The sequence below is a fragment of the Pristis pectinata genome, chromosome 27 (genome assembly GCF_009764475.1).
Source record: "Pristis pectinata isolate sPriPec2 chromosome 27, sPriPec2.1.pri, whole genome shotgun sequence".
Taxonomy (NCBI): domain Eukaryota; kingdom Metazoa; phylum Chordata; class Chondrichthyes; order Rhinopristiformes; family Pristidae; genus Pristis; species Pristis pectinata.
In genome coordinates, this window is record NC_067431.1 from 16153830 (window position 1) to 16217519 (window position 63690).

General features: G+C 43.4%; 2 protein-coding genes across 5 annotated transcripts; one reads left to right on the forward strand and one right to left on the reverse strand.

Moving 5' to 3' along the window:
• Nucleotides 1–6467: 6467 nt before the first annotated feature.
• On the reverse strand, nt 6468–23976 carry LOC127583757 (myelin protein zero-like protein 2). 2 transcript variants are annotated; one of them, XM_052040065.1, is made up of 6 exons: nt 23834–23976; nt 13994–14160; nt 12749–12959; nt 10238–10418; nt 8952–9033; nt 6468–7687 (listed from the first exon to the last, which is right to left on the reverse strand). In XM_052040065.1, the coding sequence occupies exons 1-5, from the start codon at nt 23883–23885 to the stop codon at nt 8961–8963; spliced, it is 684 nt and encodes a 227-aa protein (XP_051896025.1). In that variant the 5' UTR covers nt 23886–23976; the 3' UTR covers nt 6468–7687; nt 8952–8960. The 2 variants fall into 2 exon arrangements, with proteins under 2 accessions (XP_051896025.1, XP_051896026.1); XM_052040066.1 differs by lacking the exon at nt 8952–9033.
• Nucleotides 23977–24045: 69 nt separating this feature from the next.
• Nucleotides 24046–41393, forward strand: LOC127583758 (T-cell surface glycoprotein CD3 epsilon chain-like). Of its 3 annotated transcripts, none has more exons than XM_052040068.1 (8): nt 24046–24133; nt 30048–30109; nt 30731–30844; nt 34616–34636; nt 34767–34961; nt 35667–35795; nt 38373–38452; nt 40168–41393. In XM_052040068.1, exons 2-8 carry the CDS (start codon nt 30094–30096, stop codon nt 40216–40218), a joined length of 606 nt encoding a protein of 201 aa, XP_051896028.1. In that variant the 5' UTR covers nt 24046–24133; nt 30048–30093; the 3' UTR covers nt 40219–41393. The 3 variants fall into 3 exon arrangements, with proteins under 3 accessions (XP_051896028.1, XP_051896029.1, XP_051896030.1); XM_052040069.1 differs by having other exon boundaries at nt 24124–24155; nt 40168–41376; XM_052040070.1 differs by lacking the exon at nt 24046–24133 and adding an exon at nt 24647–24714 and having other exon boundaries at nt 40168–41376.
• The last annotated feature ends 22297 nt before the right edge of the window (nt 41394–63690 follow it).

Consider the following 63690-nt stretch of genomic DNA (forward strand, 5'->3'; position numbering starts at 1 on the left):
ATTTAAAAGAGAAAATACCAGGAAAGAATATAAAAAGATTCAGGGAGAGGATAGCAAATGCATTTTAGTTAAGTTAGCACTAGTAAAGGCTATGATGGGCTTGTACATTCCAGGACATGGAACAATACAGCCATCCAGCCTGTGAGACTTGCTTCCTTAAACACTCTGAATCAGTCAAGAATTTTCAGTATATTTTTATGCTTAAATCAATAAGTTATCTGGGCTTCACATATCCTGTATCCTTCAAAACAAGCAATGTTTGACTAATCCACTTGATGGATTAACAAAACTTTGCAAAGCCGCACTCAGTAGGCATTTTATTTATCGTGAGTGCCATTTTGTGATTCTAGGCTCTTTTGATCTTATCTATGTGGAGTTGGGCAGTGCCGGAGACTCATTGGCTGCCAGATGTTTACCCTGATATGCATAGAAGAAAAATGATCAACAGAATTGGGAAGATTCCATCAGTCAGCTGGCACAGAGGCATTTCCTGCCATTGCACAATTGTATTGTGTCATGCTGGGTCAGAAGGCTATTCAAGGAAACATGAAACAGTGACAAACAGATTAAAGATGCAGAATCGCAGACTAGAAACTATGCTGATTTGAATGGTCTATGTTTATCAAAATATAGAAACTGCACGTGAGTTACGAGCTATAACGAAAGGGTTTAGAGGTTATGGGGGTTGGTGGTGGTTTAACATTTACCCAGAAGTGAATGACAGAGAGGAATCTAATTCAAAGAGAGTCAAGTATCAGGGCCGGTTATGGAACAACAAATATTCAGGAAAAGGAGTACCAGACAGGGAAATGAGCCAAAAAGCGGCTTATGGAATTCACTCTGCTTAAAAAATGTAATAGAAATTCTACTGTGAGGGGTCCAGTTTAATGTTTCTCCTGTACACTGCCCTTCTGTTTAATCTGACTTTGATTGTTGATGTTGCCCTCAACTCCTAACCTTATTCTTCTTGGACAGTCCCTCAGATTCGAGGACAAACTGCTTCCACTCCAGCTTTGTGGGTTGTGAGGTGACTGATGAGGCTGTTGTGGGAACCACAAAGTCTTCCACAGAAGGGCCGGGAGGTGCCTGACTGGGCAGGCGGGTGGGTAGTTTGTGAGGTGGTTTACGCAGGAATTCTGTGCGCTCCCACTGCATGGACTTGATGTTCACATTACCATCCCAGATGTTCCCTCTTCACTTTGAGTGGTTGTGGGACAGAGATCCCCAGGGGTCGGAGGAGATGCTGCAATTTTTCAAGGAGGCTTTGAGCAATAAATTGAATCTTTTCCTCTGTCGATCTGGAAACCTCTTCCCGTGACAAAGCTCAGAATAGAAATGGGAGTCTGGTGATGGGTACACAAGCGATGTGGCCTCCCTACCACAGCAGAGTGTAACTAGGGCCTCAGTGTTGAGTAGATTGTCCTGAGAGAAAGCACTTGCAGTTTGCTTACCCTTCCTATCATTGAAATCAATGTACAAGTGCAGCAATCAGCAAATGGGATGTTAGCCTTCATTGCAAGAGGCTGAGTACAGGAGAAAGGCTGCCTTGCTATAATTATAAAGGGGCTTCGAGTATCGTGTGCAGTTTTGGTCTCCTTACATAAGGAGAGTGCAGCAAACGTTCACCAGACTGACTCCTTGGATTGCAGGACTGTCATTTGAGGAGCGAGTGGGTCAGCTGGGCATGCATTTGCCAGAGTTTACAAGAATGAAAGGGTACAGAGACCGCATGCAGGGAGAATATTTTCCCTAGCGGGGGTTCTGGATGAAGGGGCAGATTCAGGATAGAAGGTAAGACCATAAGGCCATAAGATATAGGAGCAGAATTAGGCCATTCAATCCATTGGGTCTACTGATTTTTTTCAAACCTATTCTCCCTCCTTCTTCCCATAACCCTTAATCCCCTTACTAGTCGAGACCCTATCAATCTCTGCCTTAAATACACATAATGACTTGGCCTCCAAAGCCCTCTGTGGCAACGAATTCCACAGATTTACCACCCTCTGGCTGAAGAAATTCCTCCTCATCTCAGTTTTAAAAGGACGTCTCTTTATTTTGTGGCTTTGCCCTCAGATCCTAGTTTCTCCTACTATTGGAAACATCTCTACCCTCTACACAGGGCTTTCAGTATCTGGTAGGTTTCAATGAGATCCGCCCTCATCCTTTTGAACTCCATTGAATACAGGCCCAGAGACATCAAACGCTCCTCATATGTTAAATCTTTCATTCCTGGGATCAGTTTGTGAACCTCCTCTGGATCCTCTCCAGGACCAGCACATTCTTTCTTAGATATGGGGCCCAAAATTACTCACAATATTCCAAATGCTGTCTGACCAATGCCTTATAAAGCCTCAGCAGTACATCCTTGCTTTTATATTCTGGTCCTCTCAAAGACATTAGGACTGAGATGAGGAAAAAAATTCTTCACATAGTTGGTGGTGAACCTGTGGAATTCTGCACCATAGAAGGAAATGGAGGCCAAGACATGGAATATATATATGAAAGTGGATGGAATTCTAGACATAAAAGGCACCAAAAGTGTATGGGGAGAGAGCAGGAATGTAATATTAAGGTAAAGGATCAGCTGCGGTTGTATCTAATGACAAGGAAAGCATGAAGGGCCAAATGGCCAGCTCCTGTTTCTATGCTTCTATGTTTCTGTTTGCAGGATATTGTGGAGACAGCACAGATGGTGTATTCTAGTGTCTCGATGTGCCTGCTGTAAGTTGTCCTGGTATCAGAAGCACACAGGAGGGCAGGGATCACTCTGCTGGTAGACTATGAGCTTTACTACACTCTGCATAAAGAGGTTTCTTCAAAAGCCTCTTTGTTTCTTCCAATCAGAATCAGAATCAAGTTTATCACTGACATATGTCATGAAATTTGTTGTTTTGTGGCAGCAGTACAGTGCAAGACATAAAAATTACTATAAGTTACAAAATCAAAAGGTGCAAAAGAGGAATAACGAGGTAATGTTCATGGGTTCATGGACTGATGGCGGAGGGGAAGAAGCTGTTCCTGAAATGTTGAGTGTGGGTCTTCAGGCTCCTGTACCTCCTCCCCAATGGTAGTAATGTGAAAAGGGCATGTGGGTCCTTTGTGATGGATGCCGCCTTCTTGAGGCACCGCCTCTTGAGGATGACCTCAGTGGTGTACAGGTAGTTAAGTTCTTTAAGCTTTCAGAAACTGCGACTGATCTGATTTACTTCCACCCTAAGTGGCCGTGTGTATTCACCTCTCTCTCCTTGGTTATCAGCCATCTTCACTGGCTTGATTCTAACACCACCTCTTGGCCTGGCCTCAGGAAAATTCCTCCCGATGCAGCCTAGTTTAAAAGAAAATTCCATGGGAATCTATATTTTGATGCCCTTGGAAGATTGTTTTACCAGTTCATGATTGGGGAAGAGAAGAAATTGTTGTTGACAGTCCAGCAGGTATGCAAATCCATTGTGTCACCAGCCCAAAGACTGGTGTGCTGTAGTTATTTAATCTTCCTGAAATATGAGACCTTCTTTGTGAACCAGCAAAGCAGTAAACGCCACATTGTTTGGGTGGACCTGAGTTGCCAGGGCACTATTTGCAAATTACTGCTGATATATAATGGAATAGGCCAGACTAGCTGATCAAGTGATGGTACTGCACAAGAATGAACCTTGTATTGACTCACTTGATCCATAGGGACAGTGCTATAGGCACAGAGATTGATCAATTTGTGCCCAACCAACAGGAATAAAACAGCTGTTTATGTCTAATTCTTCAGAGGTTTGAAGATTAAATCCTTTATATCTCATCTCCCTGTCAGTGCAAACGTACATTCAATTGTCCCATTGCCATTATTTGCAAAATATTCACTCACTGTCTAATTGTTAACTAATTCTCTTTAAATTCTCGTTAATCTGACTTGTTCCCTTGTCTAAAAGGTATGATAGAAAATTAACACAAATACACTTTATAAATTCACCTACATTCCATGATCTGTTCCATTTCTCCTGTTTATGTTAAAGTTATAAAGACATTGCTTTTGCTACACACTCCTTGGCATTTCAGGGCAGTACTCTACAAGCATTGCACAATTGGTGGGCTGTAACAAGGGATTTCTATACTCTCAGAGGTGGTATCCTTGGGATCAGATATTAAACAGAGATTCTGTTTGTCCCACTGAGGCAGATGCAAAAGATTTCATGGCACATTTCTGTAGATGATATAAAATTTTATCCTCAGTCAACATCATTAAAGCACACAGATCTTGTCATTTATCCTTGTTTTCCTTCTCTTCCTTCCCAGTCCTGATGAAGGGTCTTGGCCCGAAACGTCGACTGTTCATTTCCCGCCATAGATGCTGCCTGACCCGCTGAGTTCCTCCAGCATTTTGTGTTCGTTGCTCCAGATTTCCAGCATCTGCAGAATCTCTTGTGTGCAAATTGGCTGCATGTTTCCTTTGTTAACAAAATAACAAAACAAGGGAGGTCTTGAGGTCATAAATGTAGATTCTTCTGACTCTTGCCAATTCATAGCTAGTGATCTGTTGATATGTAAATATAGTGTTTTTAGTGGTGCTTCAATTGGGTTATTGATATCTTTACTGAGTATACTTCTCTGGCAGTACCACAGCAATAATGACAACTTACTTCCACTCCAATTCTGAGATCTAATGGTGGGCAGTTGGTCCCTGAAGGAGCAAATGGGTGGGTTATTTGTAATGTTGTCTGTTCCTGCTGTTTGCATGTGGCCTCTGCATGTTCCATTGTGGGGACTCAGGGCCTTTGCAAATGCTGCTCCTCCATTTTGAACAGTCATGGGACAAGGAGTCCTGTATGTTGGTGAGGATGTTACTCTTCTTAATATATGAGGTAGTCCTTGAAGTAATACTTGTAATACTTGTGTCCTTCAGGAAATCTCTTTGAGGTTGAGCTAAGAGTGTCTGATTTGGGAGTTTGGTGTCAACATGTGGGCGATGTGGTGTAGAAGACAATGGGAAGGGAGCTCTGGTGAACGAAGGGTTACTCTCTCTCTCTCTCTAATGGTAAGTAACTTGAGCCACCTGCTCGTTTAGTTGGCTTGGCTGATAAGGTGTTGCCGAGCTTCAAGGCCACAAGAAAACAGGGTTGCTTGTGACTGACTGTGAAAAATGTGTTAACCTGTCTGGCTGCACACAGCAGCCTCGGCTTGACCAATGACCAAATATGGGTATGCCTGTACAGTAGGTAGACACCCACTGGAGAACAATGTATTTAAATTTGTTAGCACCCTGTATTCCTTGAGTCGGGCCATGTGCAGGGAAGAGCAGTGACTGGTTGCTCCTCCATGTACCCCCACTCCCGCTAGCATTAAACAATAAAGAACTTTCTGTACGCTCCTTGGTTCTGCTGTTGTCTGCTTTATTACAGCGTGGGTCGAATTTCACAGTGGCCCGTCCACCAGAGTTGGTTGACTGTAATCAGAGCCTTTATCATTGTACATTGGCATGGGAGGGGACACTGATATTGATTCACCAACCTGCCAATGGATGTGGAGTACACTGTAAGGACATGTTAGTGGTACGCCTTCAGTACATTGAAGTGCCTGCTGTAAAGTATCCGCACTTCCAACACATACAAGAAGTTGAGGATCAAGTCTGCTTGGTAGACCATGAGCTTGCTGCAGGATTTGAGGTCTTGGTCTTTAAACACTCTTTACCCACTCCTGTTGGTCCACTGGAGGTTGAATTCTGTCAGCAATATCTGTCTTCGTTCAGATGAATCTTTCGAGATATTGAAAGTGATCCACCTGGGTAGATTAGGAGCTGGGGGGAAAAGCAAGCAAGGTCAGTTTAGTAGAGGACCTTTGTTTATTAGATCTTCGGTTTCATGCCTATCCTCTTATACAGTTCAGGGAAGGAGTCAGTGATGACTGGGAGCTCAGTCTCTGAATGTGCACATATACACAATCTGTAAATCAATAACTAAGCTGGAGAGCTGTTGGTTCTGGACAATGATGATGGAACAGACTTCCATTGGTCCAGTTGATTAACTCCACTTCAGCAAGAGGCTTGTTGGAAGTGAGGTGTGTGGTATCGCAATGAGGAAGATTGAAGGGTGGGGGGAGGGTTGTGATGACACAGCCCAACTTGACCCCATTCTGCACTTGAATCTTGCGGCACTGGAAGAAGTCTTTGGGGCTATTGTTATGAAGAGCTACCGAAACAATTGCTCACCTCTGTTTCTGCAGGCAGTGCCTTGCAGGCACATTCTGAATCCAGTTGATTTTCCTCATTTCACCCCCTGGAATTTTGATTTTATTTAGAATGATCCAACAGTCTGCTCTCAGTCATTGGTGAAACGTTCCAATGACTATCTACTGTTACCCAAACTTGTTGGACTGATGCCTAGAATTGATTCAAACTTCTGGGCGTGGGTGAATGATAATTCAACTAAAGGTACTTCCTGTTGAAGGAAACCAAACACCATGGCCTTGCTTTAAAATATAACTCCACGTTAATTGTTTTATTTTATGCAATTTCAAATGTGAAAGTACATTTTAAATGATATATATGAAATTCATCAACATTTAAATACAAATCTATACATCTTTAAAAGTAATTTTAAAAATGTTCAAGTTTGCTTTAATATACAATATTTGAATATTTACAGATCACTAACATGCTCAGCTGTTAAAACAGATTGTCCTCCATTCTGAATATTAAGTTTAAAGGGAGAACTAAATAGAGATCCCAAATCTCTTTAAATTGAAGGACATTCTGAGAGACATCAGACACTCTCTTAATAACTCTAATTATTGTCTTGGTTTGCCACAGGACCTCTGGAGCAGAATCCTCGATTACTTTGAGATCATGTTCGTTGAGGCAGCAGCTGAAGAGCTTCTACAATGTAAAGGACCCGTGAGTATCCAACAGACAAAACTCAGTAAGTTATTGCCTCTAGGACAGGATGGAAATAAACTGAAGAAAGAAAATCGAACAGATGAATCAGATAAAGGGAGTAAAGCTGTTCTGTGTAGGGTTTTTGTTGTGGCAAAGAATCTTCCAATCGGGATCTTTATTAATAATTCATTCTCAAAATGTTATCTGGTAAAGATGCCATTTATTGTCCATCCCTAGATGCCCAGCAAAGTTGGTGAGCCTTCTTTTGGAAACACTGCTGTCTGGGAAGCAGCCTTTGATACCGTTAAGTCGCTAAATCAGAGGAGATTTAAGAATAAATCACATTGAGGTGGAGTCACATATAGAACCAGTGTGAGAAAGGATAGCATGTTCCCTTCTCTAAAAAACGTTAGTAAACATATTGAAACTTTCCTAACATTCAGCAGCTTTAGAATTCCCTTTATCAAAATCATTTTTTTAAATATTTCCAATTCTCAAATTCCCTTGGTGAGACTTGAACTCAAATTCTTTGGATTAATAGTCCAGTGATGTGACCATTACATTCCTTGAGCCTGGATAGTTCTCCAATCGACTCTCTAGATTTCTGGCATGTCATAGGGCTCAGCTACCTGCAGCTTGAGCTGCAACGGATGTTGGTGGCTGGACTCAGGGACATCACCCTGTTAATACAACGTCTTCAGCATCAAGCATGAAATGCTGAACCGCAGGAGGAAAATAGTCTGAAATGTTGCCTCTATGGAGACAGAAGGTTTATTTTAAAATCTTGCTTCTTCTCTTGTTAAAATTAAACTTTGTTCTGCAATTGACCTGGAAAAGACAAAGAAAACTGTTTTACGAAACGCAGAGGATTGGTGGTTGCAGTTACATTTGACATTTCAACACCATCAGATGAATTTTGCTCCCTCAGGTGTGCCAGATATCTGGGATCACCATCATCTCAGTAGTGATGTGCCAGCTAGTCACCGGATCAAAATCCAGGATGCCTAACCCAACAGTAGAATGGGAGCATCTTCTCCAACTGAAGGGTCGTCACGGTTGAGTAATAACAATTGGTCTTGCCAGTGAAGCTCTGGGAATGCTGGAAATTATGGATCTTGGTCCTGGTCAGATCCCACATGGAGAATTGCTTTCAGTTCAGTGAGGAGGACAGGCTTCATTCCCTTGAGTTTCAAAGGTTAAAATCCACTCAAAGGTGATAAAAGGGTTGGACAGGATAGAAAGAATTGCACTGCCACTGACTCCTCTCTGCCAAGCTCCCGTCATCCACCCAACAACTTCTCGGCTTTTCCACCTTCAGCAATTAACTGGTGCAAACACTGGAATTCCCATCCCATGTGGGATTGCAGTCCTAATAAAGCAAGTGGGGATTGGGTGAGGCGCTGCTGGGGAAAAAGTACCAAAGGTATATTCAAATGCAATAGGGGTAGGGATGGGCACAGGAAGGGGAAGGAATACAAGACCAAGGATACTCTCTGGATCATGAAGGTCATTCTGCGCAAATGCCAGCACCTGGGCTGTGTGGGAGAAGTGTGGCAGGGAGTGGGGGTGATGGTGTGGGTGGGGCTGAAGGGGAAGCAAAGAAGTGTTGCTTTTCTACAGTATCTTTCATGACCTGGCAGGACATTGTAAAGTGCTTCACATCCAACACAGTGTAGTCACTGTTGCAATGTAGGAAAGATAAATTGTGCGTAGCAAATCATCAGATAGTCTGTTTTAGTGATGTTAGTTGAGGGAACAAAAATATTGGCCTTTCACTGAGTCAGGAATGCCTCCTTTCTTCAGAATAGTAGGATCTTTTACACCAGTCTGAAAGGTCAGACAAAATCACAATTTAACTTCTTATCCAAATCCCAGTTATTCCTCAGTGCTGTTCCGGAAATAGTGAAGTACCTCACCAATGGCCTCTCTGACAGTGTATCTTCCCACATTACTGTATCAGGAGTGGCCTTGAACATGATCCTCTGACTGCTATCAACTGAGACATGGCTCAAGGGGAGCTGGTGGGAAAGATCATGCTGGGTCATGGGTTATTAGGTGTTTATTAAAAATAACAAACTGCTGAGTCAGGTACCTTCAGTCTTCAGGAAACCCTTGCTGACTTGGCCTTTTCCGTCAAACTCATCATCTCACCATTTAACTTCTCCACTTCCATACTGTTAAAAGAATACAGAGGGAAGGTGAGGGAGGAGCAGCCATACAGGATTAACCCATGACCTTGGCAACTGGTATTTCAGGGAGTACCAAGACTCAAGGTCCGGGATGCAGGGCCCAGCAAGTTCAAGGGAATGAACAATATTGTGCCGACATTTTATCCTGCTCTAATATCTATCTAACTCTTCCCTCCCAAATGAAACGAGAACAAAAGAAGATAGGAACAGGAGTTGGCCACCTGGTCCCTGAGGCCTACCCCACCATTCTGTATGATCATGGCCTCAACTCCTCTGTGCCAGATCCACATAGACCTCAATACCCTGATCTTTCAAAAATCTATCAACCACCATTTTAAATACTTCCACAACTCTCTAGGTAGAGAATTCCAGAGATTCATTCCTCTCTGAGAGAAGTGATTTCTATGTACCTTGGTTTTAAATCACCATCCCTTTATCTTGAAACTATGTCCCCTTATTTGAGACTCTACCACTAGTGAAAACATTTACCTTGCCATTCCCCCTTAGGATCTTGAATGTTTCAATAAGATCACCCCCTGACTCTTCTGAACTCCGAAGAATACAGACCCAAATTTGGAAAGCCTGCTTAAGTGATAGCAAATGGAGGGGACACAACTTCCATTTAGGAACCCACACCAGGACTGAGCCATGAAGCCTTTGCAAATCTTAATGCTGGTGATTCTGGCTTGTTGGTTTGTCCAGTTTTAATATTGTAAACCTGGCGGTTGGGAATGGGGCCTTGGTATTTCTGTTCCCTCACGGTGGATAGATATCAAATTAGATCTTAGCAGTGAAGAAATTTGGAAATTAATCAGGAGTGGGAAGAGTGAGAATAGGGGGAGGAAGGCATGAAAGGGTGAGTTGGCAGGAAAGGGGGTGGAGGGAAAAGGGTAGTAGAGACATAACTGAGGGAAGAAGGGTAGAAAGAGAGAGAGAGAGAGAGAGAGAGAGAGAGAGGGAGAGGTTCAATGGCTTTCACATTCTTATCTAAATGGCAGATACACTCCAGGGGTCCGGGGCACATGGCACCAGGTGAAAAGCCGGCTCGAGAGCCACAACCAGGAGAGACTGTTGGATTGGTGCAGTGGCTGTTGAGAAGATGAAGCAGGAAGAGCTTTACCTGCAGACTCTGGGGCAGCAGGACTAGATGTCACCCTCCTACAGAGAGGGCCAGAGTGCCACTCCTTACCCATCTTTGCTTTCATGTCCTCGCTCCCCTTTCCACGGCTCCTGCTCCACCTCCTCTTCATCCGGGGACTCCCTCACTTTCCGGCAAAGCTGCACAGTAACCATTACCATCACGATCAGGACCACCAGCCCTGTGGCTCCTCCAATCACAATCCCCAAGATCAGCATCTCTGAGTAAGTGACTGCAGGATTGGTAAATTGGTTCATTATTGTCACTTGTACAGAGGTACAGTGAAAAACTTTGTTTTGCCATCCATACAGATCATTTCATCACATCAGTACATTGAGGTAGTACAAGGGAAAAGTACTAACAGAATGCAGAATAAGATGTTACAGACAAAGTGCAGTGCAGGTAGAGAATAAGGTGCAAGGCCATGACGAGGTAGATTGAGAGACAGCAGCGTGACAAGATGTTACTGACTTTGAGTGAATTCCCCAAACCCACACAGCTCAGCAGGGGAGCAGGTTCCCACACTCAATCCAGGCAGACAGGTGTGAGAAATAACCTGAACCAGCCCCGATTCCTGCCCGGATCACTGTCCAGCTTTCCCTGATGTAGAAAGGAGGTATGTATTTGATTAGTTTAGGCTATGATAGGCCTGAAGTCAAACTGCAGCCCAATCCAAACGTACAGTAAAATTCTGACAATCCACTCTCCATTTGGAAATCGCAATGGTTTGACACTTGGCTCACCGGGCGCTGCTTCCTGTCCTTCCTTCCGACTCACTGAGGCTCCAGTTCCTGCACTCCCTTTACACTGACCCTGTCTTGTTTCCTGCACTTCAAACTTAGTGGGTTCACTGGGTAATTTATTATAATACTGGGTACCACCTAAAAGAATGTGTATTAAAATATGCATTAAAGTATTAATGGGAATAACAGCCATAAAAACATAATAATAATAGTGGAAAATCTGCCAGTCCATCACCACCAGAAACCTGCGTGTGTGGATTCTTGGAGATTTACCATATTGTGGAGATGTAGCCCAACTGAGGGCCACCTGTTGAGCCAGATGCTGAATGATAGGGCTTTCCAAACAGTCCGATAGTAGATTATCAGAGTGTTACTATTGGAATCTCTTTGTATACAGTATACAGACGCTGTACTTAACATTTGGACAGAGGCAATCTATCACTGGAGACTGTCTCATCCAGACCATGTTCATGAGGAGGATTGGACACAAAGAAGGAGTGAAAGGGGGTCAACTGACCCCTGGGCAATAAGCAGATATGATTTAGGGTGTTTCTACATTAAAGCTCCAACCTCTTTAATATAATAGAACTCAATAATTTAATAATTTTCAGAAAATAGTCTGGGCTTGTCCAGTCACAGGCAGAACATTACACACAAGCAGGTACTGTTTGCCTGTGGCAGGCCCAGCCCTTCTCACATGTCCAAACTCCAGTGCACTGCAAGCCCAGTGTCAGTGGTAAATATCTAAGTTTCAAGTGGTCTTCCTATTGAGTCCAGTGATCTTCTCCGTGGAATAAGTGCATGCCTCATGACCCTGCCTAACTCTGCTCAATCCTATTATTCTTTTCAAGGTGTTCTATTATTACATGCCTCATTATAGATTCCCTACTCTCAGTGTTGGGCTAACAAGTCACTAGTTCTCAGTTTCTTTCCCCATTCTTAAATAAAGGCCTGGGGGTGGTGGTGGAGGGGGAAGGAGGAGGTCACATTTGCTATCCTCCAGTCCACAGGGAACAATCCTTGAATCTGTAGAATTTTGGAAAATGAAAACCAGAATTTTCACTATTTCCACAGTGAACTCTAGCAAAACTCTGGTATCTAGATCAGTGCGATCCTTGGTGATTTATCAGCACTTAGTCTCACCAATTTCTCTAGAAAGGATGCGAGGAGGTGAGAAAAGGTCCAGAGGAGATTAACAGGAGAGGTTTCCAGGATGAGGAGCTATAGTTACAAAGACAGATGAGAGACACAACTGTTTTCCTTAGAGAAAGCTGAGGGGAGATCTGATAGAAATGTATAAAATGGCGAGGGGTCTAGACAGAGAGGACAGTGAGAGGCTGTTCCATTTGGTGGCAGATTGAGGACTAGAAGTCATAGGTATAAAATAAAAAGGAAGAGAATTGAATGACATGAAGAAAAACTTTTGATGCAGCATGTGGTTAGATTCTGGAATGCATTGTTACAATATTTTAGTAACACATTTACAATAGAACAGAGATCACTCCTCAATCAGCTTCAAAGTTATCTCATGTGAATGCTTCCATCTTATTTTGGTCAAGTTGGTACACACACCTCCTCGGCCATCCTGCAACAGAGGGTCAGGATGGGCTTGTCTGGTTGAAAGGGAGTTTCTCTTCACTTGAATCTGCTTCACTCCCCCATTGCCCCATCAGCTGTTTACTGATTCACCTCTTTATCCTTTTTATCATGCAATGAAGCAAAGCAACAGATTAAGACCTGAAATAGACTGTAACTCCACCTATGTAACATTGAGCAGTACTCCAGGGCCAAAATATAACAATGGCAACTTAACACAAACCTTTATGTACAACAGAAAGTTTGACTTCACCAATGACCAGGTCCACATCAGGTGGGTTCAGCACCGCGCACAGAAAGGTTCCGTTGTCTGAAAAGCGTAGGTCAGTGATGGTAATCGATACATCCTTACTCCAAATGTTCCCCGACCACACCACCCGTCCCTTAAACCGTCCTCCTGAAGCTGGATAGGGTTGCTCATGATAATACATGACCTATGGAGAGAAAGAGAAGGTTAGGAACTTAACCTGGGCAGCCTCTCCACCAGCAAAGTGCAGTGGGGGCTTTAGTTTGTACCTAATCAATGCTGTTCCTGCTCTGGGAGTCTTTGATGTGACAGTATAAAGGATTTTTGAGTCCAACCAGTGCTATACTTGCACTGGAATTGGTTTCATGGGTGGGATAGTGCAGAGGGACTTTTACTCAATATTTAACCACGCCTTGCTGGGTGCACAGGGAGAGACGACTCACAACACTTCATACTGACATTGAGTCAGGGACAGAACTTCCCATTTTTAAGGGACCACCATAAATGAATAAGAGAAATTGGAAGTTTTTGTTTGGAAACAAGTCATCTGGCACTCCTTTCTCCATGACTCTTTCAACTTTTCCCTCTTTTCTCACCCCCTTCACAAAGCAGCTGTTTGGCTCATTGTGCCTGCACCTTTTTAAAGTAATGCAATTAATCCCATTCCCCCAATATACCCGTAAAATCTCTTCCCTTAACATTGTTTTTGGATGATGCTTTTGCTTCTGCTTCAACATTCCTTTCAGATAGTGCATTCCAAATCACAACTCACTATAATTAAAAATTCTCTTCATTTCCCAAACTTCTGCGGTGAGTGACTCACCTCCTGACACCTCAAGGCTTTTCCATCACCTACGTTTGGACAGGTAAGTGGATAGGAAAGGGTTACAGGGATATGGGCCAGAGGCAGGCAGATGGGACTGGCTCAGGAAGGCGCCTTGGTCGGCGTGGATAAATTGGGCAGAAGGGTCTGTTTCCATGCAGTATAACTCTATGTCTCTAATGCTGGTCTTGCCAGAGACATGCAGTTCTTAGAATTTTGTGGAGCACAGGATTCAAACCGTATCTGAAGGTAAATGAGTCTGAGCTGCTGTATTTGGGGCAGGAGACACTTGTTTGAAAGGGATTAATTAGTACTTGTTTTTAGTAACACTGCATTCCCAGCCAGAGGGTTCACTTCGCTTCTATCCAACACACTGGAGCTTCCCCCAGAATACTCACAACTTCCTCAGTGCCTCCGTTGTCAGGTCGGAAGGACCAAGTAACTGTGGTCCGTTTCCCAACAGGGGAGCTGGATTGAAATGAGCACTTCAAACGGTGCTCAGTGCCATTTCGAGCCTCAACGTTGCCTCCTGTGTATACGTGAACACCAGCAACATTGCCGATACCTGCACAGGAAATAGGTCACTGTTCTCATCGCCATTCAGCATGGTTAACATTACTCACTGCATAACTGCACAGAGTCACTATCTCAACAGGGTAAGGGTCACTCACTGTGTAACTGCACAGTTCCTGTGTGTTCAACAATTACACAACAGTTAGAGTTCTGATTATTAACTTCATTGAATTTTTCACTTTGCATAAATCTCAATTCCTGTGAATACTTCCTTGATGTTATTTTTAAACAAACATTCATCGTTTATGCAGAAGTAACCATTGGTCACAAGGAATGACCAGGCAATCTCTTTGGAGGATAGTGCTTCATCCATTAGCAGATTTTGCCAAGTTGGAGGGATCCCCTTCAGGGAGACCATTTCTAAGTACAGTCTAAAGACAGTCAAAAGCTCGATCACTGGCAGCAGTGACGAAGGGGAATAAGGAGACTGGATAGACTAGGACTTTTTGCCCTGGAGTGTAGGAGGCTGAGGGGTGACCTTATAGAGGTTTGTGAAATCATGAGAGGCACAGGTGAGTAGATGAATCATGAGGTGAGTAGCCAAAGTCTTTTCTGCCAGGTTATGGGAGTCGAAAACAAGAGGGCATAGGCTTAAGGTGAGAGGGGAAAGATTTAAAAGGGACCTGAGAGGCAACTTTATCACACAGAGGGTGGTGAGTATATGGAGTGAGCTGCCAGAGGAAGTGGCAGAGGTGGGTACAATTACAACAGACACTAAAAGACATTTGATAAGATATTTATTTATTAGTCACGTGTACATCGTAACACACAGTGAAATAAGTCATTTTGCTTTACTGAGAATGTGCTGGGGGGAGCCCGCAAGTGTTGCCACTCTTCTGGCGCCAACATAGCATGCCCACAGCTCCTAACCCATACGTCTTTGGAATGTGGGAGGAAACCGGAGCACCCAGAGAAAACCCACGCAGACACGGGAAGAACGTACAAACTCCTTAGAGACGGTGGCGGGAATTGAACACAGGTCGCTGGCGCTGTAATAGCATTACGCTAACCGCTACACTACCATGACAGGTACATGGACAGGAAAGGGTAAGAGGGATATGGCCAATATGCAGGGAAGTGGGACTAGCTCAGTTAGGCAACTTGGTTGGCACAGACAAGTTGGGCTGAAGGTCCTGCTTCTGTGCCGTATGACGTTGACTCTATTCACTAACTGGAAAGATAAAAAAGTCACCTACTCTATCTTGTTTCTGCTGTTTCACCACACGTTCACCCACTCTTTAGTTCCCACTTCTAAAACCGTATGAAGGCAACTATTCTGACAGAATAATGACCTTTTCCAGTGGCCAAGTTGCTTATAGTAAACAGCAATGAGACAGTGAGCAGATTATCTGCCGTAGCAATATTGACTGAGGAATATTGGCTATGACAGTGGAGGAAATTTCCTTGCTCCTCTTTGAGTGCTGAGAGAAGACAGGACTTGGTCTAACCAAGCATCATCCTATTGACGCCAGCTACCAATAGGCAAGACCTTAGTTTTCAAACCGCTCACACACTACTCCCTAGACTGAGACTTATACAGACCAACTGCTGTTGATACACAAACGTTAATGAGAGATGGAAACACTGTCATGAACAACTCAATACAGCTCCCCCCCCAAACACAAGTAGATTTGCTGAACAGTACTGGGTACAGTGGTGGGTGTGATCATAGTGAACTGGACTTGTCAGACTGGCCTCCCTCTCCCTGAAACAATTCAGGATGAGTAATAAATATTTCCCCAACAGTGCTGCCCAGATCTTAAGAATAAGGACAATAAATCTGAATGTGAAGGCAGCTAAAAAAAACAGCCTACTTCATGCAGGTTTAGTCTAGTGAAAGATTTTTTTTGTTGCAACTATTGAGTCAAATGCAAGTGAGTCATGGAAGTTTTATTTTCAGCATTGTGGTGAACAGGATCAACGTGGTAAATGTGGAAGGAGGTAGTACCACCAGCTGGGCTCAGATTACAACATATCAATTAGCATCTCCAGCATTTAGTATCAGTGCTGCAGGAAATTAAATGTCAAAACAACCACCAGCTGGAAAAAGGCTTGGAAACTAAGCTGATTGGAATGAATCAGGTGTGTTAATCAATTGCAAACTACAGATAGCCTGTTTCACAGAAGTACTTTGGCCAGTGCAGATATCAGCACCACAAACTGTGAACCACAAGTTCCAAGGTCATTCTAGCTGCACCCTGAATCCAGCAAATGTCCTTCAAACCAAATATTGAGTGAATGGGATATCTGCCTGAGATTTGGTCTCGTTGAATCATACCATTCAGGAGATGGCATCGCACCAGTGTCCCAGGTTCAATCCCGACCTCCAGTGCTGTCTGTGTGGAGTTTGCATGTTCTCCCTGCGATAACATGGGTCCCCCCCACTTCATCCCAAAGGCATGAATGGTATGTTAATTGTCCACTGTAAATTGCCTCTACTGAGAAGATGAGGGGTAGATTATGGGAGGAATTGGTGGGAATCTGGGGAGAGCAAAATGGGATTAGTGTAAATGAGTGCTCAATGGTCAGCATGGACTCAGTGGGCTGAAGGGCCTGTTTCTGTGCAGTATGAATCCATTCGGCACATACTGTACATGCCAACTCTTTGGAAAAGCTATCCAGTTAATCTCTTCCCCTGCTCTTTCACTACAACCTTGCACATTCAATCCTTCAATTATACAATTTGAATTCCCTTTGGCAACTTGTTCTGGAATCATCATGCAGCATAATTCTTGCACTAGTTGGAGGGGGAAGAAATCTCTTCAGCTCAGCTCGGGTCTTCTCCCCTAATTATCCTAAACCTGTGTCCTCTTCTTATCAACAATTATGACATTGAAACAATCTCTTATTTTATTGCAATCTCAAAATCCAAAACTAATCATATCAAATAATTCACCTAACCTGCGAACAGACCATTTCTTGGGCTCAGTGCATTGTGCTGCAAAGTATTTATGCAGCTTCTTGGGCCATACGGCAAAGAGAATGTTTGCGGTAAATGAAATGGTACAATTTACTGGCCATAGCAGAAAATTATTGTCCCCTGTCAACATCCTTGCAGAGTCATTTCAAACATGCAGTGTGGGGCACACCACAAACCTCTAGCATTAGGGGTGGCACACTGGCACTACAGGTAGTATAGCTATCTCACAGCTTCAGTGACCCAGGTTCAATTCTAACCTCTGGTGCTGTCTGTGTACAGTTTTCATGTTCTCTCTGCGTCAATTAGGTTTCACCCGGGTGCTCTGGATTCCTCCCATATTCCAAAGACGTGGTAATTGGTAGGTTAGTTATCTACTATAAATTATTCTTCGTGTAGGGGGCTGGTGAGAGAATCGGGGAGGGGGTGCATTAATGGACGTGTGAGAGACAATGGGTTACAGGGAAATAAGTGGGGAAATGAGATCGCTCTGAGATCATGGTCTGGATGGGTCAAATGACTCCCAGTATGTTATAGGAAATACAAACTTAATGCTGTCCATATATAGTCATTGCTGTATCTCCCTGTACCAGTTCTGAGTAAATGGGTCAGTTCCCAACATCCTGAACGTGTGCTGTGAGGAGGCCACATTAATGTCACCAGAAACTATGAAAGAGTCATTTGCTTTTAAGGAAATTGTGCTCAGCTCTCAATTAATCACATCCTTACTTACTCCAAGAATTAGCAGTTTATTACAAATGAATGAGATGTTAACATTGACCAATTTACTGTGAGACTGGAGTCACATGTAAACCAGACTGGGTAACTGGGTAAGGATATCAAGTCGCCCAAAATTCAAAAGATCTTATGTTCACTTTTACTGAAACCATCTTTTCACTTTGAGATTAACAAAATTAATTAAAATTCTCAAATTACATGTATGGGTTGGAACTCCTAGTCTTTGAAATATGAGTCCAGATTTACAAAGTTCACACTACTCTACTGGTGTAGGTGATGAGATGTTTCATTCATCAGACTAAGGATAAAAAGCATGCTGATGTGGGGACCCCAAACAGAATTAAATATCCTGCATCGTTGTAGAAGCAGATTAACATTTACCTCTGGTATTATTCACCTCTTGTCATGGAGCTACATCTGCTAGACGTAGAGGATTCTATAAGAATGTTGGATGAGCACAGGCCTTCATTCTGTCCTTGCCAAAATTTATCCCTCACAAACATCACTAAAATGGATCACCTTTCATCACTTATTGTTTGTGGGAACTTGCTGCAGTACAACAGGGCCACCACATTTCCTATGTCAGACAGTGACTAAATGTGTAAAGGGATTTGGTTATAAGTGCTTGGGACTTCCCAAGGTCATAAAATCCAAGTCACTTTTTAAAATTATATGTCTTCTTGTAATGATTCTTGTATCCATTTCCTTAAACATCGTTGTTTAAATACCTCATTTAACAAGTGCTCTGGATTGTCCCTTCCCATCTGGTGCATTAGGCCACCTACTTTGCCTTTTCTGAAGATCCCTTCCCCCTGCACACCACCACCACTCATCCCACTCCTCAAACAGCCTTTACCCTCACAATCGCAAACACAGAGTCCTCTACTACCCACTGACTAAGTTCCAGAAGCAGGATTGCCTCAATACGTTCATCATACCAGCCTCTCCTCACCAAACAGAATGTATTTCTTACTTTCTCAGCTCTTACCATTTTCTCCTTTTGTCTAATCTCTTCCCACATGTATCTGTGCCATTACTGATGCCCTCCAATAGTTTCCAGTTTCCTGTTTTGAACCATCTGAATTTTCCCATGAATGTCCAATTCTCCTACACCTTCCTCCCCCAACAGGACTGCATGATTGCACCTCCTCCAATCAACTCCCATCTTCCTTAAATGGATTCCTCTCCATAACCAAGGGTTCCAAATGCCTTCATCTTAACTGCAGTTCTCTACTGAAATCCATCACATTCACCGATCACCTTATTTAGTACCTGACTGACTGGATCAAAGAGCTATTGTCATTTCACATGATTAACTTTCCTCAAACTTCTCAATTTATATGCAATACATGGTTCGCCTGTAGTATCTCTCCTCCACCCCACATTTAGCATTGGTATCATTCAGTTACATTCCAACCAACCAACTGTACCCAAACCACTAAACCATTTCCAATAGCCACTCCTCCAACACCCTCAGTCTGGTATCTGGAACTCACTAACACAAGGAGTGGTTGAAGTAAATAGAATAGGTTCAATGTAAGTGGGAGTAGATAAACACAAGGGAGAAATGATTACAAAGTATGCTGACCTCTCCTCCACCCCCAACGCAACTACGTATCATTGCTATAAATTCCTTGTAATTGTCATTAATTTTACATGTTTTGTTTGTTAGTTCCTCTGCCTCAACTAATTTGTTCCTTCCCCTTCCCCCAAATATATTTTCAACACTTACAAAGCAAAGTAAATCCTGAAGGCCAATCCAGAGGACGGGCACAGTTAGCAATTAACTACAAACCTTGGTCCTTCATGGGTTCAAGGACTAATCCAAATGCCTTTATAATATTCAATATGCAGTTTATAAAGACAGGTGGACTAAGATTTTATCAGCATTTGTTTACCTGGAAATCCAACCATCACAATATTTATTCAAGTGGATTAATTGGAAAGAATTATCAACATTATCAACCATACCTCAGTTGATAACATTCTCATCTTAGTGTCTGAAGGTATGTGTTTAAATCTCACTCCAGAGGTTTGAGCACTTCAATGTGATACAGAAGGAAAGAGCAGTCCTTCAGATGACACATGAAACTGAGGTCTTCCCTCCCAGAGGTGGCTGCAAAGGATCCCATGGCACCTTTTTGAGGAAAATATGAAATCATCTCCCTGGTCTTCTGGTCAATATTTATCCCTTAATCAACATCACTAATAACAGATTCTCCAGTCTTTATCACTTTGCTGACTTTCAGAGCTTGTCATACTTCCTACACTACATCATACTAGAAATGAAGAGAGCATGAATGGACAAGCCATTTTCAGGCAGATAAGCTTTAACTGGTTGGGAGCATCAGGGATTAGTGCTGAGGCTTCAACTCTTTACATGGGAACTACATGAAAAAGACAACAGTAAGGTACTCAAGGTTCCAACAGGACAAAGACATGTGCTCATGAGAGCGACTTAGAGTCTGCCAAGGGATCAGGTGAGTGGGTAAATTACTTGCAGATGTTTATAATGCATCAAAACGTGAGCTTATCCACATGTAAAGAAGAAAACAAAACAATTTTTTTTTAATGATGCAACACTATTAAAGTTAAGTGTTTAAAAAGATCTTGTTTTCCTTGTGGAAATAGCAAAATTGATAACTTGCGTGGCAACTTTGAGGAATCTATGTACTTGGACCCCAAGATATCACTGTTCCTCCACACTGCTAAGAATCCTGCCATTAACCATGTACTCTGCCTTCAAGTTCGATCTCCAAAGTGTATCACTTCACATTTCTCCGGATTGAACTCCAACTGCCACTTCTCTGCCCAACTCTGCATCCTGTCTATATCTAGTTGCAACTTACGACAACCTTCTGCACTATCTACTGCACCACCAAATCTTCATGTCATCTGCAAACTTACTAACCCACCCCTCCACTTCTCCATCTAAGTTATTTACAAAAATCACAAAGAGCAGGGTTCCCAGAACAGATCCCAGCACAACACCACTGGTCACCGACCTCCAGGTTGAATACTCCCCTTGTATAAGAAAGAGCAGTAATCTCTTTAAGAGATACAAAATCCAAAGGGGGGCTGACAGGATAACTATCATGGGCTGTTCCTCCTATTTAGGGTGGTGGTGGGGAGTTTTGAACTAGGAATTTAGTTTCAACATAAGAGGTCAGCTACTTAAGACTCAGAGAAGGAGGAGTACCACCTCTGGAATTCCCTGTCCCTCGCCTTACCTGCTGCAGAAAACTGTGGAGGCTGATTCAGATAAAGGCTGAGATAGATGAATATATGGACTGGTGAAGTAAATTATGGGGATCAGCAGGAAAATGGAGTTGAGACCAAGAGCAGATCAGCCAGGCTCAAGGGGACACATGGCTGGTTCTGTTCCTGTTTCAGTAGAACAGTACTTCAAAAAGATCTGCTTCTAAAGCACTTTGAGACAATCAGGATTCTAAAAGGTGTTAAACAAATACACATCTGACTTTTCTTTTTACTCTGTGCCCAGGAGTCCATCATCAGTCCTTCTCACTATCTCCTGTTGTACGGTCCCAATACATAGAAGTCTTTCCCACTCATGCAAAACATTTAATGTTTGTCAAACTAATATTAAACTTCCAAGTGGCCAGGTTCATTTCATCTTCACTTCTCCAAAGCAAGTCCCAAGTGGCCCAGATACCGAGGAACTCAATATTCTGCCCTGCATTAAAGCACCATCTCCTTGTTCTTAAATAACACAACTCTGCCTAAATCAAGTTCTAGCACAGCCAGTGGTCACACATTCTTCAAACCTTGTGCAATGGCCACTCCTCACAGGAACTGGAGCCAGTCCTACATGTTCAGTCTCAGGAGAGTTCACCAGCTGTTGTCTGTGACTATCTAACAGAAAATCTCAACTCCTCCTGCAAACTTGCAGACAACAATTTAAGAATAAACTCCTGGCACACCTCAGCTTGGTCCAGTGTCATCCAATATAAAATGTCAAGAAGCCACTCATGTTGATATGGTGACATATTTTCAATATTTTCACCATAGTAATTAACTTTGCTGTTAAACACCCATTCTGGGAAAATGGATCACAAAGGTTATATGGATGATAATGTTTGAGATCACAAGGCTGTTGACAGCATCTAGTCTCACTTTTGATTAGCTGGAGATTCAGTTCTCCAGCTGGTCACTGGTGAGTGTATTAGACAACACTGTCCTAGACTGTGAGCAGCAACAGTTGCTGGCATCACATCCAAACCGAATATGTCCAGGCTTTATCTGGAATCCATACAACCCCTCCCCAGCCAAAGTACTGACCAGGAGTGGCTCTGGTGTCTTTTCCCTGGTCAGGGTCTGAGGTCCCACCAGAGATCAACAGTATTCAAAGTGAAAATTCAAAACATGCAGATGTCGGAAGTCTGAAATAAAAATAGGAAATGCTAGAAACATCCAGTGGATCAGGCAGCATTAGTGGAAAGGAAAGCAGAGTTAATGTTTCAGGTCTGAAAATCCTTCTTCAGAATGAGAAGTCTTTCCAGTATTTTCTGGTTTTACGACAGTATCCATCGCAGGCTGGGATCACAACCTGGCGTTCTGATCCTCGTGTTCATTACCACACAGGGCTTCACCCTCCAGCGCTCCCACTCATCACACTCACCCCTCCACAGGGCAACTCCCAAACTGCACAACTCACAGTGTTTCCACCCAACTCAATCCCACACAAGAAAGTTCAGACTATGTGGTGTCAGCACGGGGACTCTGCTTCAACCCATCTCCACAATGACTGGACCCAATAACCCAACCCAACACTTCAGCTTCGAGGCCTCTGTCATGGTCCTGGACTTGGAACATTAACTGTTTCTGCACCTGCTGAGCATTTTCACCATTTTATGCTTTTATTTGGTATTGGTTTTATTTTGGCTCAGTGAAAAGATGGCACCGTAGCATAGCGGTTAGCGTAATGCTATTACAGTGCCAGCAACCTGGGTTCAATTCCCACTGCTGCCTGTAAGGAGTTTGTATGTTCTCCCCGTGTCTGCGTGGGTTTCCTCTGGGTGCTCCGGTTTCCTCCCACATTCCAAAGACATACAGGTTAGGAGCTGTGGGCATGCTATGTTGTAGCTGGAAGAGTGGCCACACTTCCGGGCTGCCCCCAGCACATTCCCAGCAACGCAAAAAGACGCATTTCACTGTGCGTTTCCATGTACAGGCTAATAAATATCTTATTTCGTTTGTGTGATATCCAGTCAGATCATGCCATACATAAGTACATCAAGGTAGTGAAAAGGTAAAAAAAGTGGAATGCAGAATATAGTGTCGTTGCCACAGAGAAAGAGCAGCGCAGGTAAAACAATGAAGTGCAAGGGCCACAACGAAGACCTTTAGCGCATGAGAGGTCTGTTCAAGAGCCTCCTAACACCGGGGTATTCTTGAGCCTGATGTTTCAAGTTTTCGGGGGAATTTTCCCAGCCATCTTCTGCCCAAATTCCTCACACCCAGGCGTGATTTAACAGAAGCCGAGCACAGAGGTATTGGATAAGCACCTCAGCGACCTGTTCGTTCATTAACTCACATCATGGCCGACCTGCATTCAAAATCCACCCCTGCCGTTTCCGTCAGCCCCAGAGATGATTTGTCACTCTGGAATGCTACAGACAGGTTTATCTGGAAGACTCTGTGCGATCGAGATTTCAATGTGTCTAACATTCAATATTCAGAGACAGTTTCACTGCAAGCTTACATGTGGTAGTGGGACAGAGTCTGTAATCCTTGTAATACTTCGCATTCCAAACGTGTAGCAAGACGACGCTGTAGAACCATCGAAATGTTAAGAATACCCCCCCCCCCCGCCGCCTTACGAAATCTACTCTACAACCAACCCCCCCCCCCCCCCCAAGCAGGTTTCAGTAAAATGTCTTTGGCCGTCACTGGGAGCCCCCCTGAAACTGATAGGGTTTTCGGGAGCTATCGTATTCCAATCCCAGATGAAGGAGACTGCCGGTGCCCCGAATCAGACCCGCTCACTCACCTGCCAGTGTCACCGCCAGTAGCAGACCCCGCGACAAGATATGGGGCCACATCGAGCCACAGATCCACTCCCACTGCTTATTTTTCTCTGGGTCGAAGCGCGGGCGGCGGCGTGGGGACAGCAGGCGAGGTCGGGAAACCTCCAGGCAGGAGAACAAGTGGCGGATCACAAGCCCACATAGAGTTTGGGAGGCGGAGCCTCTCTGTTGAAACAGCGACGCTCCGTCTGCGAAACCGGTTCCCAGAAAGTTTTTACTCAATCCAAGTTTTCGGGCGTGCAAGGGTTCCCACGTTTACAATGGTTTGTTGGAATATTTTGCATGGTGTGAAATATATTTATATATTTAGAAGATGTGAATCAGACAATAATAATTGTTACATATAATTGCACTTGAGTTTATTGAGTTGGAACGCCTTTGGTCAGGTTCCAAGTTCTTCACAGCGTCTGAGATGTTGGCGTACTGTCCCCATTGTTGAAGTAGAAAATGCGGCGGGCTATTGTAGCACAGCAAGATCTCACAAACAGCAAGAAACTGCCCAGAAATTGGGATGCAATGGGTATTTTCGTTTGGCAAGCAGGAACATTTTTGGGTGTGGCACTCGCGTCAGTACAGAACTCCGTGCCACGAACAGTGACATGGATCAGAAATAGCACCAGTGCATTTTTTCCCCACCCAGAAAGACGTGCAACAATGCGGCCCGCTCGATTCCCCAAAGGACCAGCCTAAATTTAACACAGGAGACTGCAGATGCTGGAATCTGGAACAACACACAAAACGCTGGAGGATCTCAGCGGGTCAGGCAGCATCTAAGGAGGGAAATGAACAGTCGACGTTTTAGGTCAAGACCCTTCACCTGGACTGAAAGATAGAGGGGAGACAGGTAGGGTAAAGGGGTGCAGGGAAGGGGTGGAGCAAGAGCTGGCAGGTGATAGGTGGATCCAGGTGAGGGGGTGGGTGGGAGCAGCGCCAGCAGCTGGGAGGTGACAAAGGGATGAAGATGATGGAATCAGACTGGAGAGGAAGTTGGAGCACGGAATAAAGGCAGGGAGGTGGGGAGGGCAGAGGGGATTGGTGGGGAAGGGGGACCAGTGGGAGGAGTCTGTGGGTGATGGGCAGACGGCGAGGGTGGAGGAGGGGAAAGAGACATGGTGATGGGGGCCAGGGATATCAGAAGGGGAGGGAGAAAGGGGACAGAGGGGGACCAAGTGTGGAACTTGTCAATTTTATCAACTTCGCTACCAACTTCCACCACTCCCCCCCCCCCACATTCATTTTGTCTGTCTCCGACACCTCTCTCCCATTCTTGATCTCTCTGTCTCCATCTCCGGAGACAAATAATCCTTCGACATCTACTACAAACCCACTGACTCCCATACCTACCCTGACTACACCTCCTCCCACCCTGTCACTTATAAGGACGCCATTCCTTTTCCTCAGTTCCTCCACCTTCGCCCCATCTGTTCTTGAGATGAGGCCTTCCACCCCAGGACAGCTGAGGTGACCTTTTTTTAGAAAACAGCGTTTCCCCCCCACTGTTATTGATGGAGGCCTCACCCGCATCTCCTCTATTGCCCGCACTTCTGCCCTTACCACATCGCCCCCACCCCCAGGCAAAACAGGGATGGAGTTCCCCTGGTCCTCACCTACCACCCCACCACCTACGCCCCCAGCGTATCGTTCTTCGCAACGTCCGTCAGCTGCAACGCGATTCCCTTCCCTGTCCACTTTCCGCATGGATCTCTCCGTGACTCCCTGGTCAGTTCATTCCCTCCCTCCCCAGGCACTCTCCCCTGTAACCGCAAGAGATGTCTCTCCACCTCCTCCCTCCACCTCTTCCAAGTGAGGCAGTCTTTCACACGCAAATCCCCCAGCGTTATTTATTGCATCCGGTGCTCATTGTGGTCAGTGAGACCAGACACAGACTGGGCGACTGCTTCGCCGAGCGCCTTCACTCCATCTGCCGTGGCCGTCTGGATCTCCCTGTTGCCAGCCATTGCAATTCTCCTCCCCACTCCCACACCGACATATCTGTCCTCGGCCTCGTCTACTGCCAAGATGAGACTAAACACAAACTGGAGGAACAGCACCTCACATTCTGCCTGGGTGGCTACAATCCAATGGCCTTAACATTGAATTCTCCAATTTCCAGTAACTGGTCCCTCTCTGTCCCCTTTCTCTCTCCTGATCTACCTGGCCCCCATCACCATGTCTCTTTCCCCTCTTCCACCCTCTCCATCTGCCATCAGCCACACACATCTCCCACTGGTTCCCTTCCTGGATCACTCCCATCTGCCCTCCCACCTCTGTTCCAGGCTCCACCTTCCTCTCCTATCCGATTCAATCACCTACAGCCCTTTGTGGCCCCCACCTTTCACCTCCCAGTCTCTGTTGTATTCCCACCCTCCCCTCCTCCATCTGCCTATTCCCACCCTCCCCTCCCCCATATGCCTATCACCACTCCCCCCCTTACTTGGATCCACCAATCACCTGCCAGCTCTTGCTCCACCCCTTACCTCCATCTTTTTATATCAGCTATCTCCCCTCTATCTTTCAGTCCAGATGCAGGGTCTCGACCTGACAGGCTGACTGTCCATTTCCCACTTTAGATGCCTAACTTGCTGAGTTCCTCTGGTGTTTTGTGTGTTGCTCTAAATTTAACACAGCTACCGACACCTGGTGCACTGTATTTGGGGAGTCTGTGCCAGTAGATCTACTCACGGCCAACAGAGGGCAGCAATGTACATTACCGCTAACTATTGTAGAGACGTATGAGACATGACTTGGCTCTGGTAGATTGGGAAATGACATTAAAAACCATGACAATTAACAAGAATTAAAACATAGTTCATAACAAATATATATCCTTTCAAACACCACAGGAAAATTAGTCTGACTCTAGCTAACAAAATAAGATATTAATAGAACAAAAGGGAATGATTTATAATGTTCCCTAAAAGGGCAATAAACCTGAGGCTTGGAAACATTTTAAAATTTACCAAAGGAGGATGAAAAAGTTGATAAGGAAATGGAAAGTAAAATACCAGTGAGAAAAATAAACTATTACATCTTCTTTTGATATATAGAAAGGAAAAGATCAGCAAAGAAACATAGAAACATAGAAAAACTACAGCACAATTCAGGCCCTTTGGCCCACAAAGCGGTACCGAACATGTCCCTACCCTAGAAATTACTAGGCTTACCCATAGCCCTCTATTTTACTCAGCTTAAGGATGTTTGCTTTTCTTGTTTATTGTTGTGCTTGTGTTAGTTATGTATAAGTTATGTTAATTTAAGTTTTTGTTAATTTATGTTTGTAATATACAGTGCTGTTGCTGCTAAAAGCTAATTTTCACGGCATTTATACCCTGTGTATGTATGCCTGTGACAACAATAAACTTGAAACTTGGTCTCTGACTTGTGAGAGAAGGGAAATTATGTTCGGGCATAAGGAAATGGCAGAGGAATTTAAAAATTATTCTGAGAGTCATCATGGAAGGAGAAATAGAAAACCAGATCTGATGAAAGGTCATCAACTTGTAATGCTAAATCTATTTATCTCTCTCCACAGACGCTGACTGTCCTGCTGGGTATCTCTACATTCTCTTTAATTTCAGACTTGTCGCATCTGCACTGTTTCACCTGGAAGGACTCTTTGGGTCCTTGTATAGTAGGAAGGGAAGTTGTGAAACAGCAGGTTTTACAACCTGCGTTTGCATGGGAATGTGTCATGAGAAGGAGAGTGGGAACTGGTCTTGATGAGCATCAGGTTACCACTAGAAGATAGGAATGTAAAGTTCAGCTTAAATCAGATCAGCTGTGATCTTAATGAATGCCAACCAGGCTAGAGAGGGCAAGTGGCCAACTCCTACCCATTCCTATATTCTTATGTGTTAATATAATTTATTTCTGCTCAGGTAATTGCAGAGAACTTTAGACATGTAAAATGCAGACTCTGTACCATATCACTGCTCCAGGCCACCACCCCTGTTCTGGACACCATGACAAGCAAGTAGTGCAGCAGTTGGCAGAGCTTGAGCAACATTTGACATCACTGAGGTCCATCAGAGTGACAATGATGCATTTTAAGAGAATGTATTTCATTGACGGTACAATGGATGTAAAGTCATACACCTCTTTCCCTTTTCTGCAACGTGCTTGGTTTCTGACTTTTGCCAGTTCCGACAAAAGGTTGTTGACTTCAAGCACTGACTTCTCCACAGGCAAAATGCTGGAGGAACTCAGCGGCTCAGTTGAGACCCAAAACGTTGACTCTCCATTTCCCTCCACGGATGCTGCCTGACCCGCTGAGTTCCTCCAGCATTTTGTTTGTTGCTCCAGATTACACTTCTGCAGTCACTTGTATCTCCAACTTCTCCACATTTGCTGCTTGACTTGCCAAGTATTTCCATCACATGTTGTTTTTTGGAGCAGTAAAACTCTGATAATCCACTATCTGACATCTGATTGTTTGGGAATCCTGATGGATCAGCATCTGGCACATCAGGTGATGTTTTCCGCTCTTCCTTCAACCTCTCTGTGTCCTTGTTCCCATATTCTTTTTAAGTTCACTGGGACCTCATATCCTGCCCTTCCTTCATAATCACATTAGCCCCATTCCCACATTCCTTTTAAACTCAGTAGATTGTTTCTAGAATGGTCTCTTTTTTTTTGTTCTAATCGTGTTCTTTCTTGTATAATTCTGTATAATTTATGTTTAAAATGTTTTTCTTGTGAATGTTGTGTATCTGATGCTATGTGCCTGTGATGATGCTGCAAGTAAGTTTTTCACTGCACATGTACCTGTACATATAACAATAAACTCAACTTTGACTTTTGACTTTGACTTTTCCTGCATTTTCTTTAAACTCACCTGGTACACTGATAAATAGATTATACCATCATATGACATGTTTTAAAAAAAGTGAATTAGAAGTGGCTTGGTGAAACATCCAAGAGTCCCAAAAACCTGCCAGTCCAGCACCACCAACATCATAGGGTGCTGAATAATCAGAGTGTGACTGTAGAAGAGGGATGGATCTTAAAGAAGTTTTGCAGGCACCAGTTACTGCTGTTGTACTGGTTATCTGCCAGCAGGTGGGGGACATAGACCGTGTATCAATTCAAAAAGGAACAACATTGCCCCCTGCAGTACCACCACAATAGCTCCATGGTATTTGGCCACCATTTTGAGGTGACATTGTTGACTTATTTTAGACTTATTTTGATGCTTTCTAAGATGGAGAACCCTCATTCCTGCAGGTGTTTGTTGCCAATAAATATGAAGCTTGAGCCAAAGTGAGATGTAGCTTAGGGAGCTGCAGGGTTTGGCGATCACTCCAGTTCAGTTTATCAGAAAGAAAGTCTGTGTGAGAACCCCCAGCAATTAAGGATTAATCTGTAGGGAGCGGCTGTGAATAAAAAATGGAACCAAATCAAAGGAGATTTTTGTTTAAAAACTGATAAAAAATGGCTAGTGGTCAAGAATTGTTCAAAAATTATGTAGGGTTATTAATAGTGAATTGTTTTACCAGAAGAAATCTGTGTCAAAATTTAATACTGGTCCATGTAAGGAGATACTCGGACAGAAAACCAAAAGCTTTTAAGTCTTATGAAGTGCCTTAAAAGAGGAAAAATTGAGGAAAGGAACTTTGGAGCTTGGAGCCTTGGCAATTCCGGGCATGGGGAGAGGGAAGGGGGCAGTTGTGGGGGTGGGGTAGAGGGGTAAAACTAGGAGTGAACAAGAGGCCAGAATAGGAGGAGGAAGACCTTTTGTGTATGTGGGTGTGGAGAAGCTGTGGGAGCAAGGTCACAGAGGGATTTGGAAGTAAGGATATTGATTTTAAAATTGAGGTATAATGATACATGGGCCAATGTAGGTCAGTGAGCACAGGTGCATGTGTAAACAGGGGCTGAACTGAGTTCAGATGCAAGCAGAAAAGTTGTATAAAATGTTGAAAAATAATAAACTGCAGATGTTGGAAATCTGAAACACAAACAAAAAATGCTAAAAATACTCAGCAGGTAAGGCAGCATATGTGTAGAGAGAAACAGAGCTAATGTTTCAAATTAAAGACCATTGATTAGTATCAAGAAAGGTCAGAAGTCAAGTGTGTTTTAAGTTGCAATTTTAAACATAGTTGTTTTCTAACTGTACTTCGTTCTGATGAAAGGTCATGGACCTGAAGTGTTAACTCAGTTTTTCTCTCTCCACAGATACTGCCTGACCTGCTGAGTATTTCCAGCATATTCAGCTTGCATTATGTTTGAAATGGGAGGTATGTTCTGGTCTTGAAGGAGCCCCACTGATGAGCTCTGAGGTTGAGGGATAGTTTTAGAAAATATCTTCAAGGTCCCAGAGCCAGATTTGCAACGGATCTCAAAGCACTCCTTGTAATCTAGTTACTCTGAACCTGATTCTCTACCTGATGTTTAGCACACTCTGTCCCCTATTCCCTCTTCTCCCTCACACCCTTCTCTCCCATCCTCTGCTGCCTTTCCTACCATCCCTTGCCCTTCTACCCCCACCCCATAATCTCCTTTGCTCCCCTCTCCATCTAAAACATGCTCTGTTAATCCAGCGCTATCCCTCAATTAGATTTCAATCTGTTGCCCACTGCCAGCTCTGTTATTTCAGATTTGTTGATGTAAATTTAAAGAGATAGAAAGCAGTGAGTGATTCGGAAATCAGGATGGAAACTGTGCAGTACGGGGGGCGTCTACTTGCGGCTTTCTGCGTGTTGTTGAGAAGCTGCACACCAGGCCGTGGTTTGTGAAGTCAGTTGTTTCTCTCGTTTCCTGTTCGATGCTGAGCACTGCAGCAGCTTTCAGCTCTGTGAGAGGCACTCACAAAGCTGGTGTAGCGGGGGTGTTGAGCCTTCTGGTTATTTTCTAAACAGGTAATAAAAATCGGAGCATGAGGAGAAAGGACGGTGTAACTCCCATGGATCTGGGAGCAAAGATGTTGTGGACATACTCTGGAATTGTCATAGCTGCAACCTTGCTGTTACAGGGTGAGTTCAGCTTTCATTAGAGCAAGAATCGAAGGAAACATTTGTGCAAGATTTATAGATATAATTTTGTTAAGTGATATTCCTCTGCTTTCTGAATAAGCTTCAAATCAGAGGTTGTGGGTTCAAGCCCCACCACATGAGTTGCGCACACGGGTGATTATGGTGCGGAGGGGTAGTTCACTGAGGCGCTGTCTTGAGGGACTGCTGCACTGTTGGAGGCACCATCTTTCAGGCAAGATGCAAAACCAAGATACCTGCCGCTCTCTCAGCATCATCGAGGAGGGGTCAAAAAGAGTCGCAGCCGGTAAAATTGTTACTTCGCAACTCCAGTGACCCTTCTGAGGATTATTAAGGGCTCCGGGGAATCGGCACAGAAGAGAAAGTGAGGCTGGGTCAGAGCAGCTATGATCATATTTAACGGTAGGGCTGGATAGGGGACCGAGTGGCCTATACCTGCTCCTATATTCACATGTTTTTATGGTTCGGGTTTGCATGTTCTCCCTGTGACTGCGTGGGTTTCCTTAAGGGGCTCCAGTTTCCTCCCACACCCCAAAGACAGGCAGGGTGGTGGGCTAATTGGCCAAGGTAAATTGCCTGCAGTGCATAGATGAGTGGTAGGATCTGGGGACTGCTGGTGGGAATATGGGGGCGAATGGGATTTTTCTCTGAGCTAGAATAGACTTGTTGGGTTGAAATTGCCTCCCGTGTTGTAAGGAAATACGGCATATGGGAAAGTTGAGAGTTCTCTTGCTATCCTGCTTCATTTTTAGCCCCTATCCGACAACAAAACTTGGTAGGACATTAGATAGATCAATAAGGATGAGTCTTGTCGGACTGTAGTAAAAGGCAGGTAGACTGTGATTAGATTGAGAAGGTAGCACAGGCACAGGATTGATTGGATCCAGATGAAGGGTCTAGACCCAAAATATTGACTGTCCATTTCTCTCCATAGATGCTGCCTGTCCTGCTGAGTTCCTCTAGAGTTTTGTGTGTGGCTCCAGATTCCACCATCTGCAGTCTCCTGTTTGGGAAAATAACTGCCTTCTTAGCAGCAAAGCCTTTGATTCCAATCAAATTAATTGGCTGCTAACCATGTGGGTTCCTGCTCTTTGGACAAGCAGCCAATATGGCTCATTACCACTTGCATAGCTGCGCGTAAAGCCCTTCAGAACATATCTGAGACTGCATCCAAGCACAGCCTGTTATGGTTAGGATCAGGCAATCACTATGGCACAGGAAAAAGCCATTCAGCCCATCAAGTCTGTGCCAGTTCCTGGTAGAACAATCGCATTAATACCATTTTTTTTCTCCTTCCCTGTTCTTTTCAAATTTTCCCTCAAATGCCTATGGAATTCCATTTTGATAACCCTGGTTGATTCTGTTTTCATCATCCCTACAGAAAGTAAATTCTAGAGCAAACACTCTCCATGTAAAATAGTTTTTCCTCATATCCCCTTGAATCTTTTGCCGAAATTTTTGAAGTTGTACCATTATTCCTTGAACCAATTATTAATAGATATAACTTCTTGGTTCAATGATTTGAGTCATTACATTCCAAAATTAATATACATATATTCAAAAATATTTAACTGCAAATAAAAGTAAGAACTTATTATGATATTGCATAGATCGTATAGCACAGCAGACGATTTGGTGCACCAGATAAATATAGATAGTCAAACTCTACAGGAATCTCCTCCTGTCTTCCTGCATCCATGACAGTTGCTGTTTGTTTCCTTAACATTCAAGCGCTTTTCATTTTGACCTTGAAGGATATTTAAATATTAGCAAGTTTTAGAGTCATAGAGTGATACAGCATGGAAACAGGCTCTTCGGCCCAACTCGTCCATGCTGACCATGGTGCCCACCAAGCTAGTCCCATTTGCCCATGTTTGGCCCATATCCCTCTAAACCCCTCCTAACCATGCACTTATCCAAATGTCTTAGGGACAGTCAGCATGGGTTTGTGCGGGGCAGGTCATGCCTTACAAACTTGATTGAGTTTTTTGAGGAGGTGGCAAAGGCGCTTCATGAGGGTAAGGCAGGGGACGTTATCTGCATGGACTTTAGTAAGGCATTTGATAAGGTCCCTCATGGTAGGTTGATTCAGAAGATAAAGATGCATGGGATCCAGGGTGCATTGCAAGTTTGGATTCAGAACTGGCTCACCCATAGAATACAGAGAGTAGGGGTGGCCTTCATTGTTAGGGGTGTTGAGTATAAGAGTAAGGAAGTCATGCTGCAGCTATATAAATCTTTACTCAGTCTGCACATGGAGTATTACTTGTAGTTCTGGTTGCCCCATTATAGGAAGGATGTGGAAACTGTGGAGAGGGTGCAGAGGAGGTTTACCTGAGCTGTAAGGAAAGGTTCGGCAAACTTGGGTTGTTCTCTCTGGAGCGTTGGAGGCTGAGGGGAGACCTGATCGAGGTTTTTAAAATTATGAGAGGCATAGATAAGGTAGACAGTCAGAATCTGTTCCCCGGGGTAGAAATGTCAAATACCAGAGGACATGCTTTTTAGGTTAGCGGTGGGAAGTTTAAAGGCAACACGAGGGATACAGAGAGTGGTGGGTGCCCGGAATGGGTCACCAGGGGTAGTAGTGGAAGCAGGCATCTTGGTGGAGTTTAAGAGGCTTTTAGGTAGACACATGAAGATGAAGGGAATGGAGGGATGTGGATGATACACAGGAGGAGGACATTAACATAATCAAAGACCCCACCCACCCGGGACATTCTCTCGTCTCTCCTCTTCCATCGGGTAGAAGATACAGGAGCTTGAGGGCACGTACCACCAGACTTAAGGACAGCTTCTACCCCACTGTAATAAGACTATTGAACGGTTCCCTTATACAATGAGATGGACTATGACCTCACGATCTACCTTGTTGTGACCTTGCACCTTATTGCACTGCACTTTCTCTGTAGATGTGACACTTTACACTGTACTGTTATTTGTTTTTACCTGTACTACATCAATGCACTCTGTACTAACTCAATGTAACTGCACTGTGTAATGAATTGACCTGTACGATCGGTTTGTAAGACAAGCTTTTCACTGTACCTCCGTACAAGTGACAATAATAAACCAATACCAATACCAATTTAGTGTAAATCAGCATCAAGATCGGCACAACATCGTGGGCCGAATGTCCTGTCCAGTGCTGTACCGTTCTATGTTCTTTTAAATGTTATTTGTCTTTTAAATGTTGTTATTATACATTTCTGAAAATATTCAAAGTACAAAACGTCTTGATCATTTGAGCAAGTAAATTCATGGCAGCTTAATGAGTAAGAATATTTTGAGGTATTTTGTCTTTTGCAATTTTTTTCCTTACCTCTCCCAAAGGTGTGAATTATTCAAATAATGTGCCGAGAAGGTTAAAATTCTGCCCAGCTATCCTCAATCTCAGTCTCTGGAAGGGTTGCAATGATGGTTGCTGTATCTCTCAGACTGATTTCCCCCTCCCTAGCCCAACAGGCACTCAGGCCAATCCCTGCAGCATCCCAATCCCTGCAGCATCCCAATCCCTGCGGCATCCCGATCCCTGCAGCATCCCAATCCCTGTGGCATCCCGATCCCTGCGGCATCCAGTCCTTGCAGTATCCCAATCCCTGCAGCATCCCGATCCCTGCAACATCCCAACAAACACACCAGGAAGAGAAATTAATGTAGCTATAAAATGTGAATATTTCCATTTTATTGAAAAATCTCCCAACATTGATGAATTCACCTTCTGTTTCTAATCATTATTCTTTCCTCTTTCAACAGGAGTTGCAGCACAAACAGATTGTGAGTAGACTTTAGATTTTCTGTCCTGACCTTAAAATAGGTTTTTGAAATTAAACAACATAAGTTGTTGATTAATGAGATGACACTTGAGAAAATGTTACTGACCCATTCATGATTTTTCTTGCTTTAGTAGTCAAAGTGGATGTCAAAAACTCCTCAGTGACTTTAACCTGCCCTGGTTCAACGGATGTTAAATGGTACAGGAGAGGTCAGCTTACTTCTCACAATCAAGACTACACAGTGCAAGACTTCACCCATCACAACAATGGCGCATACTATTGTGAAGCTGGCTCTTCCAAGTACAACTTTTACATTCGAGTCAAAGGTAACTACTGATTAATGAAATGAAATGAAAAAGAGAATTGCAGTAACTCTGCCAGGGCTCAGAAAATGCTGTTGGTTTAAAGGTCTTGAAAAGCAAAAAAATGGCAGATGTTGGAAACCTGAAATAAAAATAGAAAATACTAAAAGTAATTAGCAGACTACTTCCAGTGTTTTCTGAATTTAGTTTGGTTTAAGGTATTTATTGAAAAGAACAAGTTTACAATTTAATCCTCAGTCAGAACCGGCCTCTGCCAATTTTCCTGTCATGTCTTGGCTGACCTTCTCCAAGTGTATTCCCCACTCTGCCTGTGACACTTTATTCCCCTCATTCTGTATTCGTCTGAGTGAGGGTGTTAAGATCACAAGACAAGGGAGCAGAAGGAGGCCATTCGGTCTATCGAGTCTGCTCCAAAGAGAAGGGGAAAGACAAAAGAAAAAAGAAATGAGAATTGGGGGGAAAGTCTGCTCCATGAGCACGGACACGCAGGAACTATAACTCACCGTGTGGGTACGCTCAATGAAATGCTGTTGTATTCAATGGGACATCAACTCCAGCTGAGACCTGATGGGCCAATTGGCCTAGTTCTGTGCTGTTGGTTCTATGAGATACTTCTTATCTGGGGAGTAATTTGAAATCTGCAGTTGTGAAGCATCACTTGTATTTTTACTACTTTGCATGCTCTGAATGTCTCTCCCTCTCCCACAGTTTGTCGTGACTGCATTGAACTCAGCACAGGGATGGTCATTGGTATCATCTGTGGCGATCTACTTTTCACACTCCTGGTGGCAGGGCTTGTCTACTGGTTTGCCAAGCGAAAAGGAGCAGCCTCCAAAGGTTGGACATTTTGCTCTACCACACATTCAAATAATAATGTTGAGATCACATTACTGGATCAGGAAAACAGAGCACAAGCCAAAAAACCTCCACGGCATTCCGGAACATGAAAAGAAGCTTGAAGCTCAGTACCAGTCTCAGTGAAAGTGAATATGAGGTTGTTGGAATGTTGCAAAAAGCCCACCATTTACGGTTCTTTCTTGGTCAAGGCCTATATGTGACCCCAGTCCATAGCAATGCAACTTCCTTGTGAATTAAGTCAACAAGACACTATGTCAGATTTAAACCTTCTTGGTGCAACAGGCAGTTCCTGGGTTACGAAAGGGTTTCATTCCTGAGAACTGCCCATAAGCCGATTTCCCCGTAAATTGGAAATGTCCAATTTCTATAGCTACCCTATCGTATTGCTCTATATCCACTTGCTATTATTCTTTCATTTCATTGAATAATCACTGTAATTAAACTAATGGAATATATACTGTATCCGGTTATTAATGAATACCATGAAACATTTCATCATTCTTATTACTAAAAATGCTTTAAAAATGTATGGGAAGATTTGCATACAGTCGGATTTCCATAAGTCAGGTCATTCATAACTCGGGAAACTCCTGTAATTACCTAGAGATCGGATTTCACCCATTTTTGGTGGGTTAGATGATATAGTTATCCCCAATGGCTAATCAGAGGGACCTTCTACCATATTGATGAATTTCACCTTCAAACAAATTGCCAGTGTGCTTTTCTCCTAACTTGTTGCATCAAACACAACCTATGTCTTACCCATTGCCAACTTCCCGCACCGACTGTGCACAGGAAATGATTCAGTGCCTTGAAGTACATACTCCATGGCAGCCATAGGACAGTAGCATCAGTCTGCCACGGAGGTGAGGGAAACCAGGGTAGGGAGAGGGGGAACTTGTGTGTAAGTGGCTACGTCCATCCCACCTACAACTGTGCCCGCAGGTCAATTCCCATGCCACAGGCTGTTGTAAGGCATGGGCTCATAATTCAGGTTCTGGTAGAGATCATAGTATTGACAAAGCTCCTGGCTGGTACTCTAACTGATCTTCAGCACAAGCTGTGCAGTCAACACACAGTAAAACACAACAAAATATTCTCACTCATTAAACTGCCAGGAAGTTACTCGTTCAAATTATCAAGAGATGTTTTCTATTTTGAATACTTTCAGAAAAAAAGCATGTTAATACTTAAATAGCCTTCGGAATTCAAAATCGGAAGTACTTGGATGTTATGGAAGCTAATAGCAACTATCATGAATTAAGTGGGAACACTTTAATTTACATTTGGTTGGTGACTTGGTATGGGCTTTGCTCCTTGTTGTATGATGAATGAGAAGCAAAGGTCCTTTATTGGTCCAGTTTCTACCAGTAAGGCTGAAAAGAGTTGACGTTATCGTATGTGTGAATGTTGCTGGGATCATCTGTTCCGCATTATGTTGAATCACTGGGGAAGCACCCAATTAAATTTTGCAATTGGTGGGACTTCCTTTGGAAATGAGTGCAGACAAGATAAATATACTAAATAGAAATTGGATGCTTCAACTGATGATTAATTTAATTTAATTTAAGCTCTGATTTCACGCTAATATACGTTCTACTTTCTCTGGTAATGTCTTACTGGGAGAATGTACTGGGAGCTTCACTTAGTATCTAACGGTATTGTGAGAGTGGTTGATGGCGCTCTGTAGAAGGAACTTTACTATCTAAATCTAACCCACACCAGCTTGCCTAGGAGTTTTTGACTGGATGTTAATCTATATCTAATTCATGCTGCATCTACCATGTGAGTGCTTGACTGAACTGGACTCTGTATCTAGCTCTAACTGTAACTATCTGGGAATGTTTAATGGGATCAAGTAAACAGAGCTTTACTGTCACAGTCTAACCAGTGCTGTACCTGCCTGGAAGTTGGTCTTAGAATTGGTTTATTTTTGTCACATGTGCTGAGATGCAGTGAAAAGCTTTTATGTGTGTGCCATTCAGAAAGATCATTTCATACATGAGTACATTTAGGTAATACAAAGGAAAACTCGATGCAGAAAATAGTGGTACAGTTACAAAGGAAGTGCAGGTAGACAAATAAAGTGCAAGACCCATGAAGCGGTAGACTGAGAGATCAAGAGTTCATCTTTTAGTGTATGAGAGGTCCACTCAACAGTCTGATAACATTGGGTTAGGAGCTATCCTTAAGCCTGGTGGTAGGTGTTCTCAAGTTTTTGTATCTTCTGCCTGATAGGAGGGGGAAGAAGATAGATTTGATGCAATAGTGTAGAGGAAGCTTTACTTAATATTTACATCTAACCCATGCAGTAGTTGCTCCAGGAGTATTTGCTGTACAGTGTAGATGGAAATCTAATCTGTGTCTAACCTGTGTTGTTCCTGTCTGGGGAATGTCTGATGGGACATCAGGGAGGGGATTTAACTTGCATCTTAAATGTATAGTGGCTGTTCTGGGACAGCTTGGATGGGACAGTGTAGGTGCTAATTGTCCTTTGTTGTTGCCAGTAAAGGTACTGCCTCCCTGTACTTACTATTGTTCTGTTTCCTCTTCCAGATTTCCGGCCATTTGAACCTGATGTCTTTCCACCGAGTCGTCCACCACACATGAGTGCAGCACATCAAACCGAATATGCGGTAAAGTCTTTCAAATGATATTATCCTCTCCCAGTGGTGAATGTCATTGGTGCATCTGGTTATTTATCAACACCATCTGAGGGCACTGGCTTTAAAGCTTGTCCTGTGGAACCCTGCAACCCTATCATACACTATGGATCCTCAATGAGACTCCTTCCATCACTCCTGGTCAAATTCATTCCATCCCAGGATTTTAGTCTGTGGAATTCAGTATTCAGCGAGTAGCAATCTTGCTTCTGGGTCAGAAGGTTTCAGGTTCAAGTCCCCCATTCCTAATTCTGAAGCTCCTAGCTGACACTGCAGTGCAGTACTAAGGGAACACAACACTATTGGTAGGGTAGTATTGGGCTAATGCAAGAGTGTCAGGTGGTAATGATGATCTCTGTGCTGTATGAAGGGCACCACTGCAGGGGAGCTCTGCATTCTGGGGGGAGTGTGTGGTGGGGGTAGTACTGATGGGCTCTGCACAATCTGAAGGTCACCACTGAGAGAGCACTGCACTCTCGAGTGGGCTGTACTAAGGGAGCATTAAGATCTTGGAGGGGCCATAGTGTTTAAGAGTGCTGAATTTCAGATGAAGCCCCATCTGCCCTCTCAGGTGGATGGAAAGGATCCCAGGCTAATTTCCAAAAAAAAGCAGGAGAGCTCTCCCTTGCTGATATTTATCCTCCGAGCAAGATGATTAAAACAGAGTAACTGGTCATTATCCCATTGCTCTTTGTGGAATCTTGCTTTGCATAAATCAAATACCACCTTTACAATGTTGTACCAATGATTGCCTAATAGGGTGGATACCAAACCAACAGAATGCTTCAAATGGAAATTAATTCAGTTCAGAAAAAAATTGTAGGGATTTGGGGAATGTTGCAGAAAAGTATCACACGGACTCGGCAGGCATCTGCTTCAGAAATCTTTATTGTAGCATGATATCATGGAGAGCCCAGACTCCTAAAAGTGGAGTTCCACAGCTCTGCCTGACCAAGAGATTACAACCTTTATTTATATTACAAGAGTACATGACTACAAGCATCCAAGCACAAATAGCAGAAATGAATAGCAGAAATAAATGGCAGAAGTGAGCAAGCATGGTTTCAGCCTTAGTCTAGCACTCTTGAGGAACAAAGTATAATTAGATTGCCGCTTCCTGCATGGCGGACAAGACACAGGACATCACCATACGCGGAGAGCTCCTTGGCTATCAGCAGAACAGAAGTTAACCCTCTAGCTCTCCTCCTGCAGAAATTTGAGAACATTCTCAATTGTCTTTCGCATTTCTCCCACAGGGAATGAAGGGCAGCATTGGACTAACTAGATTGCTCCTTGAAAGTACTGGCACAGACATGATGGGTTGAATAGCCTCTTCTGTATTGAAATGTTCAATGAGTCTGTCCATGTTCATTGCTCCCTCATTACATGCCTTCCCCTCAATTTTTCCTTCCCCACTGTACCCTTCCCTCTCCTCATGTCCCCCGCCTTTACTTCCCTCCCATCTTTCTCTACCCCTTAATTTCTCCCTCCTATATCCCCCCAATCTTAGCTCCCCTCCTTCCCCTTTCCTATCTCCTCCCCTCACCCTTCTCTTCCCTTCCTTAAGCTCCCCTTGCACTTTCCTCACCTAAGTTTAGTCTTTGCTGCCACGTTTCTAATTGCTGTTGATTCAAAATGTTGTTCATAAAGTCAATTCCCTTTTCTGATTTAACATTTATATTTTTCAGCCAATCAAAAGTGGACAACGAGAGGTTTATGACAAATTGCAAAGACGTTGATTGCGAAGACAATTAAAGAAATGGACTCTCCTTTCCTCTGCTTCTCTTGCTGTCTCCATCCTTCCTCAATGCCCTTGTACACTCCCAATGCCTTCCTGGCCTCAGCCTCTCTGTCCCTCTGTTCTTGTTCATACCCAGCCCCAAATCTCTGTCCATCCTTGTTTTCTCATCATCTAATCTGTCTAATTCCAGCACCTGGATCTTTTATTTGCCCTGTTTTCGAAGAGGCGTGTGTATATGTAATAGCGTTGGAACTGCATACCTGAAGTGAGCTCCCTGCCACTTGCCCTCTTGTTGCTCCCGTTTTCCCACAATTATGCATGTAGATTTTGCTGTTATCCTAATTTAAAGGGATGAGTTCCACAGGAGTACACACAGACCCCTGACAACAGAATCACATCCACATCACCATCTCCTACACTTAGTCCTTCAGTTCCTGGGGTACATTTCAGCTGTCCCAGTGTCCCTTTGTACACAAGTGCCTGTCTGCATGACTGTCAATAATGGGAGCCTCACTAATGGTTGTACTTGCTCTCAACAAGTCAGAATGATGTGTGACTCTTTATGTCTCCACAAATATGCTGTTACCTTCTCTGATCTGTGGGGGAAAAAAGTTTCACCAGCTTCCCTGAAGTCCCCCATCCCTGCCAACATTCTTGTAAAACTCCTCTGGGCCTCCCTATGGCTTCAGAATCTTATAGTGTGATGACTGGAATTGAACACAATACTCCAGATGAGGCCTGACCAATGTTTAACAATAGTTTCGTATTACTTCCTTGCTTTTGTGCTCTGTGGCTCTGTTTATAAAGAAAGGATACCATTGTGTTTTATGTTAAGCAGTCTTTGTTGGAGAAAGAATAATGTGCCATCAGTCTAAGGATAATTGAGGCTTCTTTTTGAGAGGGGTCTTGGCTTAGCTAGGTCTCCCAGCCTCATTGCTTTCACCATGGGTTCAGCTCGAGCCTCAGCCCAGCTAGAATCTCTGCCATTTTTAAACTAGACTTTTGATATGTACCCAGCTTCTTAATGTAATCTCCAAGCCCCCTATTTAAGTGTGTTTCTCTATAGTCAGATTACACAAATCAAATTTGCCATTCTTTGTATCAGTGATAGAGTCACTAATAGTTGTTTCCTCAATGTTTCATAGTTTTAATAAAGGTAAACGAACAAATCTGTAAAATTGTGTTTATTGTTGAAAGAAGTTATTTACGTGTTGGGTAATGCCAGTCTCCAACAAGAGGAGAAACAGACACCTGCCCTTGAGCATCATCTTTTGTTAACATCTTGGGGTCAGCATTGGTTAGAAGCTGGACAGCTCCAGCCTTGGCAACCCCCTAGCTGAGACCAGGGAGGAGGATGTGTGTCACCTTCTGACCCCTCAGAACCTCCCTAGTCAGCCCAAAACTGGAGTGTGATGGGACCGACTCTACTCACCTGCTGGACACAATCGTGAAGCTCAGGATCATCCAGGACAAGCCAGTTCACTTAATCCTTATTCTGGCAAAGGAGTTGATAGCCACTCAATCCCTGCCCGCACATCGTAGCTACTCTGCGTATCATCCAGCAGTCACAGGCTTCCGTGGAAGCATTCGCCAAACCTGTAACCTCCACTGCCTGACAGTGCCTGCCTGACTGTTCACCACACCATTCCCGCTGAAGCTCATTTCTCTCTGTGTCAGAGTCCCAGCAGGAGCTTCTCTCTCATTGTCAGCACTCCAGCCTCCTGAATTATCAGGCTGCACATCACAGTGGTTTGGGGCCACTTACAGTGTAGTAATCAATCCATGGGTGTGATCGCTAGGGGTGTAGTCCCAAACACTAAAAGTAACCCCCACCCTCCGTTCCTGCATATCACGTCCCTCACCTCCAAAGCTGCCAGATGATGGTGAATGTGGCTGCGTGGAGAGTGTACTTTGAACACTGATTCACTTCCCAGCGCTCAGAGTGGGAATCACTGCAACAGCTGTAGGGTCTGCACACTGCAGCCATTGGGAATGGTGCAGGCAGAACTCTACTGCAGTACATAGTGGCAAAATAACACTGGTGATTTTGATCAATTTGGTGATTTTACTTTATGCCTCCTATTAGGCATTTGGACTTGTTGCAGCATCCATTTAGTGCATAGTAAATATGTGAAACCCAATTACTAGGCATTTACACGTACATAAGGAAAATTATCCATACTTGCTCATTTTATTTTCTGACAGCTAATAAGAACATGGGAAATAGGAACAGGAGTAGGCAACTCCATTCTTCAAACCTGCCCTGCCATTCAATAATTCAATATGATCATGGTAGATCTGCCCAAGGCCTTATCCAGTTCCCCATAGCCCTCAATTCTCCAGTCTTTCAAAAGGTTATCAGCTTCCTCTTTAAATACCTCAGTGACTGAGCTTGCACAACCTTCCAGGGAAGAGAATTCCAGAGAGTTAGAACCCTTTGTGAGAAGAAGTCCCTTGTAACAATCTCCCCTTGTATGAGATTCACCCAATCGTGGAAATGTCTCAACCTCCACCTTCTCATGTCTCTCTAGATCATCCCACATTCTTCCAAGTTCCAATGATTATAGATCCCATTTCCTTAGCTTGGACAACCCTCTCATCCCAGGAATTAGACTAATGAATCTCTTTTGGATAGCCTCCATTGTTTGTGTAACCCTAACACAGATTGAAAGTCAAGACTGCGGTTTAAAATCGTTGTCTACTTTGATGTTTCTCAGTTTCCAAATAACTTTGTACTGACTTCATCTGGGATTGCAATTGCTCCAACTCACTTGGATCCTTACTATTCCTGAACATTGATAAATCAGTGACCTCTGCATTCGACAGGCTGAACCTTTGACTGGGAATTGGACTAATGCTATAATAACTGAGAAAAGGCTAAAAGGTTTGATCGTGCACCGGGTTTGCACGCAGTGCAACCTTGACTGAATGTGACAAGGAATGGGGGAGGGGAAAGCTTGTTTTGTTTAATCTTGTTCTATTCACTGTAAAGAGATTTATTGCCCAGGGATGCAGGTTGTTCCTTAGTCCAATGACTGAATGTATCATGAAAGTCACTGCAACGTGCTGGGTTAGAAGCCCCCCAAACAACAGAAGGCCTTCTCTCCCCTGGAGCCACATGAGTGACAAAGGTGCTAAGTACAAAAAAGATATGCTAACATTGCTATGTATAGAACCAGCAACACCTAATGCATTGACTAAACGACACTAAGTATGTAAAGAGCTTTGCACTGCTCTTGTTTTGTATATATTTTTCATGATGAATAAAGTTTAGTTTTAAAATAAAAAACACACTGGGTTAAATGTATTCCATACAGAGCCCCATTTACTAATCCCAGGGCATGTTTAGCACAGGTTAGACTGAACTAAAGCTCACTCCTCTGCCCCATTAAACACTCCCCAGGTAGGGCTAGAATAGATCAGATGGAGAGTAAAAGTTCCCTCTACACTCTCCATTAAAGAGCACTGTGGGCTTAATAATGATTTATCAAATTAGTTTCTTACTTTGTAAATTGAATGCTGAGTTATCAAAGGGTTAATTGTTTTTCCAAGATGGTGAGCTGCTCTGCTGATTTGAAGTGGGTGGGTTGCTGCTTCTGCTCAGAGCAGCCCTGAGATGTGGTGTGGTTTGATACAATGTTACTTTCTGATCTTGAAGCTTTGCAAGTTGTCTCAATAAGGCTATCAGTCACATCACTCCCCTCTGGCAGACGGAAGTGGTTTCACCTTGTGCTGTTTTGCTGCAATTCATGATCTCTGTTTACTGCAGGAGCTATTAGGTGCCTTTGAGAGGTGAGGACCTATGTCAGTGAACTGGGACGGTCTATGTCAGTGAGCTGGGAAGGTCTATGTCAGTGAGTTGGGAAGGTCTATGCCAGACATTTGGGAGGACATGTGCTCGTGAGCCATTGCCTGTGAACCCCATGAGTTCTGGCCACTCCTGACCATATTCCCCTAAGTAGTGTGTTCCTGTTTCTGTGCTCTGGTTTCCTCTGACAAAGGATGTTGGAGTTGACTTTTCCAAAATATTCACCCCTTATGTTTCTGTGAGTCTCTGCCTGTCAATTATAAAGGTTTACATGGTAAAAATGTTTTTGGGCCCCATTTGAAGTGTCTCTGATATATTCTTTTCTCTAAACCAACTAAGAAAATTAACAAGTATGGGAAGATTAAAGTATCTAGAGGACATTATTTTGCAAAGGCAGGAATTTACAAAGCTTCCTCCCACCTAGCAAACATCACCGGCTTCAAAGATGCATATCGGAGCCAGAGGAGAACCAGTGGCCTCGCAAATGACCACTGAGCTCGTTAATTAGACCATTGTGCTGACCACAGTCTCTGCTGGTCGGTCAGAAGTGAGAGGTTTTGGGCAGATAGAATACAAGGAACTTCCTCTCATTTCCTTCCTTCTCCATGCAGCTTGTAGTTTAGGTGAGATTGTTATAGTAGACGTCATGGTTTTAGTTTAACTGTAGTCCTCTTGGGATCAGGTCAACAGAACTCCACCTGATATTAGGAACAGGCACAAGGTCCTCACTCCTAGGTCAGTTGACCTAATTAAGTGTAAGAATATGGATAATTGGAGGCCCATTACTATTGGGTCAAAGGTACCCTACCACCTCACATTTTACTTTCCAGGTCCCACCTCTCCCACCCATCCTCACCCCATTCAATGCCTCCTCTCCCTCCCTCCCATTGTCCCAGCACCCTGTCCCTCCCTATCACTCCAGCCCACGTCCAAGCTTGAGCCCTCACTACCTGATCCCTCCACACCTCCACCATCCCGCCTCATCCTATCAAAACTCCCCCACTACCACCCCCAATGCATACCCTGCCAAACTCTGCCACAACCCCACCACTCTACCTCAATACACTCTTCCTCACTGCCCTCCCCATCCTATTCCACCTCTGTCCTGTCCTGATTCCACTGTCTCAGGGTAGTTGGGAAGGGGCAGGAGCAGGGAGGGGCCTACCAGAAGTCTTGGATTTCACACGGATTGTGAGATCTAGGGAACAGGATGGGAGCAGATGTCCAAGCCCACCATTACAATTCTATTGGATGTGAAACCCATGTCACCTGGGCAACCTGAATACTTACATGTTCGACAGTATGAAGAATCCAGGAAGTTGCTGCCCTTCTCACATTGTAGTAGTTACAGAGACAGAGATGAATTATTGACCTTTATTCCAAGGTCAGTTTGACTGGTTGGGGCTGGGAATGTTAACCTGATTCTGGAACTGTTTTCTGCTGCCTCACATGCAGAGACACCGTGGTAGAAAGCCACGCAAGCAGTAACAAGCATGATAGAAGCAAACAGTGAATGAGGCGGACACCTCAATTCCTTGAGGAGGATACTTTCTAGAAATAAATCTTGGCGCACGGTCATTGGAATTGTGTCTAATGATTGGTGAGGTGGGGAGGAAGGAGTCACAGGATGAAAATCGGCACAGCAGAGCCCCAATTGAGTGAAAAGTTGGTGGCCTGGAGGTTCACGTGTTAATGCTGTTTTCAGCATTATGTGATTGAAGTTGACTCTACCTAGAGTGAGACATGACAGCCACTTGCTGGTTCTCCCGCATCGCCCTGCAGATCCAGCCAGCTGCTTCCTGAAGTTATTCTCCTCAAATGTTTGACCTGATTTTGCCAGCTATCAGGCAGGAGATGATGGAACACTCACTTTGGGGGAACTTAAAGTCATCTGACTTGGGATGACGCAGTGCTGGGTTGGGACCCCTGGAAGGCAAATCCCTAACCAACTTTTAATCTTCTTGGCCCCATCAACAATCATCAGGCTCCAACCCTCCACCTCTCCAATCCCTGATTGTTCCTGGCCTCTCTATCTTCTAGTCTCTTAAAGCCAAGACATCCCTCCACCAACCATTCTACCTCCAAACATCTGATTGGTCTAGGCCCTGAATTCAGTGATGACTGACCCCCAGCCACTAACTCAAACTTGTTGCTAGACCCTAGACGTCTCCTCCTGACCCCCAACCCTAGGCCCTAATCTTCTTCCTCAGAACATCAGCCTTCTCTCCTGGACCCAGCTTCAACTCCAGTCAGCAGGAATACCACAGAGAGTCAGTGCCACGAGGGCTGGGCAAAAGCATTAGGCCCCACTCCTCACTCAAAGGTGCTATAGAAATGCATGTCACTCATTGACTCAGCATGTCCAGAGACATCGTTGACAGGGACTGATGCCAGTGGGCCTCACCCTCACCAACACTCCCACTCCCACTCACTGACACACTCACTGATACACATGTGCTTACAAACACTTGCACCACCAGCCACGCTCACTGAGTCACTCATCAACACACACTCAGCCAGATACGTGTGTTCCCATTCATCCACACACATTCATTGATACCCCCACCAATACCACACATGCTTACCAGCTGTTGCTCTCCCACTCACACTCACACCCACTGACACACTCACACATTCACCCTCCCCTACACCTCCATGGCACCCACTCACTCTAACCAACAACTCATACTCACCGACATTCACAGAGCCCTGGTGTGACTGGCTATATGGTTTGTGGTCTGTGTTACTGTAAATAATGAAGCTCAGTGTTGTTTAAAGTGGTGACTCTTGCCTGATAGTCACTGGGGTGGTGATGAAATGCAATTGTGGAAAAATCTCTGATTGAGGAAACTGCTTATTCTGACACTTTGTAAACAGCCCAACAACATCTACAGCCCACAGACTGTCAGCGTTTCAAAGGCAAAATGTTATGTCTGCTCACATTTTCCAGATCCTGCTCTCGGGCACGATGGCATCTGTTTATAATGCTCTCAGTAAGTAATTGCTCACTGGCAGCTGAGTTTAGCTTGGGCACTGTAAGGGGCTTTCACTGGGACAGGAATCATGGGTGTGACTGTGCTTTGGTAATAATCCAGGAATGATCAGATTTACCACAATGGGAATTGTAATCAATTCCTCTGGTGGCTAAGGCAATGAAATACTCACTGTAGTTGTACATGCAGAGATCATCACCATTATTTTGGTGGTAAGGTCAGGAAAGTGTGAGTTCAGGGCTCAGCTTAAAGGTGAGAGGGGGAAGGCTTAAAGGAGATTTACCAGTCAAGTTTTTTACACGAAGAGTGGGAGGTGCCTGGAACAGGCTGCTTGGGGTGGTGGTGGAAGCAGATACAACAGTAATGTTTCAGGGGCATCAGAACAGGCAGGGAATAGAGGGATACAGACCCCGTGTGGTCAAATGGGATTAGTTAGATTGACACGGTCGGCACGGATATTGTGGGCCAAAGGTCATGCTCCTGTTCTATGTTCTATGTTCACTATTAAGGTCGGAGGTTGCCATCACTGAAAGGGCCAAAGGTCATTATTGCTGATGTTTTTAAATAATGCTTCTAAATGTCAGGAGTGACATCATTTGTTCTGTTATTGAGAAGTGACTGAGATCCAGTAATAGACCAGAAAAATAATTCCATTATCCTAAACGAGGTTTATGTTTTTAATAATCCGGCAAACCCTGGGTTGTTTTTGCCAATCTCCTTGCCCTCTTCAGCCTCAGCTCCAAAGCATGGGTGGGGGCAACTCGTGCGTATCTTTGCCCCCAGGGTTGAGGCATCCTCTTCACCTGTCTCTGCCGCTTCCTTCCTTCCTTGGCAACCGCCCAGATCTCCTGTACTTTATTGCCTGATCCAAGTCCTGAACTCACCTTTCTGAGCTTCCCACCGAACTTCACACCCAGAATCCTCTCCAAGCTCATCACATGAGACCACCTCATGTTCCCTTTACTCAGTTTGCTCCAAACTGCAGTGTGCATTTTTGCTTTCCTAACCTAAGGAAGGGATGACTTGACTTAAAGTGGGCGCAACACAGGCTCACTGGATTGATTTCTTAGGATGAGCAGGATGGGTCTTCATTCACTAGAAGAATGAAAGGGGATCTCACGGGAAGATATAACATTTTTACTGGACTTGACAGGGTAAATGGAGGGAGACTGTTTGCTTGGTAGGAAGGTGATAATCTCAGGTAAATAAATTGTTGGCCAATTTGAAACTATGTGAAAACTGGCTTCACTTACAGGATTGTGAATCTTCGGAATTACCCCAAGAGGACACAGTCACTACTATGAAGACTGGACTACTAGATCGTTGGATATTGAAGGAATCAAGGGGTTGGATGGAAAGTCAACGAGGTAGAGGATCTTCTGTGATTGTTTTAAACCTTAGAGCAGGATCAAGGGGCTGTGTGGCCTGCTTCTTTTATTTTTTTATTTTATTAATTGCTGACCACCCAACTTCCATTCCTGGACTCTGTGATACCAGAGAGTGTAGATGGTTTCTCCTCAGATACTGTCCTCCTCCCCTGTAAACCAACATTAACATATGCGTGTCAATGACACACAGCTCTAACACAGTACCACTCTCTCCGATCTGCCACACTACATTTGACTTCTGGCACAGAAATTTGTTCTAATTAAATATTGGGAAGACCATTGTTTTTAGTATCCACTCAAACTCTTATCCTTAATCTACCGATTCTCTTCCTCCCTCTGTATAATTGGTATTGGTATTGGTTTTTTATTGTCACTTGTACTGAGGTACAGTGAAAAGCTTGTCTTACAAACCGATCATACAGGTCAATTCATTACACAGTGCAGTTACATTGAGTCAGTACAGAGTGCATTGATGTAGTACAGGTAAAAAACAATAACAGTACAGAGTAAAGTGTCATAGCTACAGAGAAAGTGCAGTGCAATAAGGTGCGAGGTCACAACAGGTAGATCGTGAGGTCATAGTCCATATCATTGTATAAGGGAACTGTTCAATAGCCTTATCACAGTACCAAACTATTAGAACATGGAACGCAGAACAGGCCCTTCAGCCCACCATCTCTGCGCTGACCATGGTGACAATCTAAACTAATCCCAACTGCCTGCATGTGGCCCATGCCCCTCTATTCCCTGCCTGTTCATGTGTTTGTCTAAATTATTCCTAAACGTTGCTATTCTGTCTTCTACCACTTCCCCCAGTAGCGTGTTCCAGGCATCTAGCACTCTCTGTGTAAAAAAACTTGCCTGGTAAATTTAAACTTTAAACTTTCCCCCTCTCACCTTAAACCTGTGCCCACTAGTATTTGGCATTTCCATCCTGGGAAAAAGACTCTGGCCATCTACCCCATCTACACCTCTCATAATTTTATGTACTTCTACCAGATGGCCCCTCAGCCTCTGAAGCTCCAGAGAAAATAATCCATGTTTGCCCAACCTCTCCTTATAGCTAATACTCTCCAATCCCAGCAACATCCTGGTGAACCTCTTTTGCACCTTCTCCAAAGCTTCCACATTCTCTCAGGACTGCACAAAGTACTCCAAATGTGGCCTAACCAAAGTTTTATACAGCTGCAACATGATTTGCCAACTTTTATACACCAACCAATGAAGGCAAGCATGCTGTATGCTTTTTTTTCAACCTGTCCACCTGTATTGTCAATCTCAGGGAGCTATGGACTTACACCTTGAGATCCCTCTGTACATCAATGTTCCTAAGGGTCCTGCCATTTACTGTATACTTTCCTCTTGCATTTGACCTCCCAAAATGCACCATGCAAATTCATACTCAATTTGACCTTGAGTTGAGTTTCCAATCACATTTCTGAGTCATTACCAAGTTTTCCACTAATATCACTTGCTTTAGACCCCATCTCAGCTCACCAGCAGCTGAACGCCTTGTCTGTGCCATTGTGAACTCCAAGCATGACTTTTCCAATGGTCTTAGGTCAATTTCCCAAGGTCCAACCTCTGCTGCTCACACCTTAACTGGAATCAAGCCTTATTCACTCATCACCCCTACCACAGTGGCTCTCTTTGAATTACAGTGCATGATCCCAAAATGATTCTAATCTTCCATTTGAAATCTTTCTGTGTATACAGGCACCTCAATCCCTTCATTAAGCTACAGACGTCCAATATCCATGTGTTCATCCAGCTCTGGCCCATTTCACCTCCTCACACTTTCATTGGTTGCTGGGTCTTCAGTCAACTGGGGCAGAGGTTCTGTATCCTCCTCAGTTATATCTTTATCTCTGGCCTGTAAAATCCCCTTTCAAAATCAATTCTTTGTTCTAGCTGCTGCTTGACTGCCTCAACACATCTTTTTATGGTTAGGTGACTGTTTTTTATTTGATTATGTCTGTGGGATTTTCCTCTGTATTAAAGGGATTTTTACAATTCATTCAAGGAACATGGACTTTGCAGGCTGAGCCAGCATTTAATTGCCCATCCCTAGTTGCCCTTGAGAAGGTGGTGGTGAGCTGCCTTCATGAACTGCTGCAGTCCTTGAGGTGTGGGTATACCCACAATATCATGTAACGTAAATATAAGTTGCAATGTGTTGACCTGGAGTACTGTCTGCAGTCTGCATCATTGCTTTTTCTTGAAAGGTCATGATGACTTGATTGGGCTGTCTGGAAGGACATCCAGAGGTGACTGAATAGTTTGCTCCAGATTCTATCCAAACCTGCAACCTGCAACTGTTTCGATTTTGGCTCCACTTACAGAGCAGGCTTTGAATCGCTGCTAAACTAAAGTCAAGCTCTGACGATACGGATAGAGTACAGTTTAGAAGTTTGCTGAGCACAAAAACAGCTTTAGCGGTTACCCACATAACAACAGTTTATACGAAATGTGGAGTGGTGCTTCTGAGTTGCTGGAGTTGTTTAGAACAGCAATTTGTGCAGCATTTGTAGAATGTGACGCATGGATAAATGGTCAAGCTCTCAACTTAGGATCTGAAGCTCGTGAAGTTACCAGTCTAAGGTGAAGACCCACCTCAAAACACTTGAGCACATAATCCAGCCTCACCCCCCAGTGTTGCTCTGAGAGACCACATGTAAAGACACATAACTAAGGCAAGATCTTGCAGCCATAACATGGAATGGTGGGAAAGGGGGCTGTAGGAGAAGCTAGGTTAAAATGCTGATGTATTCAACATATGCTGGGAAAGGTTAATCCTTGGCAACTCACAGAGAAAGAAATCTTTTCTTAGCCGAAGGTAATCTATTTAGAAGAATATATTTTGCAGTAGCAATGAAATTATTGACATTGTGGTTAACGTTAATCCAATTATCTGAAAAAACATATTTTTCACTTCCTGTTTAGCATTTTCAGAGCAAAATTTTAGTATTCACTGTGGTAGAAACATAATGTTTTGTAGTTGAGAACCAAGCGAAAATCTGAGGCAATCAAGAGGAAGCCGAACCTTTTAACTTCAGATCGGGGGACACTGATATGGACTGGAGCCTTCCTTCTCTTTGTGGTCTCATGTGAAAGAAGTGAGTGTTGGATGGGCTCATTGTGTGCAAATTTGCTGCTACCCTTCCTACACATCAGACATTCCTCATTAGGTGTGATAACCCAAGGGGCAGAGACAAGTGATGTAAATGCTGCTTCTTAAATTTGCAATAGTCTAACCAAATTTGTTGTAATTTTTTTATGAAACAAACTTACAAAATGCCCTTGAAAATATCAATTGATTGATAATAATCAAACATCACCATTTTATGAAGATCAAGTTCAACTGTTAAACAACAGAATATTTCATAGTAACCCATCAATCTGTTTATTTTTAAAAGCCAAAAGTCGTAAGCAGAGGAAGTTCCATGTCAATGGAGGACTGTGCAACTCATTGGTACTTTCACTCTATTATTTAAACTTCTGCATCCGTACACACCAGGACAAATGCTTCAATGGAGGTGCCCAAGGCAGCCCATAACACTGCTTCCTCTGAGAGAAGAAGTTAGTAATCCTCGAAAGGAATCACTTTATACTCTGGGAGTAGGCCAGACATGGACTAAAATTGGAAGAAGAACTAAAAAGAACTATAGGAGTTAAGATACATCTATTTAAGAATAGTTTGTTGCTCTTTCTACTTTAAAGTTACAATTCCCTGATCTAAAGCAATGTAAACACTAAAGCACTGAATTTCCATAGTAAAGTAGTAAGTAAGGTCAATTCTTTTGTTTTCTGGGATCCCAAATGTTTCAGCAAAGGGAGAGAAGCTGGTTTTCCAGAAGTTTCTTGGGAAGCTGCTCAGTCACTCATCTGAATCGCTTTTTGCCGAGCTCGCTGTAGGTGGATTTCCCTTCATGGCTGAGATGCTAAAAAAACAGAAACATTGATGATCCACTGAAATGTCAATTTCTATTAGCACCATGAATTCCTATTTATTTCAATGCTGTAATATTTATTACAATCTTTCCTTATCATTGCAGTCTATTCAGTTTTTTTCATAAACTTGATAAGAACTTGAGTCGAGGAAGAGCCAGTGTATAGCTGGGTGCAGGCTAGCACTGCTGCTTTGTTGCAGTGTGGAGTCTTCCTCTCATTTCACAGGTGGTGAAATGTCCCTAAGGGCACTTAACTGGAGGGCAGTTACTGAAATCACAATTGGATTGTTAAGTGTTAGGGCCTTAATTTCTCTAGGATTATGAAAGTTCTCAGGGGACACAAACTACCTCCAACCTGTCCCTGGGAGCACTGTTTGGCTTGAGTCATTGGGTTTCATCCTCAATTACTTGCAGATGGTTCAAACTTGAGGGAATTAATCCAGACCGGTTCTGAGATGTTGTATTTCTGGAGACGTTGTTCTCTGGATGACGCAACTAATTCAGGCCCACTGGCATGTTGAGGTGAACAATAAGGATTCCATGAACTCTGGGTCACTGGATCAAGTCATAATGCTCTTAATGCCATGTAATCGAAAGTAAGTGAAGTGCTTTGACTACAGCTGGATTCAGAGCTCAGAGGTTGTAAATGTCGAATGGAACATTTAATGTTTTCATTTGTTCTGCACTTCGGATTGCTGCATTGAATGTGTGTGTTGCATGAGACACTTACCGAATACACGGCTTCATTGGCATCATTGCGCATCAGCGGGTGTCTGTCAGAAGCTGTACAAAGCAAGAGTACATAGATGTTAAAAGCAAATGGGATCCTCAGCATCATAAATAAATAGAACAAGGATGTTGTAACTAAACAAACCAGAAAGAGCACTGTGTATAAATTCTAGATACTACCATTTGGGAAGATGCCAAGGTTTTGGAGAGGGACCGAAGTTTTACTAGAATGATACCAATAGTGGGGAACTTCAATCATGTGAAGAGACAAGAAAAACTGGAATTGTTTTCTTCTGATCAATGAGAGTAAAGGAGAAGTGTAATGAAGAAATGCAAAATACTATAGGGTTTGACGGAGTCAAAAAGGAGAAAGCGTTTCCAATGGTAACAAGACGACACAGATTGAAGAATTCTCAGACACAGGTTATCGTTATGATCTGGAAAACATTGCTTGAAAGAGTGGCATGAGCAGATTCAGCAGTAAAGTGACTGCATGTATACTAGAAAGGAAAGGAAAGCACAGAGCTTTGTGGTAGTGTAGGGGTGTAGGTCTATTTGGAGGGTTCTTTTAAAAAGTGACGCAGGCACAGTGGGCCAAATGTCCTTCCTCTGCACAATGATAGCAGCAAAATAATATGTCACACAAACCTCCTCCCGTTGCTCATCATCTGACCCTATCAACATTTCCATCTATTCTTTTCTTCTTCCTGCACAGATCTAGTATCCCCTTACAAGCACTTATGCTTATTGCCTCAATCACTCCATGCAGTAGCAAGTTTCAAACGCGTACCACCTGAAGGTTAAACTTCTCCTGAATTCACTACTGCACTTATTAATGATTGCATTATACACACGGGCCCTAGTTTTGCCACTGGCTGATACAGTCATGAAGGCTCTTCATTAAGTTCCTGGTCAGTCATGTATGGAGACCAGACAATCTCACCAACAGAGACACAAGAAACTGCAGATGCTGGAATCTGGAGCAACACACAAGATGCTGGAGGAATTCAACAGGTCAGGCAGCACCTGTGGAGGGAAATGGACAGTTGACGTTTTGGCCCATGAAGTCCAGATGAAGGGTCTCAACCTGAAACGTCGACTCTCCATTTCCATTCACAGATGCTGCCTGTCCCGTGGAGTTTCTCCAGCACCTTGTTTGAATTTCACCATCAGGACTGGCTTATGATGCCATTCCATGTTGAACAGATAACAGATAAGCATCTAGATCACAGATGGGGATGTAACAGGAAGGCCCAGAACAGAGAAGGCACCTGTCTTTAGGAAGTCAGGACCCCATGCTGGAGCTTTAGGAATGGCGTTTTAAGAAAATAGCTGTGATAGAATCATTGACAGGTCATTAATACTTCTCACCTTGGTAAGTTCTGGATTTGTTCTGGGCTGATAGAGAATAAACAGCAAGGCCAATGAAGATGGTGGAGGTAACACTTGCAACGATCAAACCACAGATTCCTCCAGTATCCAGAGTCATAGAATTCTTGCGTGCTGTGATAAAAAAAGAAAACAGAAAGAAAATTTAGATTATGCAACACAAAAAGAAAAAAATCCATTCAACTTGCTTTAAAATTCCACCTTTAAGGTTATAAGAATCCAAAGCATTTCACAGAAGCAGAAATCGACACTCAGACACATAAAGAGATACAAAGACAAAATGGTACAGATGGGAAACCAGAGCTCATAGCAATTTATACTCTTCGGCCCATTGTGTTAATGCCTGATTAAAAATAAAAACTGAAAATGCTGGAAATGCACAGCAGTTCAGGCAGTATTACTACAGGGAGAAATAGGGTAAAAATTTCATCAGAATGGTCGCTGACCCGAAGAATTAAGTTTACACCACTCTCAACTGATGACTTGCTGAGTATCTCCAACACTTTATTTGCAGTGATCTGACTGTGTTTCAGATTTCACACACCTGCAGTACTTTGCTGTTGTTTTGGTGATTAATTCATTGCCACTTCCAAGAGGCACCACATGAAGAAGATCTGCTCTTCTTTGCAATACTATTTCCATTTGAATCTTTACCTTCCATGAATAAAATATTAGGATATGTCACCAATTTACTTGAGTAAAGCTTAAAGGAGCCTCATAAGGAAAAGCATAGAGAAGAGAGAGAATTCCCAGGCTTTAGGGCCAAGGCAGCTGAAGGCATGGCTGGCAACAGTGGAATCATGATAAATGGGGATGCACAAGAGGGTAGAGTTGGAGTACAGAGATCTCAAAGGCTCATTGGACTGGAGAAGTTTACATAATCTGGGAGGCATCACTCGGTGGAGTTTTCCCATTAAGTAATCCCAGGCAGGAAACAGCAGAGGCTGGAGACAGAGTAAAACCCAAACTTAATTGGACCAACAATATAACTCAGCACAAGCCATAGAAGCCTGCCCTTGTGAACCACACTGCAGTATCATGTGGCTTCTCAGCAAGTGGTCTCCAATTTCAATTGCATTATTCAGTTTCATGCTATGAGCCTGTGTTGTCAATACATATGACACTAAGAATGCAAAAGGTTTTGCACTGTGTTTATTCTTTTGCATATATATTTATTATTATGAATAAAGTTTATTTTTGAAAAATAAAAGACTTTTATAACCATCCTGACTCTATTGGCTGGCAGTGAGTTGGGGCAGTCAGAAGGCAATGCAGGTTAACAATTTTTTTGAACCATAGCACTATTGTCACTTTTGTGGGGTGATACACGGTTATAAAACTCTGAAAGGAGGCACATGGGAACAGCACCACCTCCCACTTCCAAGCTGCACAACAGCCTGACTTAGTTAAATATCATCACTCTTTCATTATCACTGAATCAAAATACTGGAACTCCCTGTGTAAAAATGGAAGTGTCTTCACCCCATAGATGACAATGGTTCAAGAAGACAGCTCACTGTTAGCTTCTCAAAGGGCATCTCGGGATGAGCCTTGTCAATTATGAATAAAATAATAAGTTGATGTTGTCCACACTACCCATCTCTGTTATTTGCTTTGACAACAGGTGACCCACTTGTTCCTGAAGCAACCTGCACAACCCTAATCACTTCCTCATTATAACATCACCATGACCACTATGACCACTTTGCACTACAATGGACTTTATTTTATCTGTTCTAATTGTGTTCTCTTGTAAAAATTGTGTATAATTTATTTTAAATTATGTTTTTCTTGTGAATGTTGCTTATCTGATGCTATGTGCCTATGATGCTGCTGCAAGTAAGTTTTTCATTGCACCTGTGCACACATGTACTTGTCTATATGACAACAAACTCAACTTACTTTGATTTACTTTATAGAGGCTTCTGTCTCTACTTCTCCAGTTTTTACACATCATTCTCAAGTGACTCATTGTCCAGGTGGGTCATTGTCAGGTTGGGTCATTGGCCAGGTGGTAGTTGTCCAGGTGGGTCATGGGCCAGGTGGTATTTGTCCAAGTGGGGCATTGTCCAGGTGGGTCATTAGCCAGGTGGTAGTTGTCCAGGTGGGTCAGTGGCCAGGTTAATCATTGGCTGGGGTGGGGGAACATTGTTCAGCTGGGTTGTTGACCAGGTAGGTCATTTCCAGACATGTCATTCTCAAATGGTTCATTGCTCAGATGGGTCATTGCATGCATAACTCATTCCCACATGTGATGTTCTCTGGTTGCCATGAGGCCAGAAGGAAATAAAAGCTTGCATTTCCATAACTCCTTTGATAATCATGATGCCGAAAAGACCCTTACAACCATTGAAGTACTTCTGAAGGGAAATCACTGAAATATGACTAAACCCATACATATCAAGAACCAGATAAATTTATGTTAATAATGTTGGAAGAGCTATCAATCATGTCAAGAACATTGGGGAGAACTGTGTTCTTCTTCCAATAAAATTATGGGATCTTCTGTACCCATCTGTGTAGACTGGATCTGAGTTTAATATCTCATCTGTAAGGAACTTTCACCAACAATGCAACACTGATATGTTAACTGAAGGTATGTGATAGTCCTTGGAAATGGACGTGTGACTCAAAGACATGTCATGTCAACTTCTCAACCCCATTAGACTACTTTGGCTCCATCGTCATTCCCTCTCCAATTCACAGGGATTGAGAGATAGGGAGGTTTGACCCTTCCTATTTCTGCAGTTTCCTCCAGCTCTTCAATTGTGTGAGAACATTGTGTTCTGCCCATTCTCCCCTCTTGTGCATTCCCTCCTTTAACAGATGTCCATGCCTTCGGCTGCCAAGGTTGTGAGCTTTGGAATTCATTCCTTCAACCATCTCTCTCTATCCATTCTCACTCTCTTAAAGTAGCTCCTTAAAACCCACCTCTTTGACAAAGATTTTGCTTACCTATTGCATTATATGACTTGGTGTCAAATTATCTTTGATAACATTCCTGAGAAATGCCTTGGGACAGTTTACCAGTTTAAGAGTGGTAAATGTAGGGAAAAACTATGAAGTGTTGTGGAGAAAGTGGATAGGAATGGAACTGACTGGATATCTTAATTAAAGGAACAACAGAGCATCATGAGCCAAATGACCTCATTCAGTACTTTTCATTCCGTGATTCTATTTCTCCATGACACAAATATACAGTAGGTAAGCACTCTTTTAAAATTAATTTATAAATGTAAATTGTCGCTGCTGCTAAACACTTTTTCATATCCTGAGGTTTAGTAAGGAGGCATAATAAATCCAAGCAAGCACTAACACCTTGTTTGGCCAATGGTGAGAAGTTCCCTCCATGTCAGATCTTTCACGTACTTTCAGAGTATTGGTGACACCTCACCTACACTCAGAACGTCTGCACTAGAAATGAGTTTGTCATCTATCTCCTTCTAGAATGTGGATTGGCCAGAAAGGTCTGGGAAAAAGTGCAGGGGTAGATGCTGAGTTCATTCTCAACAGCTGCATACCATAGGATTCTGCGCTGTACAGGATGTTCCCAGGTACACACACGGAGACAAATATCAACTGCTGCTGGAGGACCATCAACTTGGTGAAAGATATATAAAGCTCAGTGGTTTTCCAGAGCAAGGCATTGTCCATGACCAAGTGCTGCAAAATGGCACATTCAATGGTCTATGACACACTAAAGCTTGGAGCAGCTACTTCAAAGACTCTCCTCCCATTGTGCACTGAGCAAATTGAATCCATGTTTAAACCCAGTGAACTGTTTGCTCAGGGGTTGAAGATAAATGATAACAGATATTACGTTAACATAAAGTAATTTGAATAATACCTTGCAATGAAAGTATTGACTTGAATGTTTGGTATTATATGATCTAAATTTTTTATGAATAAAATATATATTTGAAATAAGAATGTAGTTTCTTATGCCTTGGTCTCATATAGGTGTTTGGTTACATTAGGAACACATATGTGGTGTTGGGAAAAGGGAACATAGAACTTATTTTATGCCTGGTCCATTTTACCTAATCTCAACACTTCTGGACTGGCACTCTCAGCAAAACTTACTGCTGACGTAGACATAGACAAATTCATTATCACAGCTGTAATTCCCTGAGGTAGAATCAGATAATGTTATTGAAAGTTTATTTATTTCTTGACCATCAGAAGAGCTCAATTCTTCTTCACAGGTCAAAAGGACACCATCCGCAGTAGTTATAAAATCTGAAAGATAAAAGAAGATGACATGTTCAGGTCTCTCTCTCTCTCTCTCTCCCTCTCCCCCCCCTCCCTCTCTCTCCCCCCTCTCTCTCTCCCTCTCTCCCCCTCTCTCTCTCCCCCCTCTCTCTCTCCCTCTCCCTCCCTCTCTCCCTCCCTCCCTCTATCTCTCCCTCTCTGCCTCTCTCTCTCTTTCTCTCTCTCTCTCATCTAATACAAAAATCCAAGAACACAAGCATATATGAGATAAGATCTTCCAAAGTCGTTTTTTGATCAAAATGTTGTTCATGTAATAACTTTAGTTTGGTTCATTAAATGGTTTAATGTGAGTTCTGTTCATTCTGTTTCTCTCTCTCTATCTATCTATCTATCTCTCTCTTCCTTTCTACTTCCTCTCTATCTACGACTTTCTCTTTCTCTCTCTCTATCTTTCTCCCTCTTTTATTTGATCCACAGAACCTCCCCTGATTCCAACTAACTTTTCACAGGGCCTAACCACAGAACACCTTGGGTAACCCGACATCTCCAGATGGTTTATCTGTTGGTTGCTTCTCCCAGAGGAACAGGGACAACAGGTACGCAAGATAACTTCGCCTGAGCGATTTTCCTACTTAATCTTTGAAAAAACATGGACCAATCAGGCAAGTGAATCTCAAGTTTGCTCTGGACCATGTGTTGAAAGGTGAGCAGAATAAGTGAAGACAGCAAAAACCATGTGGGATCGGAGAGAGAATGACTGTGGATTCATGTGGGTGATATTTTGTTAAACACATTTATCACAGGGCATCAGGGAAATGTCAAGGCTATGGAAGTGAGAGTTTTAGTTTCAGTCAGACTTCTGATTACCGCCACACAGACTGATTAATCCACCAGTTAGAATTTCCATAGTTCTTGAAGGTCATTGAAAATTGGCTACAGTAGAGAAAGGAAAGATTGGTTATGAATGGAAAAGGACAAAGGTGGGATCATGGACTGGAATTCACAGGGATCTGCCTTGAGAGCTGCAACTGTGTGTGGAAATAATTTGGAGCTGAGAACATGTGTTTGTTACTGATGTTCTGGGAAAGTAAGCAGAATACCTTTAATCCTTCAATGCTTTAGTATAAAATGATAACTCACTCATCACTGTTGAAGTAGAGCCTGGAATGAAAGTAGAAAGAACAAATTAAATCTTAGATTCCTTGAATGAAAGATCTAGTTCAAAGAGACAGACATATGAATAAAGCCTCTTTGTGTGCTGACTAATTTTCTCAACTTGATCGGATGAAATCAAACCTCCCAAGATGCTTCATAGGAGCACTATCAAACAAAATTTATCACCAAGTTACAGAAGAGGATGTTTGGACAGATTATCAAAATCTTGGTGACAGAGGTAGTTATTCAGGGGCATCATAAAGGAAAGAGAGGAAGAAAGGTAGAAAGGGAATTCCAGAGCTTAGGCTCTCAGTTTCTGAGGCATGGACACCTTTTGGCCACTAATGGACTACCAAAACTTTACAAAGTTCATTACCAAATCCTGGAGATTGTAGTGAAGTTCTGGCCAAAGCCATAAAACATTGAATTCAAATAAATCCTGTTTTTTTATTCTATACTTTGTCACCTTGAATTCTGGCATCGATGATATAGGTTGTGGATTAAGGTCCTAGTTATCAGGATATGGATATCTTATATAGTCATTGTTTTAAAATCCCCGCTATGTTTGATTTTCCATTAAATGTTTTGTAGTGGATTTCCAGAAGGATCCATGTTCCGTTGCTTACCTTTCCTATGTCTGCTCCTGCTCTGCCCCATCCAACCCCTGACCCATTCAACCATTCCCCCCTGTCCAGTGGGTTTCAGAGACGGTTACATTTTCAGGGAGCATGGTTCAGAGATGAGACTGCAGAGCTGTAACCAGACTGTTCCCTTCCTGCTACCCACCAAAAGTGTGGTCTGTACCAGCAGTGCAGGATCGGGAAGGATGGTGGGGTCATTCAGGGGCAGGATGGGATGGCACATGAGCTGGGATAGGGAAGGTCATGAATGAGATGGAAGTGAGAATGGGGAGCAATGGACAGGGTTTAGGTTGGGGGTGGAGAGTGGAGATAGTGGAATGGGAGAGGGAATGAAGCAAGGGAGAACTTAGTAATGCCCTGAATTCTGAGGCTTTACTAAAATTATTATAAACTAATATGATTGTCAATAACTAGTAACAAATCAAGGCACAATGGAAAAGGCCCTTTAAACTTACAAACCTTTGTGTCCAATTCACAAAGCAATTGATCTGTTAAAAAACTGGCTGATCCCAAACAAATCAGGAAGAGAAATCAGTATCTGCTCAAGCTGATTGAAAGTTGCACTAAACTCTCTCATACTTAAGCAGGGCTGAACGGCTGCCCCCATGCTCCTGTGTTACCTGCCTGCCCAACATAAGAAGCCCATGCTTTGTCACCTAGCTCACAGAGCATTATTGAGATCAAGGTGCAACCTCCTACTGGGAAGAATCCAGAAAGCTGACAGCAGCGCGAAGGATGACAAACCAGTTCATCTAAGCAGAGCCTGAAGGGGCTAACAGAGCATAGAGACATTGGATGGTCAATTGAATGCAGAAAGGTCACACATGCACTTTGAATTTTAGCCTGGGTAGAATAAAGAGCAAAAAGACCCACCTGCAAAATGCTTACAAAGCAGTCAAAAAGCAAATGACAAAATGAAAAGGTAGTTGTGTAGTTGTATGACCAAGCAGATGTGGAGGTCAGTGACAAAATGCATCAAAGGTCAGTAGCTGTACTTTCTGTATAAAAGCCATGAGGTAACTCTGTGGAAAAGCCTTCGAACTGTTTCCCAACATGCACGTTTTGCAACTACATTTTGATACCAGACCGCTAAGTGTCAATTCTGTTTTTTAACACTCTGCTTAGTTGAACAATGGTCTGTCGTAAAGTCCTGATGTTTTCACTGAGTCCCCATCCCCTCCATTACATAAACCACCCAGATGTCATCTCTCAGAGTTACTGTTTAAGATGCACACATGTTTCCCTTTGCTTTGTGTGAGTGCCTCTGGTGGGTGCCCTACATCAGCAGAATCAGGTCAGGTCACAGGTTGGTGAGGCTCCCCTCCACAAGGTCTGGCAGTGGGAGAGAGTGTCTGCTGTCAACTTGCTTGAAAATCATTGTGCTTTAATGGTTTACTGAATGACCCAGCAATACAACTTGCATCACACTCTTAGAGCAGTAGAAGGGAAGGGCCTGACCGTAATCTTGCATCCTGTAATACTGTGTAAGGTTCTGGTCGCCTGGGTATAGGAAGGAGGTCATTAACTGGGAAGGGTGCAGAAAAGGTTCATGAGGATATTACTGAGATCAGAGAGCTTGAGTTATAGGGAGAGACTAGATAGGCTTTGGTTTTTCTCTCTGGATCGTAGGAGGCTGAGGGGTGATCTTACTGAGGTATATAAAATTATGAGGGGCATAGATAAGGTCACAGTCTTTTTCCCAGGGTAGGGGAGTCTAAAACTGGAGGGCATTGATTTAAAGTGAGAGGGGAAAAACTTGAAGGGGATCTGAAGGGTAACTTCTTCGCAGAGGGTTGGGGGTATGTGAAACAAGCTGCCAGAGGAAGTGGTAGAGGCAGGTACAATTACGTTTGAAAGACATTTCAACACATACATGGATAGGAAAGGGTTAGAAGGATATGGGCCAAATGCAGGCAAATGCGATCAGCTCTGGCAGGCAACTTGGGGAAGAGTTGGACCTAAGGGCCTGTTTCTGTGCTGTATGACTCTATGACCTTGTCCTGTCTCTAAGCCACATTTCCTGGAACTGTGAGATTACAGAAATGCCCCTTCCTCAATCCTGCCTTGCCCTTGTCCCAGTTTCTTCTCTTCTGAAGCAGCTGACTCTTTCCTCTATTCAGCCATGACCAGGCTTACAGGCGTGTCAAGTGCTGGAGGAAAGAGTCTGCTGTATCTGATCGAACATGGGTCATAGTTCGGAGATGGCAGCAGGGGCTGAGGGTGCCTGTAACCAGTTACAACTGTACTCAGTCAGCGCAGAGTCAAGAACACTCTTCTACACCTCAGTCATTTACTCGCCAAACAAACTCACTGTTAGAAAAATTACATTAACAATCCCCATCTTCTGCCCTCCTCCCCACCCCAGCCTTTCTTCTTGCCAGTTCCATTTCAGTAAACAGAGCGAATTCCGTGGGGGGCCATTTTCTGCCTTGAGACTGAGTGGGGATTGAGGGAGATCCATTTTACATTGATAACTGTTTCTCTCTACCACGGGCCTACTGGTGCTTGTACCATCCACAGGATGGACTACAACAACTTGGTCCTTCCACCTGCAAGGGTAACATCAACAGGTGCGCGGAAACTCTGCACCCCTGACTCACACACTGTCGTGCCTTGGAAATACATGGCTGTCCTTTCATTTCGGTTATGTTAAATCTCAGAAGTCCCAAGCTAACTTCACTTTGGGAGCACTTCCAACATTCAGGCTGCAGCAGTTCAAGAGGAGAACTCACCCCCACTTTTTTGGGGTGACAAGAGAAGAATAATAAATGCCTGCCTTGCCACCAAGACTCGCAATAGTTCTAAAACAAATGTTCTACTTTTTTAATCATTCTTAAGTTAAATGTAGAATACAACAATTATTTAAATATAAACCAGATTCATAGACAAAAACTTTGGAACCATTGGGATCAGGGAGACTGCTCTTTCCTATGGAACGTGAAGGCTCTTAAGGAACCAACAACCGGGCAATGAGGGGATTAATTACACTGTTAAGTACCTAATTAAACTAAACTCCCAGTTGCAACCAGTGTAAATTTAAATGGCTGGAGCAACTATATTTTGCAATTAACGTCTGTGAGATTTGCTGCTCCTCTACAGCAAACCCACAAGGACAGCTGTTTGGTGACCTACTTTTTAAAGAAATATTTGAACTTAAATTTATTTTGTATCATAGTAATTAAAATTAAAAGGCAGAACCGGGGAA

Excerpts from the sequence above, each read along its gene's own strand:
- LOC127583757 (XM_052040065.1), bottom strand. The coding sequence starts at position 23,885 with ATGTGGCCCCATATCTTGTCGCGGGGTCTGCTACTGGCGGTGACACTG. Across the intron at positions 14,161-23,833 it reads ACTGGCGGTGACACTGGCAG|GTATCGGCAATGTTGCTGGT; the intron begins GTGAGTGAGCGG and ends TTTCCTGTGCAG. Across the intron at positions 9,034-10,237 it reads GGACATGAAAGCAAAGATGG|TATGGAAGTGGAGAAGTTAA; the intron begins GTAAGGAGTGGC and ends TTCTTTTAACAG.
- LOC127583758 (XM_052040068.1), top strand. Across the intron at positions 30,845-34,615 it reads TGCAACCTTGCTGTTACAGG|GAGTTGCAGCACAAACAGAT; the intron begins GTGAGTTCAGCT and ends CTCTTTCAACAG. Across the intron at positions 35,796-38,372 it reads AAAAGGAGCAGCCTCCAAAG|ATTTCCGGCCATTTGAACCT; the intron begins GTTGGACATTTT and ends TTCCTCTTCCAG.